Below are 72089 nucleotides of genomic sequence, written 5' to 3' on the forward strand. Positions count from 1 at the left end.
TGGACCACTGAGCAACAGTCCAGTGCTCCTTCTCTGTAGCTGTGCATGGTGGCTCTGGATGTTTCTACTCCAGACTCAGTCCACTGCTTCCGTAGGTCCCCCAAGGTCTGGAATCGGTCCTTCTCCACAATCTTCCTCAGGGTCCGGTCACCTCTTCTCGTTGTGCAGCGTTTTTTGCCACACTTTTTCCTTCCCACAGACTTCCCACTGAGGTGCTTTGATACAGCACTCTGGGAACAGCCTATTAGTTCAGAAATTTCTTTCTGTGTCTTACCCTCTCACTTGAGGGTGTCAATGATGGCCTTCTGGACAGCAGTCAGGTCGGCAGTCTTACCCATGATTGCAGTTTTGAGTAATGAACCAGGCTGGGAGTTTTTAAAAGCCTCAGGAATCTTTCTTCAGGTGTTTAGAGTTAATTAGTTGATTCAGATGATTAGGTTAAGAGCTCGTTTAGAGAACCTTTTCATGATATGCTAATTTTCTGAGATAGGAATTTTGGGTTTCATGAGCTGAATGCCAAAATCATCAGTATTAAAAAATGAAATATTTCAGTTGGTGTGCAATGAATCTCAAATATATGAAAGTTTAATTTTTATCATTACATTATGGAAAATAATGAACTTTTATCACAATATGCACATTTTTTGAGAAGGACCTGTACTTTGGCAGGGGGTCAAAATTGGGCACAACACCGGATTAAGACCAAATTGGACCTGATGCTGCAGCACAAAAGTGCCTATTTTATATATATATATATATTAGCAACAGGTTTGGTGGTAAGACCTGCTGGGCCTGATGCTCCTCTGCCAAGTTACTGGCTGCAGGGTCATCAGCTGGGAGCCACCCTTCACCGCTGTTTCACCCCTTTAGTCCCAGAACATCTCAGGGTGGTGGGACATCTCGGTAATTTCTGGGGAGTTAGTTTTGGCTCCTAAACACCTTTGAGTTTCTATTGGTCTGTGGCAGTTTTGCAATCAGTTTTTTTTGGTTGTTTCTCATTCAACGAAGGTCAGGCAAGAGAGTACAATATCTCCGGCTAGTCACTAGCAACATGAATACACTTGAGTGTCAAATAATGGAGTTGGCACAGATATATCCACACCTGTTAGATCGCTCGTGGAGAGACTGTAAAGATTCAGAGAAAGCATTAATTCCTAGAAAGAAATAGCCATGAAGCAAGTACCAAATACAGGTTTCAAATAAATGTTACACCATACTGCTGCTGCTGTTCTTTCAATAAGTGAATTTAAAGGGTATACAATAAATGAAATGTCACTCAGCCATTTCTATCTTTTTGCCCCCAAACGAAGAACGAAAAACGAACTTCATTTGAAGTATACCGGGGCTTTGACTCGGAAGGCTCTGATGCCTACCGGCTGCCATCATCCTTGCTCTTTTGTTGTATTCTGCCAGCTTCTGTAGCATGTGATCATGACTCTACCTGTAGTGACCCTGAGCCAAATCAATTTTACACCCACACAAAATATGCTGGAGGGTTCCCTGAGCTCTACTACACAAGCTGCAGATTTCTTCAGCCTCAATCCACCATACCAGGTCAACTGTGTTGGGAAGCATGTCATAAGTTGATTTAATAATGAAGCTTAACCTGGCTTGGGGATATCTTATAGGTGAGTGATATGACGATTTATCGGGATGATAAAGGGCACTACAATCTGCTCACTAGTTACAGTTCTGGGGCCTCATTTAGAATCGTTGCATACGCACAAAACCTGCCCTGAAAGAGGTAGATGCCACTTTCTACGTGTGGCAGTATGTGTAAAAGGAAATACAACTATATAGGGAACTAGCCTGATTAACCAACTACGCCATCCTGGGGGCCAATTACCGGGGATTGCCCTTCACAGAAAATACTCCAGGCTCACAGGTTTGTAAAGGCAGAGTCATATAACAGTGAAGGTGTCGATTTTAACCATTATATATAAAAAAAAAAAAAAAAAACTTGAGACCTTTTAAAAGTGTGTTAACGCAGTTCTGATGGTAAAGGCAACATGCAACAGGCCAAAACCACGGTCCAGCAGATCCAGCAGGTGGTAGATGCTATGGATGTAAACAAAATAAGCAGACACATTGTAATGACATACAAGCTGAAACTATTTTATGGCGTGGGGCTGGCGGTCCAATCCAGCAGTAGAATCGTAGGCTACAATCTCCAGTCTCCTATAATTCACAGAAACAAGATAGTAATTGCAGTAACCAAGATCTGATGACATCTAGAAACAGAGGAAGTAAAACAGTGCAGCCAGCAAGACAGGCATTCAGACAGAGGTTTAGACGAGACACAAAGCCCACTTTAACGCAACTTGCATGTTGGCCCACACCGGTAATGTGACTCACATGGCACAGAAACGGTTACATTGTTAAACGCATTCACATGTAAACAGTTGATGGCATCCTGCAAAGCTCCTCAGTCCACCCTTTAAAAAAAAAAAAAAAAAACATGAAACATTTTATGATAAAGCAACAAACGGACAATGATGTTGGGTGCTTGAGCACCTGCCCCTTTGCCCTTTGGTTCCCAAAGTGCCCTTTTGTCAAAGCAAAATTTCCTCTAATTTTTTTTTTTTTTTTTTTGTCATAACATTTCCTTTTGTGAATGCCTGTTCATGCCCAATCTAAATATTAGTAAAATTTTGAATAATAATTCAGCCGTCAATAAGATGACCAACATGATGACCTTTGACCTGACGACGACGACCTTCTTATCCGACCGGGACGATTCGTCACGCCGCACGTGCATTTTTTAATTGTCAGAGGATATTTTCATTACCGCGGCAGCTGGTAAGTGGTGTTTCATTCTCAGCGAAGTGATTTTGATATGTATTTACTTATTATTATTTTACAAGAACGACGTGATGTGAGAACATGCAGATATGTTGTTTTTATATATATATATATATATATATATATATATATATATATATATATATATATATTTTTTTTTTTTAATGCTTTATTAATTCGATGCCACAAGAACATGAGGTATTACATATTCACATAATCAAATTAACATTAGCTGCCAGAGAAAAGAGAGTGAGAGAGAAAAAGAGAGAGAGAAAAAAAGTTACATACATTTCAATGATTTCAGAGCATTACATGTTTTCAGTGCTTTTTTGTTTTCTGTTTGTTCCAAGAGATTTATATATAATTTGAAGTCATTTATAAAATGTACAAAATTTGGTTTACATTGAGCCCATTTTTTCTTATGTATATGGATTTTCCTAACAAAATAAACAATTGTATAATATATTGTTCTTTACTATTCAAGTTTTCGTTTTCTGTATAAAAAATTACATCAAATAGTTCGAATATAGATTTAACATTCTTTTTTTTTACATTTTCCACAATTTTTTTTAATGTTCCTGGTTAAGAAGAGTCTGGTGGCTTGTTTTCATCAAACTTGTTCATTTCATCAGCTTGTTTCACAGGCTGTGGCTTGTTTTCATTGCAAGAGATTGGGTTATTCATTTGCTATCAGCCAGCTTCAACTATGGATAGTGTTTGTACATTGATGTACTACAGACCTTCACCCACATCAACTTTCACATGATAAAATCCTACAATCTTACCTTGCTTTGTAAATTTTTTGTACTTTTGTGTATTTACATTTTTATCTATATTTTTCTGTATTAACCTGAATTGCATGTTTTCTATTTTGTATTTAATAAATCCATTGATTTGAAATCCCTTTGACTACTTTACATTTTTTATATTTATAGACATTAGTTAAGTGGTGACTGCATTCATTTCAGATACAAAAGAACAGATTTTCCCAAAGACTTCACCTGAACACAAGAGCAAACCAAGGAACACGGAGACCAGGAGGGAGGTGGACCGGCGGAGGACCAGGGGGAGGGACAGAGGGCCAGGTAATAGAGGGAAACAGAGACAGAAGGTGAAAAAACAAAACAACAACCACAAGGAGACCAGGAGGGAGGATAAGGTGGAGGGACGGAGTGCCAGGTCCATAGAGGGAAACAGAGACAGGAAGTGCAAAAAACAAAACAACAACAACAACGAGACCAGGAGGGAGGTGGACCGGTGGAGGACCAGGGGGAGGGACAGAGGGCCAGGTCCATAGAGGGAAACAGAGAGAAAACAAAAAAAACAAGAAACAAAACACAAGACCAGGAGGGAACAGAAAGTTCAGGGACCCAGGGCCGAGCCGACAGGGCAAGTATCCAGGGTGGATCAGGTGGAACTGGAGCCATGCGGTCGAGCCCGAAGCCCACCAGGGTGGCGCAGAAAACCACCACATCCATGCGGTCGAGACAGAAGCCCACCAGGGCAGCGCAGAAGATCAACACAGCCACGAGTGCTCAGGGAGTTCGGCTGAGACATGGAGAGGCTCTGGTAGTTCAGCAGAGACGTGGAGAGGCTCTGGTAGATCCGTGGTGTTTTGACTGGATTCAGGAAGATCAACAGTGACTTGCCTTTGCTCATGAAGATCATTGGTGACTTGACTTTGCTCGTGAAGATTATTGGTGACGACTTTGCTCCTGAAGATCGTTGGTGACTTGACTTTGCTCATGAAGATCATTGGTGACTTGCCTTTGCTCATGAATATCAATGATGACTTGCCTTTGCTCATGAAGATCAACGGTGACTTGCCCTTGCTCATGAAGATAGTCGGTGACTTGCCCTTGCTCATGAAGATAGTCGGTGACTTGACTTTGCCCATGAAGAACACTTGTGACTTGACTTTGCCCATGAAGAACACTGGAGACTTGACTTTGTCCATGAAGAACAACAGTGACTTGACTTGACTCCTGAGGTCTTAACTGTGGTAGTGCTTAACTCATGAGGGTTAATGGTGACTTGACCTGACTCTGGAGTGTTAATGGTGACTTGACCTGGCTCTGGAGTGTAAATGGTGACCTGACCCGACTCTGGAGGGTCAACGGGAACCTGACTCGACTCTGGATGGTCAACGGGAACCTGACTCAACTCTGGAGGGTCTTGTGCAGAGGCGCTGGACCGGCGGCCACCTTGCGCTGTGGTGCTGGGCTGGCGGCCATCTTGCGGAGTTGAAAATAAGCACTCCGTGACACAGACAGAGTGCAATAACAGGTGTACAATTAACTGTGATAAAGGGACAAAGCTATGTGGGAAAGTAGTGCCTGCGGTGAAGTGCCTATGGGGAAGTGAGAACACTAGTGGACACCCGGGGAAACACAGACCAGACACCGTGACATAGTGTGGGCTAAGTGAGGGATACCTGTGCAGGGCCAGCGCTAAGGGGCCCTTAGGCTATCTGTAAGTGGGCCCTGTAAAGAACAAAGAAAAAGAAGAAGCAACACCGGCGGCCCACGTCGCTAGCAGAGGCAGTCTCTGAAGCCGGTATCGAGGCTTGTATCGCTTTAGAGCAGTGATGTCATTGATGACATCGAAGCCTCGCTTGGCCCGACTGGTTCAGGAAGCGGTACAAATCTTGAAAATTCATGGTCCTCTGCCTTGTTAAACACAGCCACTTTACAGTTTTAGACTAGTATTATTGCCCCTCCTGCCCATTATGAGCAAAGACTTGATTTACACACATTTTCAATTCCATAAGTTTATTACACAGTTATGTTATATTATCTCTATTATATACCACTAGAAAATACACATTATATTCATAAAAATAGATGTGGAAACAGTTTTATTTTTCACCATTATTTCTAAGCCTTAACTGGCGCAAAATACAATTTATCACAGATCACATTGGGTCATCTGTAATGTATCTGCTTGTTTTACACTCTTTGGCCACCGGGTGTTAGTGTGAGCAAATGAAGCCTCAAGGAAATGAACCCTTTTGTGAACCACTTGGCTGAAAAGTTTCAATGCTTCATGTGGCTTCATCTCACCATCACTAGTCTCCGGTGTAGGCGAGGGTAGGCCTCTGTGTCGTTGAAAACGTGTGGCTGGTCGAGCAGAGCGGCGTCCACGATCATGCTGTAAAACTGTTGTGGGAGAGAGGTAAATTGGCTGTATATCAGGGTCATAACTTTCTCAAACCATTAGGAGTATTTTAGGGAAATAGATTGGTGTAAACTGGTTACATCAGTGTCCAAATGACTAACATGATCAGCTCGGCCAATGTGCAAACTAATCTGTCTCCAACTTCACTGCCGTGCCATATGTTTTTGATTTGAATACGTAAACAGAATTTGATTGAATTTCAGGCTGGACACACTGGTAGAGTTTTGTTGGATTGACTATGATTTTAGTACTTCAGGACTAAAATGTAATTATACAAAGTATCCACAGTTATTTTAATCTGTAATAATATTTCATAATATTGCTGTTTTCACTTTTTTTCACTCTCACCACATAGCCTTGGTGAGCATGAAAAAAAAACCTTGTGCTTTTGAAATGCTTTTTTGTATATTAAAATACATACCAACATCCACCCATGTAAGGCAGGAAAATGTTTTACTGTCTCAGACTAAGACTAAGATAAACATTTAAAAAGTGTTCTTTTAAGTTAAAAAATTAAAGCTGCAATAATTCTATTTGTATACAGAAACATTAGTAAAAGAGACCTGTTTAAAGGGGGGGGGTGAAATGCTCGTTTTCACTCAGTATCCTGTTAATCTTGAGTACCTATAGAGTAGTACTGCATCCTTCATAACTCCAAAAAGTATTTAGTTTTATTATATTCATAAGAGAAAGATAGTCTGTACCGATTTCCCCGGAAAAACACGACCGACTGGAGGCGTGACGTGTGGGCGGAGCTAAAGAATCACGAGCGCCAGTAGGCTTTTGCCTTGAGAGCGTTTGGAAGCTGTGACTTTACCTTGAGGAAAAAACCATCATCCAAAACAAACCATGGCTAATAGTCAGATTCAGCCGTTTATTTATGATACAGAATCAGATCCCGAGGCTGAAACTGAACGAGAGCAGCAGCAGAAACGACTCGCTCTGAGCGGGGCTCGAACACCGGGTCTCTGGCATGGGAGGAGACGCACTAACAAGAAGGCAGAGATATTTTAAGCAGTTTTACTCACCGCCTGCGGTTCCAACACACGATCGTGACCCTTTTTCCTTGGGATTGCATCATCCTAAAGAAATAAACGATACGCAAATCCATCGTCAAACTGGGCCTTGTTTATAAAACAAGCATCTTCGAAATGCAGGGAACAAACAAAAACACTTGCACAACTCTGTTGATGCTCTGTAAAATAAACTCCATCCACTGGTCCCTTAATGCTGTTTTTTCTTTGGCAATCTGTGCAGGGTTGTCTTGCCCTGGCAATCAAAAACACACTCCTTTTGTGACATTTCACGACGCTCTCACTTTGATCAGTGATTGTCTGTGCTCAGCCTCTCAGTGCTCTGCTATACGGGAGCGCGTGCTCTTCCGGCAGACGCGCCCTCAGGACCCATATAAGGAAATTCCTCTCCATCTAACGTCACACAGAGCCATACTCGAAAAAAACTTTCCGAAACTTGTGACAAACTGGAACAGAAATACTCCTTCAAACGTACAACTTAATTTTTGAAACTTTGTCCATGTTTAGCATGGGAATCCAACTCTTTAACAGTGTAAAAAAACTCAGTATGCATGAAATAGCATTTCACCCCCCCCCCCCCCCCCCCCCTTTAATGTTATCAACCTTAACATATGTATTCAGTATGTACATAAGATTTCTATACAGTTTAGGCAAAGTACAAAATCAGACCAAGAATCTAAGCTCTCTGATTATCACAAAGAGAATTAACTTGATGTTCCCAGGCTGGGTAAACTGCGTTTTATCCAGTAAGAAATGTTTAAACTCTTTGCAAAAACTGGGTTATTATACAGGTAATTCATATAGGGTGAAATCATAGACACAATGGGACACTTTTAGTAGTCTCATTCTCACTGTCCTGTAATGGCCCAATTGACCTAGGTTCATCCTATCTATGGCCTCTCTCATTTACTAAAATGGGCAGCGAGGTCCCAAAGATGTAATCCCAGTGTCTGAAGTAAGGGGCGAAGTTCCCTTTAAAGTGCTGATGATGGGCCAGGTGGTGCGGCGCCCCGCCAAAGCACGGCAACAGCCGATGCATTGACCAAGGAAAGTCATATCCACAGTGATCCTCCACAGCCATCCAGGTGTTAACCAGATGGAAAAGGATTTCGCTAAAAGGGTGGCAGCCCACAAGCATGGCACTTATAAATGCAAGGGTTTGTAGAGAAAGCAGTTCAGAAATACTGGAGTCTTGAGCTGCCAGAGCAAAAGTATCCCTGTGCTGATGGTGAATGTTGTGGACGTTGTGATATAGCCAGGGAATTCTGGAAAAAATACAGACATGTGATGTAGTTATATATAATAATATGATATAAATATGAATTAAAATATTTAATACAAACAGAACACATGAGATTACTAATTTGTTTCATAGCAATTTCATAGCATTTGTTTGTCATTTTTTCCTTTTCATCTGGTGTTAAAGGTTTCGTTTTTGAGTTATTTTCCACCATAACTATTTTTTCTAAAATCTAATGAATGGATTATTATTATTTTTTTTTTAGATTGTATAAAAGCAATTTTATTATATTGAAATAATAAATAAAATTTAAATTTGGCTATTACATCTATTAAATTATAATACAATTTTGAATTAGTAAATTATATAATTATAATCTAAAAACACCCATAAGTATCTTTTTGTTTTAAAAAAAAGGGCCATAGGGCTTTTAAGGATGTGCTAATAATGACTCGTTAATCTTAATAAGCCCACTCTAAGAACTTATTAAAACAATATGAAATGCATTAACTGTGCTCGAAACCCATCCCTTTTCTCATAAACGTTACCCACTTCCTGTGTGTCTTCAGACGAAGACTATTTTTCACAAAATGTGAAACGTCAAATTTGATTCATAGCTTATACAATACAAAAAACATGTAGCTATCTTTCAAAGCTGTATAGCATAAAGACACAACTAAAAGGCTGTAACTGATCAAATATGTCCTATATGAGGACAGATAAGCGTTTAATTTAATAAAACTGTTTTAAAATTTTAAATTATGTCATTCAAAGTTTCATGCAATGTTTTATGTGCAATGTTGGAAGCTGCACTTTCCGAGATGCGAGATGTGTGATGCTTACTTGTGAATGGTGTAATGACAAAAGAAGAAGAGCGTATCGAATATGAGCATGCACGAGACACATTCCCTGAAGGCATGGAAACAAGAAGGTGCTTTCTCCGGTAAGTGCGTGCGTCGTACCGACAGAAACAGTGCGGTCAACGGTAAAACGCCAACAATGTATTTCCTTAAAATTAGAGTAGCACATCGAAACCACTGACGCAAACCAACGACTTCACGGCATATCCTGTACTTATGGAGCCATCCCACGTATGGACTGAACACGTCGAGAAGCATGAAGGGAGCAGAGAAGATGAGGTGAGTTATAAAAGCTGCGCACACGCTAACGTGGGGAGACAGGAGCACATGACGTTCCGCATATATGAAGTCCCAAATCCACTGAAGAAGTGCATCGCCTCCGATAATCAGTGAGAAGAGAACAATCATCCTTGTGGAATGTTGTTTCTACATAACCGCGAATGAAGCTGCAGCAGCGACTATATCCTCCAAAAGTTTGGTCTTTTAGAGCAAACGGTGTGAAGATCACTTTCATTCTGACATGACACGGGAATTTGAACGGGAGCCACACAGCAGTGAAAATTGATGCTCTCCTCCCACAAGCACAACTTTACCAACTTAAAAGACAAAGTCACTCGATCTGTTAACCGCATATTAACATGAGCAGCATTGAATCGTGATCAAATGATGTGCTTAATAATATTATGTAAAGTAACAAGGTGTGTCTAAAATGTAAATTAGCCTATCGATTATTAAAGGGGCCATATTATGCTTTTTTTTAAAGATAGCCTAATTATTTTGTTTATTTGGTGTAACAGAATATTTTGACATGCTTTAATGTAAAATATATATATATAAATATACAGAAATGTCATAAATTGTCATAACAGCTCTCTGATAAAACTACTTGGAGGGGGGCGATATTAACAAAATCTTTACCACAATATGAGACATTTTTAACCACAGTAAGGACAAGCATTCAATTTAGTAATTAAGTCTGACATTACTCATTGAACTTAAAGCCATAACCTGTATCTCAACATCTTTGTTTAAATAACTGCTAATTAAATGTGGAAATGTTAAAACCCACATCAGACTATATTTGACAGCCGGTTATTTTACGAGTTGTATTTTCATTAATATTTTTGAGAATTATTCACCCAATAATGAAAAATCTCTGATCATTAACTCCCGCTCAAGTTGTTCCAAACCTGTATGAATTTCTTTGTTCAGCTGAACACAAAGGAAGATATATTTGGAAGAATTTCAGTAACCAAACAAAACTTGCCCCCCATTGACCACCAAAGGCAGTTCAAGTTGTTTAGAAAGACCTTTTGCATATACTCTGTAACTTTTAAAATAGTTTACATGCACAAACAGCTTACTACCTAAAGGAAAAGTAAAATCCAAAAAAGTATATATAGGCCCATTAAATTACACTGATCTGTACATAAACTCTTTCCTTCAGTGATTCTGTTTGTTATCCACAGGTGTCATCATGACTAATGGTCATTCATTACTTTTAGAATAACCTACTTTAATTCACTACAACATTGCTTCAGTTTTACTTTCACTGCTGTTTTTTTTCTGCGATTCATTTGTAACCATATATTGAATCCTTGGAATGTTTGTCATATATGCCAACTTCAACTTGTCATATATTATTTATTCTTTCAAGGTTGATACTAATATGGTGCACTAGCTTAACAATGAGACATGCAAGGATCCACATGTCTTGGTACTTGGAGACAAAGAAAATTCCTCCCAAGTTTTCAATGGAGAGGCAGTTGAAAAGGAGACCATAGCTTCTTCAATAAACAAGCTACAGGTAGTCCAAAATGCAGCAGCTAGAGTCCTTACGAGGTCAAGAAAATATCATATTACCCCAATTTTACAGTCTCTGCACTGGCTACCTATTAAGTTCCGTATCAGTTACAAATTATCATTACTTACCTATAAGGCCCTAAATGGTTTAGCTCCTGCGTACCCAAGTAGCTCATACCACGTCACAATCCATCACGCTCCCTAAGGTCACAAAACGCTGGACTTTTGGTAGTTCCTAGGATAGCAAAGTCCACTAAAGGAGGTAGAGCTTTCTCACATTCGGCTCCCAAACTCTGGAATAGCCTTCCTGATAATGTTCGGAGTTCAAACACACTCTCTCTGTTTAAATCTAGATTAAAAACGCATCTCTTTCGCCAAGCATACGAATAATGTATCTTTTAAATTGTGAGTGTAGTTGCATCTGATCAAATGTGCATTCTTATTTATTAGCTTGGGTTAAACTAATTTTACTTTGTTGGATCAGCAGCTACGCTAAAGATGTCTCTATTTTGTTTCTATGTTTTGCCACGGGATGTAACTAGGATTTACACAAGCTCCAGTCTGGATCCAGAACACCTGAGAAGAGATGATGCGGACCCTCAGATGATGCTTACCCGGAATCAACAAACAGAACTAACAAATTGTCATGTGGAGGGTAGGGATGAACTCAAACGCAGACAGAATACACTACACACAGGGTTATTTATTGACAAAAAGGGGAAAACAAAACCGACGAGGGGGAAAACAACGACTAAATAACTTAACAAGACTGGGTTGACACGATAAACAAAGACTCTTGACACAGGAACTCTTACTAAAGACAAACACTCACGGGTAATTCAATGACTTCTTCGAGGGGTAACCATGATACTATATCTCACAAAGAAACATATAGAAACAATGAACCTCACAGGACAGTGAACACAAGGGGATATAAATAGGAAGACTAATGAAGACACAACAGGTTGCACAGGTAAGGCAATCACGACAAAACTAGGATAACAAGGGGGCGGAAGAAAATCTAGAAGACTAGAAGAAAATCAAGGACATGAGGGCAGAATCATGACACAAATATTGCTACAAGTGTGACTGCATCAGATAATAATTATTAATTAATAATATTAATAATGTTCATCGTCTGGCTGACTATGTCTTGTATTAATTTTTCAAAAAATCCTGTCATATGCACACAAACTGACAGTCACCACTTATAAGCTACTACTTAATATAGTAGAAACATAATTTTCTGTAAAGTTGCTTTGTAATGATTCGTATGGTAAAAAGCGCTATACAAATAAACTTGAATTGAATTGAATTGAACCATACTTCAAGCAGTGGATGTATGGACTGCACGATCAATCGAATGCGATTGTCATGCTCATTTTATTAGTAAATCCGGTTCTGTAATCAGCAGTAAATCATCATCACCTGCTTTCAAATGGAGCAGCATTTACTACAAAGAGCCGTAGTTCACTGACAAGTTACGCAAAAAAAAAAAAAATATATATATATAATAAAATGCACGGTTATGAAATCGAAGAAATTGTTCACAATAATGACAGCTGTTTGCATACTGTAGCTTCTCGGTGAACTATGGCTGTGTAGTAAATGTTGTTCCATCTGAAAGCATGTGAAAATACCACATTTAATAACATGTTTTACTCCAAATTTACTTCATAACGTCAGTCGAGTGTTTAAAATAAATCCTTCTGTGAGATTATGTGACTTCTAACAATAAGGCACGTGTTCATTAGTCACGATGAATCAATGAAAGCAGTTAAATCTTCTGTTTATTCAGCTGCAGCAAGCCTTTGGATGGAGATTTACTTCTGATCACAGAACCATGCTTCTCTGAAAGATACGCACGAAAATCGCAGCTTCTGTCGAATCATGATTTCAATTCCATTTCAATTAATCGCGCAGTCCTAATGTATGCAGTCTATAATAATACTGGAGGAGTTCCTTCTACACAATGGTGCCTCCTAAAAAACTTTGTATTCAGTGTTACTGATCATCAGTAAATCCAGTAGCCAAAACAGGGTTGGTTCACCAAAAAATGAAAATTCTGCCATTAATTACTCATCCTCATGTTGTTTCAAACGCGTTAAGTCCTTTGTTTATCTTCAGAAAAAAATTAAGATAATTTTGATGGAATCTGACAGCTTTCTGACCCTCTCATAGACAGCAAGGGTTCTACCACAATCAACATCCAGAAAAGTAACAAGGAGATTGGTAAAATAAACCGTGTGACATCAGGGGTTCAACCATAATATTACGAAGCTACGAGAATACATTTTGTGTGCAAAAGAAAAAAATAACAATAACAATTTGTCTCCTCTGCATCACCCTATAGCGCTATTTTGGAGAGTATCCACTGAACACAAACAGCATATGTCGTTCTGTGTCAGCCGCACCAAAAGGATATGTTGTTTTCGTTCAAATCAAAGCACAAACTATGTAGAAAATGTATCCGCGTGGCGTAGCTGACACATAACATCATACGCTATTTGCGTTTAGTGGATACTCTCCAAAATCACACTAGGGTGACATGGAGGAGAATAATTGTTGAATAAAGTCGTTATTTAAAAAAAAAAAAAGATAATAGATAATAGCTGCGGTCCACATCGGCCCGGATATCACTCGCCGATGCCGTCTGAGCCGGAGGCACCATGGGGCATGTATTCAGAAGCATCAGATTGTCGTAGCAAAGTCAGAATTACCTCCTCTCCTAGGTTCATGAAACGGTCGTCCATAAAATACATTGCTGTTTTGTTGTAACTTGTAAGTAATCTTAAAGTGTCCTAAATGCATCTAAATTTGGAAGGCCAAATACAGTGCTTTTGCTTTCAACTAAATACACAAAGCATCTCCCTGACATGGTTGCTTCATCACTAAATGTGGTTACTGAAACCACACCTTCTTTCTTTGCTTGAACATTTGGGCAGCATTACGCAATTATTTTCACATAGTGACGAAGACATGTGGGTTTGAATGAGCCATTTCAATGGGGCATAGCAGAGTCCTAACTTTGATAAAGACAATCTCTTTGGTTTTGAGACTTTAGTCTTTGCAACTTCAGGGATCTTATCCTTATCTATGAACAATCAGTAATTGCAGCAATTGTAACACTGTGAAGAGAAATGAAAATTTGAAATCAGATCATACAGTTTGATCCCTTTAAGTAAATAATGAACTATAAAACACTATCACTGTGGGAAAACCATTTAAAGTCACACTCTCTGCTTTTAATTAAATGAAAGTCGAGTATGAAGTCACCAAATCTTAAAGGGATAAAGCTGTAAAGCCCAAAATGAAAATATTATCTTCTCATGTCATGCCAAAACTGTATAACTTAGAACTTTATATACTTTTTATACCTTATAACTTTATTTCATTTGGACATTCTCCTGCTGAGAAATAGCTCATAAAATGTAACAAAAAAAAAAAAAAAAATGTGAGCGTTCAAGAGAAATGTTTCATATCTGTCTTATGTGACATTCAATATCTCAGGACAGAAATAAGGTAGAAGGAAAATTCTGATACCACAAAGCATAATTTTTTGGTGATGTTCCCCAACATATGTGCTGTAAGTGAATTAAAGTTTGTGATGATATCATGAAATAATCAAAAGTGACAGCATTCAGAACCAAGGTAGCCTTTCTCTTAGCCCTTTACATTTTTAAAATAGTTATTTTTTTGTTGTTGTTGTTGAAACAATGACTCACTCAAGTTTAGTCAAAGCCCCAAACAAATATACTTGTTTTATACTCGATGAGAATTTTCAAATGACACATGACTATCTGAGCTGTATGATGTTTCTGACATATAGAGTACATGGCACAAAAAAAAAAAAATTTTCATAAATTATGATTTTTTTTCTTCTATTTATGAGCAAATAACTCGGCACTTAATCAAAGTGGCTAGATGCATTGTAAAGTTCAGATTCAAAGTGTTCAAATTATATTATTTTTTGTTGATCAAGGCAGTGGTTCGAAAAATATTTTTAGTAATTTTTTGCGGAGTGGGGGGGGGGGGGGGTTAATTTGATTATGATTTTTTTTTTTGTACAGACACTTCGGGTTTAAAGGGTTTTGAGAAATGCCTAGGTGTTTTGTTCATACAACGGAAGTCAGTGCTAAAACTGTTCAGAATAACTTTTTTTTTGTGTTCCACAAAAGAATGAAATTAGAGGTTTCATACAGACGGAGTGAGGGTAGGTAAATGATGACCAAACTTGTAATTTTTGGATAAACAGCCCTGTTTTTGGTCTAAGAGAATAGACTATGTAGAATATGCAGCGCTTAAAGAATTTTTCATTATTGTATTTATTTATTTACTTACTATTACTATTATCTGTCTTTATTTATACTGTATCCGTTATACTTGTAAATAGTTTTTGAGATGGAGATCATAAAATGTATTTGAAACAATGTGTGTCTTTTTAAATAAATAAGTTTCACTAATCAACCAATAACCACACGACAGTTTCTTTATTAACAGCATCTGTGTATGTTTGGAGCTCATACTGTGTTGAGACCTGGTGACCATGGCAATACAATAACAATCTCTTGCTCCTTCTTTGTTAGAGATCAGATGCCAAATTGAAAAATCTTTCACATAGTCTTTATTTTTTGTAGAAGAAAAAGCTCTCACTTTAGCAGAAAAGGAGCCTAAATACCACACCGTATGAGCTTTTCATTTACAAAACAGGCTAAGCACACAGCCTAACTGTTGTTGTTGTAGTTTTCATACGGTCATGTAGTGCAGTTTAAGGCTGCTTTGGCAGTCATTCGCGTATTCTGATATGTGTGACAATAGCAGGAAGAATGTATCACTTTAATTCACATGTCCTCGGAGTTCTTCCTATTCATTACTCACCACATTCTAAAAGAGAAAAATGACTAATTTCCCCAGAACACAGTGAATTCCAATATAATTGTAATTATTTTTATTTTTTATTTTACCTATTTTACCTATTTGATTGATTTTGTAATATTCTATTCCAGGCTTAATTGGTTTTGGATTTGATGCCTCTCATTCACTATCAGGCACATTTTGATGATTGTATTATGAAGTTGGTTCTTGAACTGTTCAATATTCTTATTTTATTTTTACTCATATTTAAATACAAAACATGCTGTTTTAAAATACTGGATAGACAAATTAAAACAAAGAATCAATCTGTGATGATAAAATTCAACACCCCAGACAATAAAGCTAAAGAATAATAATGTTTTAAGAACTCATTTAAAACTAGACAAAAAACGGGGGCAGACCCAACATGAAATGAGAGACTGTTTTACAAACTTGGGGCCAAAACAACCACAGAATCTAAGCTGTCTCAATGGGGAGTAGGGGGTCAAGGCCTCAATATAACAGAATCGTGAAGTTAATATGAATATGAAACTTCACAGGCAACCAGTGATGAGAGGCAAGAACCAGAGTAACTGTTGGTCACTGTTATAAATAGTATATGTCAAATAATAGATGTCAAACAAGACTCTGAGGTCTGAACATAAGATAAGGGTGATCATAACTGAATTTGTAAAGCTGAGACAGAGACTATAGGATCAGCATTTTGGGATTGGAATCATGTAGCTGCAAAAACTTAAAATTAATGGCAAGTGGACCAAGCGATAATTTTAACCCTCTATTTTAGAAATGTACTACAAATCTTTCAAAACATTTCATGATATTTAATGTAAATGCCACAGGTCTAAAGTCACAATTTTCAATTTTTTTCTTGGGAACCGTAGTAATTACAGTTTTTTCACCCCACTGAGAAGGTTTACAATGCAAATATATAGATCTGTGAAAAATAGGATAGAATGCTGGATTAAGTTATTAGCAAGTTTTTAACAAGATGGCAGTGATTCCATCAGAACACATCGATTATTTGGTACATAAACACCTTTAAATATAGAACAAACTATCCCAAACAGCAACCAGTGTCAGCCCACATCTGGCCCGCATTGATTTCATGCAGGCCAAATGTGGGACGGATCTGGGCCAACACTATTCTGCTGTCTGCGATGTGTGTGGCAACATCTAGTGTTTGATCTGAATTGCATATAATCAGCTATTTCCTCTTATGGTGACTTAAACCTAAAACATTCAGATCATTAGCTCCTTGCTGATCATTACTAGTTATAAGCCTTTTCTGTAGGGGATTCCATATTAGTTAATACTTTCATAGTGTCCCATAATTTCCTGGAATCCCCAAAGTTAATTTTTTTTTTCCTAGCCTCCTTCAACAAAATATTTAATTTCTTTCGAACTAAAATAAAAGCTAGGTTCTTCCTATTTAAACACTCCTTAATTTCCTTTGTTATACAGTACAGACCAAAAGTTTGGACACACCTTCTCATTCAAAGAGTTTTCTTTATTTTCATGACTATGAAAATTGTAGAGTCACACTGAAGGCATCAAGGGCTATTTGACCAAGAAGGAGAGTGATGGGGTGCTGCGCCAGATGACCTGGCCTCCACAGTCACCGGACCTGAACCCAATCGAGATGGTTTAGGGGTGAGCTGGACCACAGACAGAGGGCAAAAGGGCCAACTAAGCATCTCTTGGGGAACTCCTTCAAGACTGTTGGAAGACCATTTCAGGTGACGACCTCTTGAAGCTCATCAAGAGAATGCCAAGAGTGTGCAAAGCAGTAATCAAAGCAAAAGGTGGCTACTTTGAAGAACCTACAATATGACATATTTTCAGTTGTTTCACAGTTGTTTTTTTTTGTTATGTATATAATTCCACATGTGTTAATTCATAGTTTTGATGCCTTCAGTGTGAATCTACAATTTTCATAGTCATGAAAATAAAGAAAACTCTTTGAATGAGAAGGTGTGTCCAAACTTTTGGTCTGTACTGTATAACTTTTGTTATTAGGAAAAACAGTTTGAGTTTTCTTCTCAACCACTGTTTCCACACATAAGTTGATGTAATATGTTATTGGCACTGTGGCATTCTCAGTGTCCGTTTCATGAAACAGTTCCCAGTCTGTAGAAAGCAAAGCAGCTTTTTAAAACTTCAATACTGTCATCGGACCAAACAGAAACAGTCTTTGTCCGTGCCTTTATCCATTTTTAAAAGTGTTCTTTAAGTAGGTTAAACTTATCTAAAATCTTATTTCCCTGGGGATATCACATATTATATACTGTTTATACCCTAGGAGTGACAGGTCCAGTCTGCAATGTCTAAATTCGTCAAGAATGAAGATCGGAGATTCAGGAGTAGGCTTAGTAAGCGAAGTGATCTCTTAAATTCCTCTTTGAGCAATTGATGTTATGTATTTATATGAATTGGAACTCAGTTTAATTCTGAATTGGCTTAAAATTGTTTAATTATGTAATTGGCATGATACATTTATACTAATAATAAATTGTTAGATTTGATTTATTCTGTAATTAGTAGATTAAAGTGCAGTCTAGTTTTTGAGCTAATCAGCATGCAAGATAGATCATACCGAAATACCAATGAATGGACCATGGGGGATACCAGGCTGGTAATGAACGAATAAATCAAAAGTATGGGATTTCCAGAATGATCAGACATCTAAGTTAATACATAATCAACATTTGTGATCAGTTTTAAATTAGAAATACCGCCTTTAATGATCACTTGAGTCAGATGAACACGGAGCTAGACTTCAATTGATCCTGATAAATTAAGTGAACTATGCAAAAGCACAAGTGAAAGACCTATACGCATTATTCCTTTGCTCAGTAATTGGAGTCCGACTTTTGGCCAATCTGGGTGGATCATTACATCATTATCTGTGTTCTTCAGTGGCTGATAGGACTGAATACATCATAGATGTACCCCCATCATGGGCAGCTACATAATTTGGGCATTTTAAAAAACACCTTAAGGTTTTATAGAAGTATCGGACCATCTGGTTTAGCTGTCTGAGAAACAAACAAAAAAAATATTTTGCAACCTGTAAATGTTCGTAACAATTGATCTATTACTCACAGAGAGAGATAAGGTCCACTGGTTCCCAAAGAAAACACTATTACAATCCACCCATATCAGCATACAACCACGGATCTACTGGAACTAATAATGTTTAGTTCTTGGGAATTATTTTTCCCTTCTCTAATAAACTGACCATTAACTAACAACATAGTTCAATGTAATAAAAAGTCTTAAAGTTTGGCAGATTAGATAACAGCAATTGGTCTGCATAAAAACAAAGTGAGAATGATTTTACACTGACAATTTAGCTCAAAACAGGCCAAGTTTGCATGAAAAACTGGTAAATTGAAAGCTGTCATTCTGACATGGTAGTGCACTGAGGTACTGCGAACATGTTCAGGAAGTAAAGTAACCTGCATGGATTTTAACTGATGACAACTCCATTAGTTGACGAAATTAATGAAATTATAATGTCAATTCATATTGTACAGTACATAACTTTATCTGAGGTGATTTTCACTCCTCTCCAGGGTGGCAGAAGAAATTAGTGCAGAACAAACATGAGCACTACAGTAATTACAACAAACAGGTAATAAAACTTGCACATGTGGTAGTGGTACTGTGTAACTCTTTGTTAAAATATTTGTAAATTGCCCAGCTCTGCCTGAACAAAGGCACACTTGTATAACCTCAAATACATGTACTAAGAAATCCATGGCATCTGCGGGCATCTCTGAATAATGAACAAAAGTGTCATTCACATTACAGTGACCACGACATTCCTCTCCAGACACCAACTGATGACTGTTGTTTTCATGCTGCATGACGATTTTGTTGATATAAAATAGGTGGACTTTTACAGGAAAACTAATTACGGCTTATTATTAACATCTTTTACCATACCATATAAACAATTAGCAAATCCAAATAGGTCTTATACGGGTGTTAGATCAACTTCTAGTGTGAAAATCAACAAAGATATTTGTTTCCCAGTCCCACACCTCAATTCCTTAACAAAAGAGCCATTTAGAATTCCTAAGGGGAGGACATACTTATCATAGCCTATATAAGCCAAGATATGTATAATGGAGGATCTTCTCTGATTTTTAGTACAGTGGGAAAAGCTGTTGATTGGTCAAGTTGAATGTCTCAGATTAGGTTTTTGGTCACATGGTCAAGAAAGAGGGATAAACAATGATTGTAACTGATGCTCTGCTTCTTTCTATTTTTGTATACAAAATTAAAATAGTGCATAAACTCAAATCAGTGAGGCCCACAACCAGTAAGTTCCAAAAAGAAATACAAACCCTGTGTGAATCCAATATTGGGTAATACTTTATGAGGATTTTCAGTTTCAGTTTTGTGTAAGCCAGTAATGTTTGACCGGAAACCCCACACATTTAACAAGCTGGGGGAAAAAAATTCTGACAAAGAACTAAAATTATGCATTTGGGAAGCTGTTATTCCCTGTATAAGCAAAATCAGTAGATTTCAGTGCAATATAATGACAAACAAATCCTCTCTAGGTCAGAATGACTGGAACACAACATGAGGGATCATTTAAAAAGGAGATGTTTGTCCATGAGAAATCAGAGTTTTAATTTGAAGGTGTATAAAAATGTGGTTATATTGAAATTATTCTCCAAGACCACTTTGGACTTAAACTGAGCAGCTGTTCTCGATTATGAGGCTGATGTTTATGAACACCACATCTTCTTAAACATCACTGCGAAATTACACAAGAAAGCACAGAGCACATTTATTTTCCTTTAATGCTTCTAAGTGATTTTCTACAAACTGTACTCCAGGATCTGAATAAAGAGGCAAAGTTAAGCCATACTCTTAATGGTCGTAGTGCTTCGTGGCTGCCCAAATGTAAATAAAAAAAGGGGTTTTCTAAAAGCCAACCTGTGTGTCACAAAGTAAATACAAGATTATCAGCTGCCAAGTTGTTTCTTGGCAGATTTTTCTACTGGACCTTTTTTTTTAAATCTGAATATTACTTCTAATATACGTACTTCTCCTTAAATACGTATTAACCTCGTATTTACTTTAGATATGTGACTTATTAAAACTGAACACAAAGATTTCATAAAAAAACTTTACTGTCTAAACAATTATTCACCCAAAACATAAACAATTTTAAAGGACATTAAACACAGACAGTGATTCAACACAGGTTCAGTGTTGATGCAAAACCCAGACATGAACAGTAAAGGTCTTTTGGAAGCTCTGATGAGTCTCTGAGGTTTTGAACAAAGTATTACACAATCTGCCACAATATTTTAAACTTGCCAGTTCTCAGGCCTAAACACAACTGTTTTCAAATAAAAATGGCCCTTTAAACAATCAGACTAAATTAAAGCCTGTCCAAATGTTCAAAGTCAGTAACAGTAAGGAGATCATTTCAAATACACAAATTTGAGGTATGCTGTTCATTATTAGGAACATCTATATATTTTAAGTATAGAAAAACATTTTATATCCTTCAAGTTGTGGTCTTATTCATATATGCATGAATGTAAAGTCGCATACTCTACATTCCTGGTGACAAATGAAAGTAAGCTACTGATCCAGTACAGATGTACTGATCCATACATCTGGAGGTACTAGAATGAGATGCTGTACATGATCCTAATACTATATATAAACATTTTAACATTGAGAAAAAGCCTTAGTTTGAACTTCATTTTAGGGGAAACTTAAATAATTTCCAGAAGACTTATTCCAAATACAGTGGGGAATATATTTATTTGATCCCCTGCTGATTTTCTAAGTTTGCCCATTTACAAAGAAATGAAGGGTCTGTAATTTTTCTGCAATTATTCTAATGGGCCGCTTTGTGACATCACAAAACCCGGAAAACCGCGATGTAGTCCAAACGAGCCATTTGCCGTAGTTCTTGAAAAGGGATTTTTTATTTTTTTTTCAAAATAAATATCACCCTTTGGAGTGGACTTTGAAATTTGTAACTTAGTTGATAATTTTTATGTTAAAACATAGCCTACACACTACACACTGAATAAAATTCAAATAGTGAAAAAGCATAATAGGACCCCTTTAACGGATAGAGACAGAATATCAACCCAAAAATCCATAAAAAACACATTACATAAAGGTTAGAAGTTTATTTGCATTTCAGTGAGTGAAATAAGTATTTGACCCCCTACCAACCAGCAAGAATTCTGGCTCCCACAGATTGGTTATGTGCCCATGTGGAACACCGATTGGTCCTGCCACTTTAAGAAGTTACTCCTGATGTCATCTTGTTAGGTGTATAAAGAGGGTCGCACACCGGACAAGAAGCGCAGCGCCGTGCCACACGTAGGACAACTCGAGGTATTGCACACCGGACGTGCAATTTCTATACTCAATATCGCTCAAAATCGAATCAAGTTCTGAGCAGCAAGATTAATGAGATTTAACTTAATTTTTATTATTATTATTATTTTAAATATTATTTTAATTGATAATAGCTAAGTTTTGAACGTTAATTAATGAAAAGAATGTGTGTTATAATTTAGTCTAGATTATCATTAGCATTCTAGATTGCCATTCATCAATTGTTTTGTATTATTATAAGCAATTTCAACATTTCTAACGCTGTAGCTACTAATACTGATTTGTTTGCTCAATAAAAACAAAGAAGACATTTTTTTATAGGTACGTTTATTTCTTAATGTTTCTAAGGACTGTCACTGAACATTTTACCTCAGATCAAAAAATTAGACATTCTTACCTGAAAAACTGACGACAAACACTATCTTTCTCCACGTTTATGACTTCCTTATGTTGTCTTTGAAAGAATCTATGGTTGGTTGCATATAATTCTGGGTATTTCCCTACGGCTTTGATTCGTTTTCGTCTTTTCCGGCCGCTACTCTGCTATTTAAATTACAAGATTGTACAGCAAGACCATCAGCAAGAAGTTTGGTGAGAAGGAGACAATTGTTGGTGCGAATATTCAGAAGTGTAAGAAGTACAAAACAACCATTAATCAGCCTTGGTCTGGAGCTTGCCTAATGGGGTAAGGATGATCATGAGAAAAATGTGAGAGATCAGCCTCGGACAACACGGGAGGAGCATGTAAATGATCTTAAGGCAGTTGGGACCACATTCACCAAGCAAAACATTGGTAACACATTACCAATTAAATGGACTGAAATCCTGCAGCACCCGCAAGGTCCCCATGCTCAAAAATACACATTTACAGGCCCGTTTAAAGTTTGCCAAAGAACATATAAAGATTTAGTGTTTGCTTGGGAGAAAGTGCTGGGTTCAGATGAGACTAAAATTGAGCTCTTTGGCATTAACTTGACTCGCCGTGTTCGGAGGGAGAGAAATGCTTTTGGGGTTGTTTTTCTGCTAAGGGAACAGGATGACTTCAACACATTGACTGACAAATGGATGGGGCCATTTACTGTAAAATCTTGGAAGAGAACCTCCCTCCCTCTGTCAGAACACTGAAGATGGGTCATGGATGGGTCTCCTAGCATGACAATGACCCAAAACATACCCCCAAGGCAACAAAGGAGTGGCTCAAGAAGAAACACTGGAGCTGAAACTTTGAGTTGCCAAACAACAGCCAAGAAACCTTAAGGATTTAAAGAGGATCTATAAAAGACCAAACTCTTTCCTGAGATGTGTGCAAACCTGATGACCAACTTCAAAAAAAACATCTTACCTCTGTGCTTGCCAACAAGGGTTTCTGCACCAAGTACTAATGTTTTGCTTGGCAAACAAATACTTATTTCTAACATTTATATAATATGTTTTTTTTCTGGATTTTTTTGGTTGGTATTCTGTCTCTATACCTTAAAATAAACTTACCGTAATAATTACAGACCCTTAATTTCTTTGTAAGTGGGCAAACTTACAAAACCAGTGGTGGATTACTAAATATTTTCCCCATTGTATGACTAACAACATCGAGCATAATCAAACACTTCCATGAGTCAGAAACAGCCCACAGACATGCTTCATGCTTCAAGTTCAGTGGTGAGATAGCAACAAAGATTTTTTAATATAGTCTCCCAAATCCACAGAAACGTGGAAATGGCTGGAGAGTATATTCGATTACACTCCTCTGGGAAAAAAACTGCACACAACTGATAAAAGTGACAAATGATGCTGAACTTTATATTTAACAATAAAAGCAATGCTACACCATTTTTTAGATGACCTTACGATTTTGTAGGTTCATACAACCATTTCCTCACTATAAATTGTTAACTCTTGAACTCTTGATAGTGTTCTTGGATGGTGTTCTAAATGTTTTTGCCAAATTATTTTAATTTTTACTGACTCAATGGAAAAAAGGACAGTCGGCCGAGTCAGTAAAAATTCAAATGGCAATACAATTAAGAACACTATTTTAATCCAGTCCATATTCTGTTTTTAATTCTTTAAATCCCTGAGGTATAAAAGCCTCCAAGACACTAAGATGTCTTGAAAGAACATCAAAAAATTTCCTCAGTGTGAAAAAATTAATGCGTCTTTAGTTTTACAAACCTGATGTATATTAAAACATTTAAATCATGCACAAATGTCTACATGAGTTCTAATCTCACATTCAAATTCACATTCCCACACACTGTTCTACTTAAAAGGTTTATACTCTAGTTAACCACCACTGGCTTGTGATCCACTCACCAGGGTATAGTTGCAGGTATAGTGTTTCGGTCCCACTGATACAGCACCGCGTTTCTTTACTGAAGTGGTTTCAGCTGCACTGACTGTACCAATGCAGTCTAATGACTTGCCATTCGTCTCTTTTATTACCTGTTCATTTATCCTCAGTGCTACAACACAACTTCTCTCATCATTCCAGGTCCAGTATGCCCTCTGAGAGGGCGTCTATAGCTTTGGAGGTAGCTGAGGAGGAGCTTCCCAGTCCCACGTCCATGAACATATGGGGGATCTCACTTCCAAAGTACATCTTACTATTAGCTGCTATTGCCTTAAATTTCATCAGCTGGAGATATTCAGGGGTCAGCTTCAGCTGCGAGGAGAGGAGAGGAGATTCACTTAACAATGAGCACAGTATTGATGGGGTGCAGATGTAGAAGCTTACCTTGTTGGCCTCTGCTGCTCTCTGTGCGGTGTAAAACTCTGCATCTGCTTTTGCTTTCTGCCTAGCAAGGAAAGCGCTGTCTATAACATCAGAGACACAAATGGGAAAGCAAAATGAACATAACAGGAAATTGGAAACATTTCATATTGTCAATGTTGAAAATGGTTGTGCTGTTTGCTAATTTGGTGGAAACTGTGATGCATTGTTTTTCTGAAATATTTTATTAAAAAAGTAAAAAATATAATAATAATAATAATAATAATACAGCATTTATTTCCACAGAATCTTTTTGTAACTTTATAAATGTCTTTACTGTCACTTTTTAATCAGTTTAATTGCTGAATATCAGTAGAGGTCATTTGATGCGATTTCATATTTGCCTCTCTCTTTGAAGTGTTAAAAACTCTTGGTGAATAAAAAAAGATCTGTGAAGTTGCAAAGACTAAAGTCTCAAATCCAAAGAAATATTCTTTTTTTTATAAAACTCAACACTCGTTTACACCCCTCTAAAACGGCTCGTTCTTAAACGTCCCCACATTCGGTCAATCACAGCGTGCTGGATAGCTGGCCAATCCCAGCACACCTCACTTTTCAGAGAGATGAGCCTTGTGAACACGACATTTCAGAAGGCGGGGAGAAACAATAATGTATGTATGTGGAAAATAATGTGTTTATTTATTTATTTTTACCTTACTGCATGAACACATTTCATTACACCAAATACAAAAAATAATGTTCTTTTTAGAAGCATCGTATGACCCCTATAAAAAAATCTACTTTTTCTAAGCTAAGCTTTTGAATATGGCTTTTGTATGAGATTATAATTTATTTATGAACCAGGTACTGAATATAATACTATGAGGTAATTTCTTCCAAAAGTTTACTGTTAATTTTGACAATAATTTTATATTTTGATAAGTTCAGTGCCCAAATACTGCTGTCTAGGATTTCATAGGGCACATAAAAACACATTCACCTACCTTCAATTTCTGAGATCTTTTTCTCTGTTTCTTTTTCCATAACTTTCTGTCCAAATTTTATTTCAGCTACCTGAGCCACCTTCTCTGCCTCTGCACACATAAAAAAAAACCACATAGCTTTACTTTTATATAAACTGCAACTTCATAAAAATCCGACCCACAAGACCAGACCAGCTCCTCAGTCTGAATACTAAGAAGCTTTGTTCACCAATAACAGCCTTTTTCCTCTCGGTCTCTGCTTCTTTCTCTACAACCTTCTGAGTCTGAGCTGCAATCAGTAACTTCGTTCTCTCACTCTCCCTAAGAGAAAGAAAGACACACACACACACACACACACACACATAGACACAAACAGTAGGGACATGTTCTCTCTCAATTAAGTATAAGGATTGACAATTTTCTCACATAACACAAAAATACAGTTGTACAGAAATAGAATGACAAGTATGTAAGCTCTAACCAGGGTCCAAAATTAAAACTCACCATGAACCATATGTAAATAAAATGCCATTTGCCAGTTGGCTGGTATCTTTATTAGGAACTACAACATACATTTAGTTGAAAAGTGGCAAGTGATTCAAACACACAAAAATACACAAACGCAGAAAATACAAACTTCTATTTTCTATTATATCTTTAACCACATTTAACCACGTTGTTAACTATTGTTATCCAATTATTTGGACATATATGTATAATATTCCTCAAAGTTAATTACCAAAGCAAACATGGGGGGGGGGGGGGGTGAATCACATTTGACAGGGACTGGCTCATTTTTGTAGTACACTAATGTGCAAGATTATGCAAGACAATAATTATTTGTAATAGAGAAAAAATATGAAAACCATGGCCAATAAGAAACATTTATTACCCAGTCCACTGATTGCTTGGAGTTGTTACGTTAATTTTGGACCCTTGTAGCAAAATCATATCATAAACATCTTTTACACACAACATGCAAGATGTTCTCATAAACCCACATTAGTTCATAGTTCCTGCGAATGCTTTCTGGAATGTTTGGCTTGGTGACACGGACCGCCTGCTTAGGAGGGAGACGAACAGAAAAAAGATAATGGGAAGAGAAAAGAGTTAAAGACAGACAGACAGACACAAACATTGCTTGTGCTAGTAAACAAAAATCTAATTAGATCTTTGACTTTAACTCTTTCACCACCATTGACGAGTTATCTCGTCATTTAGAAGACAACGCTACCCCCCGCTTTGACAAGTTTTTACGGCTTTTCGTGTTTTCACTCTAATACACTCAGGGGCGCTATTACACATCTTCTAAACGAGGACTGAACCTCACAATTCCCGAACAAAACACATGTGAACAGGACATAGAAATGAGAAATCTCTTATCTAAACAGATCATCAGCATATACATGAAAATGTTGATCCAGGAAGTGGTATATGTCTGTACAAGCTTTGGAGGTACTGATGGAAGCGATTTACTGGATTTATGCTTTGATAATCGTACTGAATATTTCCCAGGTGTAGTTTTTGACAAAAACTTAAGCTGATTCACTGATTTTCTCAGCAGTTTGCTCAAAATTCTGCATTTTTATCAGAGATGGGCGATATATCGCATGCAATTGTAATGCGCATTTCGTCAGTAAAGCCAGTTCCCTGATTAGCGCTAAATCGCCATCGCCTGCTTTCAAATGGAGCGCCATTTAATAGACAGAACCATAGAGCACTGAGAAGCTACGCAATATCACGTTCATTATTGCACATGAATTGCCTTCTGGAGTATTACTTCTTGAGTATACTGGATGATACTATACTGGAGTCCATTAAATTAGAATGGAAATCATCAAAAATGCTGGTGGGGAAAGAGTTAAAAAGGCAGAGCAATCTTCTCCCAAAAAGACCTTGTTACACAACATCTTTTTTTTTTTTTTTTTTTTGCTGGAAGGGCCTTGGGAAAGAAGTTAAAACAGCGGGATGCATGAGTGCACACAAAACCAACATTAGCACTGATCTCAGTGGAAAATGAGTGAATATGGTCAAATACTCCTGATGTGAATAAGCTCAATGTCCATAACGTGAATGACACATTAGGCACAAAAGCTTACATAATCCAGTCCACCAGGAAACGTGAATCAGTTCACTGATGATCTGAGTGTCATCTCAATGAGCTGACGGCTTGCATATTTTTAGTGCTTCCAGAACAATGGAAATGTACTGTCTGGACAGCTAATTATGGGGAAGGCTGTCTTAAGAGTCTTCACTTGATATGTGAACTCTGTCCAGCACCAAAGGGATTTGGTTGAAGGAAACCTGCCAAACCGAAGCTAAATAAAGAAAGACAAACACATGCATGCACTTATACACAAAGAGCTTAAATGCCACATCATATCTTCGGTCTAATGGTTTCCTGAATTTGAAAGAGTTGTTAACATATAAACCGTGCAGAAAGCAGAATGCTGACAAGAATGTAACTCACTGGAATGGAACAGAGAATAGAATGAATGAATAGAATGGAAATCTAAGTTGAGTCCCACCTGAATGATGAGTCCGGGGGCCATGCTGGTGAGATCCTTCTGCAGCGTGAGCTTAAGATTCTCGTCTATTTGATCTAATAAACAACAGGCCACTTAAAGAACGACAGGTGTACAAAGAAACGACACACCTAACTTTTTGCTTTCTCCTCGCACAACATCAACTGCATATAAAAAGCACTTGAGAAGCTTATGCCACTTACAACATGTCAAGCATCTTCACATTACCACTAGAGGGCTTTGACTACACTCACAACACTGTGAAGCACATTCATGGACCAAATCTAATGCTATTATCATCTCACTCTGAAATGTATTTCTACAAATTCAAATTAATTACTAAAAGAAGTTATTTGAAGGAGTTCTTTTCTGATTCCTAAACTTTTCTTGTTAAGTCAGTGTCTTTACATTTTAGCAGGGACAGATCTGCATAAAATGATTCAAATATTGAGGCACATCACTTACCAAATAGACCTATGTAGACCTCCTGAAGTGTGTGCACACTACAGAACTGATTCAGCTCATGGTGTACCTTGTTGAAAATCAGAGCCTTGTCGTAGTCGGCAGTGAAGTTTCTGACAATGCCATAAACTGCAGCAGAGTAGACAATGACGTTAAGATAGAGATGAACAGGGCACATAAAATAAATGGCAGTCGTAGTCTGGGTCGTAGCTAAAAATCATGGGGGCCCTCGCACATTACAGGGCCCAGGGAAATGTTCATCCCTAACAGCCTTTTTAGTGGTTCTACAGTACATTATAAATGACAAAATAGTATTATTACCTGCTGAGGGAACAAGATAGTTTACCACCTCAATGCAATCAAAGTAGATCATCACACCTCCACTGCAAAGCAAAAAAACATGTTGATATATGAATGAGTGTAAAAATCTACTCCAGAAAGCAAAAACCATAAAGGGAATCCACACAGGATCTCTTCTAAAAAAAAACATGAGTCTGAAATGATCTTTAATACAAGACTGACAATCTGTTTCACTGAACGTATCGTAGTTTGCACTCAACTCTATAGTAGACGAACTGTAGATCAAACTCTCAAGTGTCTGCTCATAAAGTATGTTCTAACAGTTGCAAACTTCAGTCTAGGATTCCCCTGATCTGCTGTGTGTGCAGTCTTTAAACTTTTGCAAAATACATACTCTATATGATGTTGGCTAAACAGAAATGCAGGTAAGAGTTCAAAACTGAATGGTTATGCTAATGTAGCTCTCACCATAATTTTGCATGCTTCTGAATGGAACACAAAGTCTATTGTGACTGCACTTTATAGAAGATATCATATATGAACAATTTACCTTACCTTGTGCCGCATGGAACATTCTTTACTTCATCTGTTTGTAGGGTTGTCTTTACAAAACGAGAAAGGATGCAATAAGAAACAGAAAACCATGAAGTTTAATTATACATATAAAGTCAGGCATTTACCTGTACGGACTTGAATGAAGTAATGAACGGCAGCATCAGATGAAAGCCAGGACCACTGGTGATGGTCAGCAGAGCTCCACCTCTGAGAGAAGACAAGCACACCTACAGTATATAGTACAAAGTAGCACGCACTGCAGCATCTACTTGGTTCTGGAAGCAGGTTATTGGAAAACGTTAAGGAACTGACCTGTAGTAAACACCCACATGTCCTTCTTCAATCTTATGAAGAGCAGAAAACACCGCGGCTCCTCCTATGGCGAGGATCACAGAGGCAACAGCTCCCAATGTCATTCTGAACAAGAAAGAAATGTGTTAACCAAAATATGTTAACCTATTAACCCCACCCTCAGGCCATACAAGATGTAGGTCAGATGAGTTTGTTTCTTCATCTGAACAGATTTGGAGAAATTAAGCATGACGTTACCTACTCAACACTGGATCCTCCTCTGCAGTGAATGGGTGCCGTCAGTAAGAGTCTAAACAGCAACTAAGAAAAAACCTACAATAATCCACAAGTAATCCAAACAACTCTAGTCCATCAATTAACATCTCTTGAAGAAGAAAGTTGCATGTTTGTAATAGATAATTCACCCTTAAGACATTTTAACCTCAAACCATTGCTTTCAGCTAAATATACGAGTTCTCACTCCGTAATATTACTTTCTCCAGTTAAAAAGTTGTCTTGAAAGTAAAACGCCTTATCTGATTTGATATGATTGATTTCTTACAATCACACAGCTTTTGACTTCAGAAGATGTTAAATAATTTAGTGTACTGGAGTCCTGTAGATAACTTGTGGATTATTGTGATGTTTTTTATCAGCTGGTTGAAACTCTCATTCTTGCGGCACCCATTCACTGAAAAGGATCCATTGGTGAGAAAGTGATGTAATGCTAAATTTCTCCGAATTTGTTGTGATGAAGAAAGGCCTAAGGGCATGTCATTTTTCAGCAAATTTTCATTTTTGGTTGAACTTATCCTCAACCTCCATACATTCAAATGTAAATATTTTAACATGTAATGTAATGTGTCAGATTTATTGTTCACTTATTTATCCCAAAACAACTTAATAATAGTTATTAACCATTCTTAATACATGTCATGTTTTACTGTAGTCTGCCGAACTATTCAAAACAACCTGAAGTGGTTGCTGGTCCTTGCCAATTTTCCAGCCTGGTCAATATCTGTTGATGATTAGAACAATTATTTATTTGTGTGCGTGTGTGTGTGTTAGTGTGCTTGTTTTATGGTTAACAGCTAAACAACATTATTAGTTTGAAACCCAGGGAAAAGGACAGTCGTTAGAGCTCATGACAGATTGAGAGAGCATGTGAAACACTGACATTGATGTGACTTTGCTGCTAAGAGGATTGAGAAATCCAAGCACAAAGACCGGCATGCAACTGTCCATTTCATTGACCGTGTATTACTGAAAAATATCACAAACGAAAACCTCAGTTTTGTGAACCAGCACTACAGGGTGCATTCCAGGGTTTTAGAGACTGAATAACCAACAGTAACTTTGACACTATTTTTCGTTAAATGCATGACTTGAGTGACCAGAAGTTGCCGCTGAATGACGGTTTTATTTTCGCTTCACACAAACTAATCGATACAGTTCTGTAAATTAGTTACTGTTATGTCAAAAATAACATAATAACACAATAACATTCTCCTGGCTAAAAGATGCAATCTTACCCATAGAAAACATGACATGCTAGCTTAAAGATGTTTATACAGACAAAATACATTAGACAGTCTGTGAACGCCACATCACAACACGGAAAAAAAAAATACTTTGAGGATGAATACGAACAAACGGAGATGTTACCTAAGTACGTACTGTAACTCCTTCCAGATGGCCGGTAGAGACACCTGCGATCGATGACGAAAATACAGCGACGCTCTTCTGCGTCTGACGTCACTACATTTTAACCCAATTTTCCGCTGTTGTTACAGCATCACACCGTTAGATGGCGACAAATACCTTTTTATAAAAACAGGATCGGCGCTGACCCTGATTCGTTTGCCTTGGTCTTATTTGAATGGTAATTATAAACTGTTGTAGCATTTATTACAGCTATTTAAAATTTTTATTACAGCTATTTTAATTTTTATTTATAGTTCTGTTCTTCAGCGTTTTACTATTTACATTTTACGTTCATTGTTTCCTATATTTACATTTTATTTCAGCTTTTTTCGGTTATCTGAAATTATATTTAGAAATTTGAGTTTTATTTACAAAAAAATAACAACACTGTTTTGCCTGTAAACGTAATCACAGTAGGAAATTACAGTAATACAAAGCCATGAAGGAGGGCTACAGCAGGCCTTTGGCAACAACATTTTTTTTTTTTTTTTTCTGCAGTCATTAGTTTCCTTTTAAGTTCTGCTGATCTAAGAAACATCTTGTTGGGAAGCAGAACTACATCTGTAGTTGGTCACCATGCATTCCAAAGATTTATGTTCATCAAATAATTCTATATATGGACACAACCAAACAATACTGATTTTATTTTCAGTGTGAACAGAAGTGTTTATGAGGCTTAATATCAGACACTGTAAAATGTATAACATTTGGATTATAATTTCTTTATATTATGAATTACATAACTAGGATGCAAAAGAGAATAGGCCTACAAACGTTTACAAGAGAACAAACATTTGTGAAAATGAAACGTAAAATAGAAACTTCTTGTATCCTCTAACGGATGCTTCATGCCATGTCCTTAAGTTTAACTTATTGTTCTTTGTGGTTCAGTGGGATGGCAGTGGTTGTTGTAGATGACCATAGATGCTCATCTGGTTGCATCTCATTTCGAGTGTTTCTTAAAGATGGAGATATACTCCTGTACATCATCAGGGGAGCCCAGCACTACAGGAACCCTCTGGTGGATTGAGTCAGGTTTGATGTCTAGAACATTCATGGCTCCTGTTGTTGCCATACCGCCGGCTTGCTCCATGATGAAGGCCATGGGGTTGCACTCATACAACAGCCTCAGCTGGAGCCCAGAAAGAAACATGAAACCAGTGAGATTGTTGCCATAAATACACCACGTTCAACTTTAAACTCTGTTTCTCCTCACCTTGCCCTTGGGGCTCTTGATATTAGCAGGATACAGGAAAATCCCACCATAGACCAGAGTCCTGTGCACATCAGCTACCATTGAACCCACATAACGTCCTCCATAGGGCGAACTGCCATCCTGCAGGTCAGAGTGGGAATGTTATATTTACTGTCAGTGGAAAAGGCTAATTATAATAGAAAAAAAACTATTTACTGAGCTGAATTTTACAGATTTGATCTATAATGTTCTACTGCACATTTAAAAGAGAAAAAAAGTTACTTAACTCAAAATTTGACTTAATTCAAAATATGTAACCATACTTGAGTGAAAGTAAAAAATAAATAATAATAATAAAAAAAAAAACATTACATTTTGAGTACTTTTCACCCTTGAGAAATAATGTTACAAAAATTTGATTTCAGTTTTGCTATCACAGGAATAATTTAAAATTTAAAATATATTAAAAAAGAACCAGCATTTTTACATTGTAATAATTTTTACTATTTTTTAATTGTAATAACATTTAACAATATTATATATATACTCTATTTTTTCGCCAAATAAAGCCTTGGTGAGTATGAGAGACTTCTTTCAAAAACAATTTTTTATTTATTTTAAAATTACCCCAAACTTTTGAACAACAGAGTATTTTAAGTCTTAGAGTTAAAATCTGACACTACTATGATAGTAACCATAATTGTTATTAAACAGATAGTAGGATCGATGTTTCTCTAGCTCAGACCCTTAAGTGACATATTCTCAAAATCTGGAGCCTCTTACTTCTGGGAATTTCTTCTTTTTCAGATATTCTGTCACATCTGGGTAAAAATGTGCTGCGTAGCCTTCATTCAGACTGTAGATCTTTCCCTTCTTCTTAATCTTCACATCCCGGTCTACAAGTATAAACTCACCAATGGCCTAATAATGGCAGAGGAAAGAATGCACACAGATGAAGATGCAATTCATCTATTTAAAGTTAAATAGGATATAAAGTATGTAACATAGTTCTGACTTACAGGATCAAGCATGAAGCAGTTGACACCCTGTCCCGTGGAAAGAACCAGCATGGTAGCACTGCCATAAAGAGCGTACCCTGCTGCCACAATCTCTCTGCCACTCCGCAAGGCATCCTTCTCTGAGGGTTCATCGTCAGTTTCCTGGAGATCATGTGCACAAACAAGCAAAAGCATTTCATTAGTCTTTAGATGACTGTAAAGAGATTTGTTTGTATTGCAAATGATATGAAAGCCTTTACTGTACCTTTCTGTAGACTGCAAAAATGGTTCCAATAGAAGCTAAGCAGTCAATGTTTGAAGAGCCATCCAGAGGGTCAAAGCAAACCACGTATTTTCCCTGGGCAAAAAAAAGTCAGGTAGTTTATTATTGGCCTGTACAGAAATACATCATTACATCTTTACAACATCATTTACTTTTACTTTAATTAATTATTGGTTAAAACAACAACAAACCCAGTGATGCACACACTTACCCTCTTCTCTGGTTCTATAATGATGGCGTGATCATTTTCTTCAGACACCAAAACACAGGATGTGAAGGAAGATTTAATCATGTTTATAACAAGGTCATTAGACAGGACATCCAACTTTTTCACCTGGTCACCTGTAACATTTGTGCTCCCGGCAATTCCATAGCTGAGAAAAAGAAAAAGATAGAACTCGAAACATATTCATGGAGAATTATCTGGTCTATAATATGCTTTCTTCACACAGTACTGATAACTTAGGAAAGTTGCGACCTTTGCCTCGTATTTCATCAAGAGACAAGGTCTAATCATTGCCTCTGTCCGCAGTGTTTGTTTGCAAAGTAGCTGAAATGAGTAGACGTTACAATAATACACTGGTATTTAGTCAATATATATGTTTAAATGTGCAAAAATTATGCATCAGAAAAAGTTTTTTGCACAGATGGAAATGAAAGTTTAAACTATTGAAAAGTTCTAATCAACAGGACACTAAAACACATTGTATAGTGTGGGAAGTGATTGTGTTGGCTGCATATTCAATACCAATAAATAGAGAAAAGTTTCCTCACTTTTTAAAATGGTGGTAAAGATGCATTAGCAGATACTCACAGATTGGCAATGCCAGCTTTTCTGACTGCAGTGGAAATGGCTTTGATGGCCGTGCACATGGAGTTGAGAAGGGTTGTAAGCTCGCCCGTTCCTTTGGCTTTTCTGCCCTCTTCTAAGACAAACCTGGTGAGGGTCACCACATTAGTATCGAATGCGCCTCTGTCTGACATGATGACTGACTGCTAAAGTGTGAGTTCCTGTTGATTCCTGTCGGAAAGGATTTATTAGAATTAAGTGTTGATATATGACTGGGTTTAAAGGGGGAGTGATGGTAGTTCAGCCAATTGCAGATAGAGTTAGAAGAGAGGAGTGGTTTTTTGCAGATGTTAGTGAATGCAGGTGAGGGCCTGGCCAAAGTCCATAGAGTTTATCAGAGATATCACCCTGAGTGCAGTCTCTTCAAAACAATGAAGTGAAGATGATTGTATTAGATTAGCTTATTTGATCTGTAATTGATTGATTAACATTTTGCAATGTAAATCTACTTTATGCAACAAATTGCATCTAGGTCTCCATTATAAGATATATGCTTACAAAAAAAGGAATAAAATGAATCACTAACTATAGCTATTCTACGGAGAATTTAGCAACATTCATTCATCTGTTTACCTAAAGACCCATTTATGACATAGTTGTAGTGACTAATCATTGATCGGTAATGCAGAACCGTCAGCAGAAACAGTTCATGTGCACGGGGTGTCCGTGATCAACGTGCAGTTCAAAGGTAAGTGTGCTTGATTCGGTTCTGAAGGTTAATTGGCCACAAAAGAGTGGGGCAGTGAGATTCTTACGCAAGATTTTACAAGCATGCAATAAATAGCTATTCATGATCCTTAATGGTTCATATCTGATCTTTTTAGGTTTTCAGGGCTAAAATGATGGTAGTCTATAATATAGTACAATAATAAACTTATGATAATGATTAAGATGAAGATGATAATTCAAAATGATTAAAATAATATTTTACTATAAATAATCAAAAGCAGGAGAAAGAAGACAAAGAGTTATCACAGCTATTGATTAATAGTTGAATTTATGTTCTGCTTCAAAAAAAGATAATTTACAAGCTATTTCTCTTGTTTTATCTACAAAATAAATATCCCCCCTTTTTTTTACTAAATATAGTAAAAAAAAAAAGAAAAAAAAAAAAGAAACAACTACAACAAAAACAGGATTCAGATCCATCCAGTCTCCGTTGTCGTAATGTTTAATAATGTCTCTTAAAACCGCCCCTGTACCTTTAAGAGAGTTTTACAGTACTTCCGGGTTAGAGAGCTGAGGGTGGACAAATCCAAAACATTTGTGAGTAACGCATAGATGAAAACGCAACGTGCCATTGGTGCTGGGGTATTTTGATTTCTAATTATTAAGTAGATTTGGCTTTTTTAAACCATTCATTTTAATTTAACGTTAGCATACGTGTTCAGCCGTACGAGCAAACGTAAAGATTCTTTAAAAAAATAACAGCTCAGAAAGTGCTTTATTGACCGCCGCCTTCAGTTTATGTTATCTCACACAATTATGTAGCCTGTGCAGTAAAGGACACTGGACCGTTAAATAGCCATGTGTTATTTCAGAGCTTCACCAGCTTACACCTGTAATTAAGTGCACTTGACCTTCTTGCAGTTACAGTTCAGAGATGACTGAACCTAGAAATTTACAATTGAACTAAGTCATTATAAATGCAAAAACAGTAATGCGTTTGTTTCAGTACAGACAACAACCTAAATGTGTTAAAATATTTGTTTATTTATTAATATATTATTTTATATATCTTCTTTGATTTCCAATGAAAAATATAGTGATACAGTATAGTTATGCTCTTTTTTTTTTTAATCAAATATTAATTATTTTGTAAGTGCTTTTGCATGAAAAAAAAACAGTTTAGTATTAAATTAATATAAAACAGTGTTTAAAATGAGATCATGTAATAGTCTAACAAACAAATAGATCTAAAACGTTTATAATACATTGTATACAATACATGCATTGTAGAAAATACCAATACCGTCAGAGTTTGTCCTCAGAATAGTTTTTTTAATGTCCTCCTCGTGAATTTTTTATTATTTTTTCCCCCCCAGAATGGCCTCCTTTGGTTGGAAACGTAAGGTGGGGGAAAAAGTTTCCAAGACGACAGTGCAGCAGTTTGAGAAGGACTCGGAGCAGGCGGATGATGAGGATGTGGAGAAGGAGGGAGTTGATTGGCTGCATGTCATCAAACGGCGGCGTGAGGTGCTGCTGGAGGATTGTGCTGCTAAGAGCAAGAGGCTAAAGGATGAAGGGATGCTGCTCGCTGAGCAGGGCAGGTAGACTTCTGTTTGAGTGCTTGTTAAATCCAAATGTCTATATCCAGCAGTCTTAACAGAGGGCTAAATATTACAAGTTTGGATGAGCTATTAACCAGCCTATGCTGGGGAATAGCAAGAAGATTGTACAGAAAGAACCAGGTGTCAAACAACATTGCTTCTAGTACTGTTTTTATTTCTTAGTTACAGTCTGAAGCATTATATGTGGTGTGAGTCAGAAAGTGAGTCAGTGAGTTGAGATTATGTAAAGATGTTAAATGTTTCCACAGTTTTTGTGGGTGCTCCGTTGTAATCTACTCTGTGTTCTGGACAAAAATTCCCTTGCATATGTACACGACTGTTTGAAAGTAAGATGTCAGAAAGATGTTTCGAATGAAATTAAAACTTTCATTCAACAATGACACATTAAATTAATCAAAAGTGACAGTAAAGAGATATATAATGTTACTAAACATTTCTATTTCAAATTAATGCTGTTTTTACGTTCTATTCATCAAAGAATCCTGAAAAAAAAAAAAACTATTACAGTTTCTTCAAAATAATATGCGGGGCAATGGTTTTCAACAGTAAAGTTGTGAGTAAAGTAAAGTTTCAGCACCAACTCAACTTATATGATTTCTGAAGGATCATGTGACACTGAAGACTGAAAATTCAGCTTTGCCATTACAGGAATAAATTACATTTTAAAATGTATTAAATTAGAATGCAGTTAATTTAATCTAAGGGGGTCACATGATGTTGCTAAAAAGAACATTATGTTGTGTATTTGGTGTACCATGTTTTTATGCGGTTTAAGGTTAAAAAAAACATATTATTGTACACATAATGTACATTATTGTTGCTCCTCTATGCACCGCCTTTCTGAAATGCATTGATTTTTACAAAGCTCATCGTTCTGAAAAGTGTGGTATATGCTGATTGGCCAGCTATCCGGTGTGTTGTGATTGACTGATTTCCTCAAGTACGTAATGGAAATGTTTCACCCCTCAACATACTGTGATCTCCCAGCATGACCAGACAAAATTATGGGTGCATGATAAATATATTGACCGATAATTAATGCGCATCTCGGCAGTAAAGCCGGTTTTCTAATCAGCTGTCAATTCCATCAGGTGCGTGATTTCGTGGAAGTCGTGGCCTAATGGTTAGAGGGTTGGACTCCCAATCGAAGGGTTGTGGGTTCTAGTCTCAGGCCGGACGGAATTGTGGGTGGGGGTAGTGCATGTACAGTTCTCTCTCCACCTTCAATACCATGTCTTAGGTGCCCTTGAGCAAGGCATCGAACCCCCAACTGCTCCCCGGGCGCCGCAGCATAAATGGCTGCCCACTGCTCCGGGTGTGTGCTCACAGTTCACTGCTCTGTGTGTGTGCATTTCAGATGGGTTAAATGCAGAGCACAAATTCTGAGTATGGATGACATTCTGAATGTCACTTCACTTCACTTCACTTTCATTTCACATAAAGCAGTATGCATCTGTGTAGTAACAGCTGCTCTATGTGAAATCATGCACCTGATGGAATTATTTCAAAAACTTAAAAAAAATTGAACCAATAATAGCATATACACACAAAAAAAACTGCTATGACATTGATATCCTGGTTTTGACAGGGAGCTTGATTCGAAAAGACAAGTAACATAATAAGATACTTGTTGGCCCATGGAAAACCTCTCTCATTTTACCTGATTTTCAGTAAGTCTCTCTGCGTGTGCCAGCCAAATTCTTTCCAGGAAAAACCGACAGCTGTTTTGCCTTTACGGTTATTCATCTAGTTGTTATTTAAGCAGGTCAATGCATTGGCCAGAAATATGACAAAGCAGTTATTGTCAATGATAGAAACCGAGTTCTTAGAGTCAGCAACAAAGAAGATAAGTGTTGGGTCTTATGGTGTCAATTATAAAAGTGCCACATTCATCCAGCAGATGGGACTGTGGTTTCGCTATGGACTCGCTGCATGTGGATGTCACTTGTTTAACCTGTTTACCCAAACTATGCAGGCGCATACACACTATTACATGGCTTCAGAAGACTCAAAATTTAGTGCAGAAGTTGTATGGCATGTGATACTTTTTATGATGCCCTTTTTGTAATTTTGGAACTTGACAGTAAAGACCCCCATGCAAATTAATAATATATAGATTTCTGGGTTTGCTATGCTTTTAAAAACATTGATTTACAACCAACTATTTACATTATTCATCCTGGATGAAAAATATGAACGGAGCACATTTTAGCAAGGATAAAGCTGTTTATTATATCACTTTTCAAAACAAATCTTGTGTTTATTTTCAGTTTTTTATTCATCTGTCTACTTCTTTTGGAATTTATTCTTGTAATGACGTTCATGAAGTAAGCCCGACACCGGCCGGAGAGGCCTAGACAAGGACTTCAGTACAGTAAGAAGAAGCTGAAAATTTTAGCACTCAAATGGGACTTTTGATTTTAGCATATCCGTGAAAAGCTCAACCAACGGTCATGAAGAGCAGCCAACCTGAAAGGTGATACACTCCAATTTGCTCTTTTTGCTTTTATTATTTATTATTTATTTTCAAAGATAATAAGTAATTATGTCATTGTTTAATATACACCCTCTTCTCATGGAGGCAGCATTTCTTATATGAATTAATGTAGCAGGTGTGTCCGTATAAACCTCGGGATGAGCAGTCCATCTCTTTAAGCTGAGTGGGTGTTAGGAAATATGAGATGGAGAGGTAAAAGGGCTTCTTCTCAAGTTTTCTCATCCTTTAACCGCTTAACCGGAACAATAAGTCAAATTAGGCCACTTGTTTTTTTCAGTGTCCAAAGAAAGGCAATAAAACGTCATAGCCAGCAAGCATTTGAAGAGGATAAAAGAATAGCTTGAACTTACTGGAAGATGGTTTAGAGGCGTGTATTAAACTCAAGCCGTTGTTATTGCAGCCTTACTCTGCAAAGCCTTAACAAGACCAAGAGAGGTCAGGGTGAAGTGTCACTCTTCATTTTTACAACCTTTTATCTCCTTCTTTTCTTCTCCACTCTCTTTGTCTCCGTCCTTGTTTGGATTCCTTTAAGAGCTAGTTTGAAATGTTTTTAATGGCATGATTAAGTAGCACTTTGGCTCGAACTGTGTAATAATGTGCCATTGCTCATGATGTGATTACCGTAGCTGTATGCCAATATTTTTTGCACCTGCTTTTTCAGAGAAATTAAAGGATGGCCTCGTAGTGTTTGCTAGAAAATGTGATGATGTCTCCAAAGCGTTTGTAGCAGCTGGTCTTTGGTGGGTGGTTTAATCTATTTATTGCCAGACCAAGTAAGGTAAATGACAGGGCCACAGGTTTTAGTGTTTATGTATAATTACCTCTTTGGCTCTGTCTTGCTAAAGGACCGGTTGTCCTTGTAGTGTTCTTTGGCTGCAGATTTGGTGATTTGCATTTGGTGTAAACAGTGTTGGAGTTGGGCTCATAAAATTGACTGAAAACAGCAGTTAACCGTATAATTTGTAAATAACCAAATAATTTGGAACAATGCACTTATTGTGTTACATTACATTATTAGGGGTGCACCGATCAAGAGCGGACGATCATCAATGCGCGTCTCGTCAGTAAAGCCGGTTCTCTAATCAGTGGTAATCTCCATCAGGTGCGTGATTTCCCATAAAGCAGCTGTTACTACACAGAGCCGTTGTTAACCGACTAGCTGCGCAAGTAAATGCTGATAATGAATGTGGATTTGCGCTGCTAGTCAGTTAACAACGGCTCTGTGTAGTAACCCTAACATTTATAATTACACTGTTGACCCATCCCTTACATCTTAACTTACCCTTAACTACCCATACCACCAAACCTGTCCCTAACCTTAATCATATCCCACCTCAATTAGACCAGAAGTGCAACACTTTATTTTAAGATGTCCTTGTTTCACATTACATGTATTCCTATTATAATAATAAATAATTATTACATAATAACATTGCAAGTAACCTTAAGTCGAACCCTAATCCTAAAATAGTATTACATTGCAAGTAACCTTAAGCCGAACCCTAATCCTAATATAGTAAATACATGTAGATAATTAATATTATTCAGTACTACACTGTAACAAGGACACATTAAAATATGCTTTCCAACGGTAGTGCCATGCTTAGAAGATGCATTATATTTATTTCTAACCCAATATAACAAGTTAGATCTTGTGCAGCATGGGAGTTTTGAAAGCTGGATTTTCTCAGCAGTTTGCTTACTTTGCCATTTAACCCTGAGACCAATTAGTTATCCCAGTATTAACATGAGTTTCACTTTGTTTCTTTTACTTTTTGGTGGGGCTTTTCTTTCTTATAAATTTCCACTCAGATCAAGGATTACAGCCATTGTTACTGATTATAAACTGCTGATAATGCAACACTTTAACAATTTTAACATGTGAAAATAATGTGCGTATGTGTTTGACTTTTTTGCCATGTGACTTAAGTGGAAAATTTAGATTTTTATCTCAATCGAGTCAAAACTCATCTTATTTAACTATTTGATTTTTCTCTTGTTGTATATCATAAAATTGTAATTTATGATTCACACAAGATGAAGTATTACACAGGCACCATATCTATCTATCTATCTATCTATCTATCTATCTATCTATCTATCTATCTATATATATATATATATATATATATATATGCATGCAGACAGGTTGTTAACGTATCTGATGATATTCAGAGAGCTAAACGACTTGGAAGAAGCTGATTGGTCCAATGAGCTTACTACCCTTCATTTATATGGCTGACTAGCATTCACTTGAGATTCTTGCACCACGCTTTCTCAGTTTCTCTAAAATTCTCCACCTTCCCCAGCTCCACCTGTGTAGATCTGCTACTGGTTCTTTTATATGCTATTTGTGCAGCAGCAGTATGTCTTAAATACTCATGGATATCAAATACCACTGTAACAGCTGCAGAAATTTACTTAGTTCAGAGATATGTGTATATATATACAGCCATTACAATGAAACAAAATATTATATATATTTGCCTTTTTTATTTTCATTTTAATATATAGATAAATTGAATACAAACCAAAGACAACCTGGTAGATTTACCCAAAACGAATGTTATTTTATGTTTAACCACTAAAGAGACATCAGAGCCAGCGGCACATATCAGAAGGTCTAGCCGAGGAGAGGCTGCTCACGGTGGATACAAGAGGACTGAGCTCTGATCGAGTGGAGCTCACCGTCTCCGAGATCGGCGAAACACATTTTTAAATAGGCGCTGTCTTTTTAAATAAACCATAGATTTGAGTTTTAAACAACTACATTCTCACCTGAAATACTTTTAAAATTACATTTCATGACACAATAACAGTAATATTTTGAAAATGATCTGAATAAATGGTGGTTGAACTCAACCAATGCTGCGTAAACTCAAACAATCAGGATGTTTAGCACCCAAGTCTCGCCCTCGAAAGGTCCGGAACTTTGAAAAAGTACTACCTCGCCAGCAGGGACTTTCTGAGGGGTATTTTTTTTACCACGGAACTTTATTTAGTTCCTGGTTCCTGCGGTGGAAACACACCGAGTACAAGGCCAAAGTCCCTAGTTCCTGGGTAAAGTTCCTGCGGTGGAAACAGGGCAATTGAAATATATTTGAAGTGGATCTAAACCTTTCATCAAAGTTAACCTAAAACCTGTGTGTGTGTGTGTGTGTGTGTGTGTGTGTGTGTGTGTGTGTGTGTGTGTATGTATATATATATATATATATATATATATATATATAGTGAAAAGGTGTGAAACTTGCTTTTTAACCGTGTGCTTTCATTATACTTTAAACAAAACATTGGTAAAATTTTACAATAAGGTTCCTTATTAGGTTAAGGTTAATGTATTAGTTAACATGAACAAACAATAAACAATACATTTATTACAGTATTAATTAATCTTTGTTAATGTTAGTTAATGAAAATACAGTCTTCATTGTTAGTTCATTTTAATTCACAGTGCATAACGTTAACAAGCACAAATTTTGATTTTAATAATGCATTAGTAAATGCTGAAATTAACATTAGCTAAGATTAATAAATGCTGTAGAAGTATTGTTAAAGCATTGTTCATGTAAACTAAAGTAGTTGACTAATATTAACTAATGAAACTTATTAGTGTTATTAGTAGTGTTACCATATGCAGTTCAGTCTAGGAGAGATTCCTGTTTTGACCATGATTTGAAATCAGCCAAATTTCATTATGTGAAATTAACACCCTATAAACCTTATCTCATTGATGTTCTCATGAAAAAGTGACAGGACAGATGGCTTGTATCTCCTGTCAGTAATGTTGACACATGTCAGGGCTTTTCCACTATTAGTGGGACTGTTTCCTGGGTGACATTCATTTAGAGTTAAATTTTCCCGCCAGACTTTATCAAGTGGGATGAAATGAGACCATTTGAAAGTTTCCATTGCAGATCTTATTTTACAGATGCTAATAGTTAAAAAGTGACAGATTTTGCTACCAAACAACAGAAATACTAGGTGTCTTTTATTATTATTACCTAGCGTATTCCTAATGCTGGACTCAAAATCTGCTCTTTGTTTTTGATAAGCATATTCTGTGATATTAAGACTGAATGTTTATGCTTAAGAGAGAAGCGATAAGATGAACACGCTTGACTCTGTGCTTTCTCCATGTCATTTGTCACACAAAACGTTTGTGGTTTCACAAAACCACACCCAAGCATGCTTTTACACTAACACATGCAGCACATGGCTTGCAATTCGGAAAAGAAAAATGACAGGATGTTTTGTTTTGCAAACACTTACTTACTGTTGTACTACACTGTACTACTAATCATTTACAGTAAGATTGTGACAGAGCATATATGTAATTGCAAATTTATTACATAGCCGGCTGACCTTTGTTCCCATAACATTACCTGAGGTGTTCCAACATATTATATTATGCTGTTGAACTTGATGTTAAATAGTGTACATTCCATGTATAGTATCAGTAAAACGTTTTGTGCAGGCAGCTAATTTTATGTTACTCTAGTGTGAGGTACTTTTGAAAATATGAACAAGAGTACACCTTTCAACATACCTACGCTACGCCCACTTTTGCAGGTACAGTAACACTATGTACTCTTTCCCTTTCCATAGCTTCTGACGTGTTTCACAATCATCTACTTGGAAAACATCTCATAAACCGACTTTGAGGCCTTTTTTTCTCTCCCCCTGTGGGCGCATTTCTGAATTCCTTCGTAGGAAGCCCTTATCTCACCAATTACCACAGGTCTCTGAAAAGTATCTCATGCTTCCGTTTAATCACTGTATATTATTTGCATGATAAACACAGACATAGCACAGCTTAACGAATCTAAACCATTTTTATGGACTCTTAGAAAACTGGCATGTTGTATTTCTCCAGCTGATGTTTAACACTAGTTTATTTTTTACTAGCTTGCATTGTGTAAATACAGGAGCTGCTTCTGTGAAGAGGAGGTGACTGCTTGGTCTGGAGTATTACAGGAATTTATAAGGGCTTCAAATTCAAAGGCTTCAATTTAATGCGGTGATGAGGTCTGACCCTCATTGCCTGCATTTCTAACAAGTGATATGTTTTGAAATTTGAACTTATCATTTCAGACTTTGTGACGTAGGTACAGTAATTACTTTGGTTTTCTTAGAAGGCTGCAAGTTCTGGCATAAAGCATTCCTGCACACAATGTACCTCTACGTCTGTTTTCAAAACAGCTGATCAATTAACCAGCAAACAGTTCTCAATTAACAAGCCTTTTGGTTTCTTTCACAGTGAAAAAAAATGGCCTGATCATTTACTGTCAAATTGTCTACGCAAGATCAGTAGCATGCCAAGAATCTGAACACAGCCTAGTGTCAAATAACATTCAGTCTGACTCCTTATTTTGGGAAATCTGACTCCTTTTTCCCCAAAAACATTCCTTTGCACCCTAAAACGTTTAAACGTATGATGCAAGTATCTGAAATATTCAAATAGCTCTTAATTGCTCTATAGTTATAGGCTGTAGACAGTTTTCTTTTGTGTAATGGAAAAGAAAGTGACTTTTTTAAAACCCCATTTTCTGATAAGCTATCAAAACACTTATTTAAACTCTTTCGTCAGTTAGCTTTTTCTGGAGGGAAGGAAAACATGAGAAGACTTGCAGTTGCATGTGTTAAACCTGTCATCAAATATCCTGTTTTACCCCATACATACCTTACGTTGCTCACTCTGCCTGAATTTTGGTGGGGGTCTGTGTGTGCATACATCAGTATTCTATAGTATATTATATATATTTTGCAAACCAGAAAGCTCTCTGTTTATGCTTAGAAATATGTGTCTTGCCTTGATGATTAGCCACTCAAAATGCATGCTTTCTTTAGTCATCGCAATTGCCTTTCTGTTTACTAAAATTGACTCTAATTGCTAAAATTGGCTTTTTTTCTGATGCTTACCAGTTAACAGACTTGCTAGAGATGTGTTTGAATCATCCATTGTATGAGTGTGAATTAGATTTTCATTCAGCCCAACAAATATTTGTTGTGCTCTTGGTACGAATAAGACCATTCGCTGACAGTTAGTTTAGCTTTTTCGTTGACTGTAGGTGCTAATATTTAAAATTCCTTTTGTCATATAAATCCACCTTGCTAAACAGATTTTGCATGCTAGACATTTGGCCTTTGATAACAGCGGTATTATAATGAAGTGATTTAATAAATATGTGCAGCAGTGTTTGGGTTCTTGTACATTGCATTGATGTGTGTTTAAATATACTGTAGTTTTTATGCGTGTGTGATATTTTAAATGATCATTTACAGGAGTATTTTCTGTATATGTTTTTGCTGTAGGAACTGGGAGGCATTGAAGAGGTGGGATGAGGCGATTCAGCTCACACCAGACGATCCTGTGCTGTATGAGATGAAGTCACAGGTATGAAATAAAATTTCATTCACACTATACAGTTTGTTTGGATGTAAATGCAAGTCTGCAATAGTGGAATTTACCGCAGATCTAGAGACGCACAGCTGTTTTGCTGACACACTATTTTCCTCTCTTCTCTCTTTCTCTCTGGCTGTTATTTTCATTTCCTCCTCCCTAAATGTAACTGGCCAAACACACTCCCTATTTGCGGCTTTATAACAGAACGTTTTGACATCTAGGTTTTTTTTTTTTTTTTTCATATTGTACCTTCTCGTCTCTCACCGTCTTGTGCTGTTACCACACAAACTGTATCTTACATTGAGAACATAATGGACATAATGTATCTGTCCTTCACTCCGGATGGGATTATTATTCCTTGAGGACACCACTGATTTTAGATAGTGATCTGAATAGGCAAGCCACATCAACATAAATAAACGATGGCATTTAGCAGATGCTTTCTCATGTCTTAATGTAGGGAAAGCCCCGTTGGGTTTAAGTGTCTTGCACAAGAGCGCAGTGGTGATCTGACAAAGCTGTTACACTATGTCATTTACTCACCAGTTCATGAGTCACATTTGCTTGGGATCAGACATGGGATCCTTCAAGTTAGTAACCTATTGTGTGGTAATCATCTGTCTACCACCTCTGTATTTGTGAGGAAAGGCATTAAACACAATGACATTATATAAACTGTGTTTAAGGAGTGCTAATGTCCTAACCCTCCCTGACTAGTAAAAAATAACTAAAATTATATATAATTTTATTTTTGTTGTTCACTGAATGTTTGTTAAAATAATGTCATGAACAGGATCATGGAGTTTGCTTCAGCTGATGGTGGGCTGTTTATAGAAAAAATATGTTTACAGATCACATTAATATGTTAACAGCTTGTAATGAATAGTAAACCTGTTTTATGAATGATGAATGACGGCGTTAAGACCATAAAAGAAAGGAAAGCACTTTGACGACCCTGCAGGCGGGCTGCTCGCTCATCCTTTAACAAGCCAGAGCAACGTCTTCATCCGGTGTACACATGGGAGAATGTTTGTAAGCTCCTGCTTTTATACAAATCAGATGGTGACAGAAACATTTGCATAATGCTCACAGAAAACCATTGATTAAAATCACGGATTAGATCATATTATTGTTAAGATGGCAGAGCTGGTAGAGCAGATGGTGGTTTCAGGTTATGATGAGCCAAAGATGGCCATTAGTTTCAGTCAACAAATGACCTAATCAGCCTTTTTATCTGCTCCGTCATTCGTTACCTCATTCATTCATCTTACCTTTAATATCCTGTCTTTCACTCTTCCTGTCCATTATCCACTCCTAGCGTCTCATCTCAGTTTTAGCTCTGACAGTAAAGATGAGAGTCTGCTATCAGGACATTACAGAATCTTGGATCTGGCAGAGGCAGATCGACTCAAAATATCAGTTTTTCTGTCGAGCATTTTCATCTCTTTGACATATTACTTGAAAAAAAAATTGCACTATACAGAGGGTATTGATAGATTGAAATGTTATGTCATTTATTTTACTTGTTTAACAGGATCTTAGTTACTGTATGTTTTCCAATTGTAGGTATATTTTTGTATATTTGTATTTATGTTCGTTTCTTGTAGTGGGGATTTTCACTATGGGGAGTAAAGGTGTAAATTACCTAGATAACTCAGTTTGTTGGGAAGTTAAAGAAAAACTACAACTCCCACCATTGGACTACAACTCTCCTACCTGGCTTTCACAGGTGTGGTAATCACTGTTGATTGTACAGATGTGTTTGAACACAGTTATGTTGATCGCTACATTTATTGTCTGTATGCCCTGAGGATGGTCGTTTCACCGAAAGCTTGGTGATTAAATTTCCTTAAAGGATTAAAGTGTGGATTCAATTTTCAGGCATTTGAGATGACCAAATTCTGTGATTAAAAAACAAAGACCATTCTAAGCTTTAGACTTCGATGATTTCAACATATCTGCAGTCTAAGCTCGTCTCAGGAATTGTCTTGGATTGCATCATTTGGATTTCTCCTTTATTTTACTTCACTAGTCTGTGCAGAATTTGCTGAATGGCCCTAAATCTTGACATAGATGTTTGCGTACGTGCTTGTCTTACTCAATCATACTCAAACACATATGTGCTATAGAGCCTGTTCAGTGACTTAGCTGTACAGTGGCCCACTAGTGCACAATGCCACAAAATCACCACAACATAACACTTAGTGTTGTGCTGTCATTGTGTTGTTGCTTGTTTCAGTTGTGTTGCACCTTGTTTCCATTGTGTTGTGCTAATTTTGTTGTATTGCAACTTGTTTCCATTGTGTTGTGCTAATGGCTTTTGTCAGTTGTGTTGTGACTGGTTTCCTATGTGTTGTGCTAATTTCCTTGTGTTGTCTTGTTTCCATTGTGTTGCGACTTGTTTCCGTTGTGTTGTGCTAATTTCGTTTCGTTGTGTTGAGTTAATTTTGATGTTTTGTGCTAAATTCGTTGTGTTGTGTCTTGTTTCCTTCGTGTTGCGACTTGTTTCCACTGTTATGCTTATTTTGTTGTGGCTTGTTTCCATTGTGTTGTGCACTACTGAGCCACTGTATAGCTGTTTACTGAGATGAGTGCACACACACACAAACACAGTTGTTTGCTCTCTTATTTCACTAACATAGGACAGATTACATCCAGCAGCCGTCATTACATCTGGTCTTAACCCTGTTTTGTCTTTCTCATCTTTAACTGTCTTTAATCTTTTTCTCTAAATTTCCATCCTCTATTATTCTTACTTTAAAACTCCTCTTTCATCACTCTACATCTTATGTTTGGCACAAGTGTCTTGGCTTTGATGTCTGTGAACATTGCGGTTGTAGTTTTGTTTTTCATGGCAAAGACGAGTGTGAGTGAATGACAGGTTGGACTTTAAAACTCCTTTCGACTGATTGATTTCCTGATTAAATTTTCGATCAAAGCAACAACAGTCTGTTCATGTTCTCATCTAGCACTCTCATTCAGAGATCTAGCACAGACTCGGTATGTGGGTGTTAACTTCAGGAACAGGATAAAGCCTAAATCAAATAGTCTTTGCGAAACTGTGAATGTAACCGTGATAGAGCAGCTTTTATAATACAATTGGCTCTCTATTATAGGTTTTCAGAATGAATAAAGACATACGTACATGCATAGAAACATTTCTTTGCAAAACACTGCATCTGGAAAACCTATAAAGTTGTTTTTCTACATGCTATAAAGAGCAAGTCAATAGAAAATGGTATGAAATTAATTAAGGTCATTAAGTTTAATGATAAATAATATCAGTTAAAAATATATAACAAAGCATTGCATTTCTTATGGGTTATGAATGATTGGCAATCATTGCATTGAAGTGAAGCTTCATTAGAGGCTGAACATCTGTTGGTCATGTCAGAATGATCACAATTTGTTGAGCTGATTTTTTGAGTTGAGTGCACATGAACAACACCGTAAAGGAATAATTACCAGAAGAAAACTCTGCACTTTCTTTCAAATTGCTATTGATCCCAATTACAATACAATATACACAATATATATTGTATGTCATAGACAATTGTCTATTGTATATTGTATAAAATGTGCATACTGTTGTTTTTTTGTTTTTAATCTTGTTGCTTGTACTGCCATAGCACCGTGAAAGAATTTCACCATCGTTACACTATATGTGTGACAAAGAGGTTTGATTTGATACATTACCATGAGTGCTGACTTTACACTTGTAATTGTTGCAGTTGCACCTAATGTGGAGTTTTTTTTTTTCTTCCTGCCAATAATAAAACTGTCCAGGCTGTCCATTTAATAAAAAAAAAGAAATAAATACTTGAAATCACATCATATAATTATGACTTCCCAGCTCATTAGTGGGAATTTCCCAGAAGCACTTGAGTGCAGGATAGGTCAGGTATTCATTTCAACACTGGCTGTCCTTATTTACTCCTTCTTGTAGTGACCTTTTCCTGACTGATCACATGATTATATGAGGTGAGTCCTGAAAAGAGTGATGATTGAGTGTGTCTCTCATTAGTAACCTGATCACATTGAAGTGGCAGATTGGCTCTGCTCTTGCCCTGATCCATCAAGAAGCAATGTTTCACATCATGTCGAGTTTGCATAAAGTTTATTTTTAAATTGTCCTTCTCAATTTGTCCTTTCTTCTCTCTCACCGTGTCCCCTGCATCTGCTTACTACACACCTGCTTAGCAGTGGCTCTCAACCTCATGGTGAATCTAACATATTTCAGCCTCCCTGCAAAAATTCAGAGCCAAACCTGCTGGAAACTAAGATTACAGCCCAGTTTTGTCCTTTAACTGCTGTTACTCTGGCAACACCCTGCCCTGTATAAAGCTTGTATTTACTTTGATTGTTGGGCTGACCTGAATTTAAAAGCTTTAAGTAAATAAAACTCCATAATGGAAAAATCTGTGATGTAAGAACATCCCTGTGTTACCACGTAGTGGAGTGTTTGCTCACCCGTTGCCATTATATAGTCTCTCTCTTATGGCCTAAGTGGATGCTTTGTGTTGTGATAACACTTTATTGATGTTTAAAATTTTAAATTACATCAGCTTAGGAACTGTTGTAACTGAGTAAATATAAATAGAGTGGCTCATTCTTGACATTTAATTTGTAGACCAAACCTGGAGGCTAATTAACCATGTTCAGTCTGGAGAAGTTGGTTACCATTGCCAAAAGTAACAGCCAGTCTGAAGATTTTGGCCAGTTGGAGGAAACTGATTTCACAGATGGGCTCAAACTCCATTTTTATCTCTATAGTTTCAGACAGTGATCCCATTCATTTGGAGGAGTCCGTTTTAGAGCTCATAATGTTGTGTTTTGTCATGTGTCTACTAGCAATGAGGCTCGTTTTCTGTTTGACTTTGTTGTGTTGGAAACAACCGGTAGTCTGGTAGATTGTGATCATCATTCATTTGGTCAGTAAGTGTTTGATGCCTAGGGTTTTAAAGTGCTCCTAATATGCTATTTGAAAGCTTCATAATTTGGTTTTGAGAGTTTCCTACAACAGGTTTACATTCATGCAAGGTTAAAAAAAAAATTCCTATAATATGCATCTAAATGTATCTTATTTCTCAGCAACGCTCAAATGATTTATTTGAAGATTCATCTTTCCAAACCCCTCCGTTGCGTGAAGACTACTCTGATTGGTCCAATGACCCAGTCTGTTGTGCTAGGTCTGCTGCTGCATACAGTGCATGCCGGAAACGGAGTGTATTACAGACCCAAATAGCAATTATGTGAATATGTTAACTTTTGAAGTGTGAACTTACCGGAAAGGGAATTCAAATTTTAAACGACTCGATTAAGCCATTCAGAGTCAACTCCATCTTTTATGAAACAATAACTTACAATTTATGAAAGTGTATTTTTTTATTTCAATTTATTTGAATAACTAAACAATCTATGATGCACTTTCAGCTTTACTTTGCAGGCTGTTTACAATCACATACCGCTACACACTGCATGAAAGGTTATTTTCAAAAATCTATAATAGGGGATACTTTAAAATCTAGATTTCAGTTTAGATTAAAAATTAGGGTTGAGAAAATATTTCAGAATTGAGTCTGGCAACTTCTAACTTTGTGATGTGTAATCCTTAGGTGTTGATCACCCTTCAAGAAGTGTTCCTGGCTGTGCAGTCTGCAGAGATGGCCACCAGACTCCGCCCCCTCTGGTGGGAGGCGTGGCAAACTCTGGGCCGCGCCCAACTAAGCCTTGGCGAAGTAGAACTTGTAAGTAGATTTTATGTAATGAGCTGCAATTACGCCAAAAGAATAGAGTTAAATGGGCACCTTTCGGATCCTACCGTAATAAATAAATAGAACAAGCAAATAATTTTATTTGTGTGAAATGTGCATAAATGTGACATTTAGTCCAAATATATATATATATTTCTTTTTTTTATTCGACAAACAGTTTCTTTTTCTTTGATTGAAATTAGAGCATTCTTGCTTTTTTGTTTGTCTATTATTTTATTATTCTATTTTCAAATTATTATTTTTTTTCCTGTTTGTTTAGTAATGAACATCATTGAACAAATGTTCTCTTTTATTGAATCCTGTCCCACAACATCAGGGCCCTAGGCGACAACCTGTATAGCCTAAATGAATAGCCGACCTTGGGAGTCAATTTATTAGGTGTTGAGTGATGAATTTCCACACAGTTTATTCAGCCTTCTGAGGCATCGCTTCCAATTTTAAACTCCAGCATCCCTCCATGTTATGCTATCAGTGTCCTTGTCAGTCAGTATGACGTGAATATGTCAGTATGAGTCCTCTTGCCATTTATCCATCACACAAATTGAGTGTCATTGTGAAGAAATGTGTAGTTCAGTACATCCAAGCCCAGGAGCATGGAAGATTACTTGAAGAGGAACACTGCCACACCTTACATGCCCCGACCTGTGTGTGATTGTGTGCGTTAGACAGACCTGCTTAATGAAAGAAAACCTTGCAGATCCTGCAGTTCTCCAGCTAGTAACTACTTGCGTGTGTGTGTGTATAGTAATCCAAACACTCATCGCACACACTGAGTTTGACGTCTTGGCTAGAAGTTGAATAAATACTTTACTATTTTGGGCTAAGCATGCCTTGTCAAGTCATTCACCAAAGAGAAAAATAACCTGAGGATGGAGAGGGACTGAAAATGTTGAAATGTTAGGACTAATGTTTACGTTCTGTGATTTCTAATAGGGCTGTAGTCTTCTGCAGGATCATGGAACACATTTTCTTAGAACTGCTGAAATGATATTTAACTTTCTATTAAAAGGTTGTTCACAAAAAGGATAACTGTTTTCCCACCCAAAGCTTTAATTCATATCACAGGATATTTTTTTCAAGATTTATTCAAACTGTGCCAGTGTTCATTCTCAAATGAACATGTGTAACATCAATAAGAGCTCCTGCGTTTATTTTGCTCAAATGTAAATGATTAGTTTTAATACAATTTATGTCTGTTGGGTCAAAGTAGAGTTCATAGTATCAATGTTTATGCATTGTTGAAGCTTTTGGAACCCTGCTGATCATTTGTAATCGTTTTAAATGAGGCCTTATTAGCATTTTCTTGATTCTGAATCATAGTGTCCGCACGATATTGCATAATTTAACACATTCTTTAAAGAAAAACAACTCATTTTACATTGGGCAATTCATTCCAGCTCGCAAAAGATTAATATCCAATCAATTTTACCACATTTTGAGCACATTTTACTGAAAATCATGCGGTTTTCTGGAAAACTCCAGTTCATTCCAAAGGAATGTTCTATAAAGTTTGAGTAATAAATAAAGAGGCTGGAGAAGAAGGTTTAGGTTTTTTCCGTCCCCTTAATATTTTAATAAATTTTTGCAAAAAAAAAAAAAAAGCTGCTTTGTCTGGAGTTAAAAAAAATTATTATATGCAGAATTGTTCACATTAAGATCAATAAAATGCATTTATAAAATTGATAGGATGAATTACCCTTTCATGCCTACTTTTGTTGTTATAACCACATAAAAATGTCAAGTAACTTTTGCATTTGTAAAAAAAAAAAAAAAAAAAGGAAAAAAGTCATCTTACAGGACTCAGCACTTTTCGGTTTGTACGTTGGTCACTTCTAATGGACGAGGCAAGATTGAATGAGTCTATATCATGACTTCAGCACAACTGTTGAAATCATCTCTGCTAAATCGATCAGGACTCTGGAGGAGGAAAGGTCTCCCGAAGCCATCAGATAGCTTTATTCCTCATTAAAGGTTTTCTTTTTTCTTTTTTTTTCTTTTCCTTCTTGACAAGGGCTTGAGATTCTTGGTTCCTGCTCACACTGGCTCTGATATTCTTCCTCTCTCATCCTCTGATACGTGATCTAGTGTTTCTGATGAAGGAGTCGACTATTCCTTTTTAGATTGTCAAGTCAATAGGGCAATTATGAAAGTAAAATGGCTCGCTAAATCCTATTTCTGAATTCATTATTTTCCCAGGGGATGAAGAGAAAGCAAATGTGGTTCTTTCTCTCCCTTTCATCCCCTCGTCCCCTGGGTAACACGAGCAGGGTGACTGATTCACAGCAGGAACTAGGCTTAGGATCTCATACAGAATTAAATGAACATGTGTTAGATCAGTTCTCCATGGACTGAACGACCTCTTCAGCGCTCAGGCAGCTGTGATACTGTTTGCACATAAAAGCCATCTTCAGGAAATAAATATTTAGCTATCTGACGGTCATTTTAATACTTTGGATACCAAATATTGAGTGTAGAATAAATCGGACACATGTAGTTGATGTTTCATTTTTCTTTTTTTTTGTATGCAATCATGGATGATGTGATTTGTTAGGGCTTATTATAAGTCAAGCTTATTATAAATTGAGCTGAAACCACATGCGTTTCTTTTTAACTTATTTCTTAAAGTGTTTTTCTGGCTAGAAATGGGAAATGACTTTTGTGTAAATAAAGTTGTTTTAGTACATTTTCATTAGTTCCAGAAGGCTGCTGAGGTTTATTTTATTATGAGAGCTAGCAGGGAGTCATAAATGCTCATTTGGTTTGATTGAAACATCTGTTCATGTTCATTTTGGAGTGTAAGGTATGTGCTCATGCAGTCCATTCATGTTATATTTTGGGCAAAACACAGCAGAGGGCAGAACTAGCATTCAGTGTGCCAATGCTTTTGGTCATATTAAACATTTAAGTTCAGATAAAAACATGAACTAATTTAAATGAAACTGGACTTCTTGAGGTAGAAGTTAGACTTAAAGATTAACAATGTTGCGAAAGATTTATATCTCAAATAAATGCTGTCTTTTTGAACTTTCTATTCATTAATGAATGTATTATTAGGGTAGTAAACCATTTTCATGAATGATTTCTGAAGGGCCATGTGACAAGACAGCAAAGGCTGCTGAAAATTCAGCTTTGCCTCAGAGGAATAAATTACATTTTGAAATATTTCAGATTTCAAAATAATAGTGTTTACTCTATTTTTGATCAAATATCACATTTACAATAAGATTACATTTGTTAACCTTAACCTAAGAATGATAAATACTTCTAAAGCATTTATTAATTTTATGTGAATTCCCACTTGTTTCATGTTCTCTCTGTATGTTCCAGGCTGTACGGTCCTTCCAAGTGGCATTGCACATGCATCCGTCTGAGCGCCCCCTCTGGGAGGAAGACCTAGGCTGGGCCCTAAAGCTCCGGGAGCAGCAAAAATCTCTCCGTGAAAGAGAGAAACAGGAAGAGGAAGCCCGAAGGCTCCTCGTGGAAGCTCCTGAGCTGAAGAGTGATTATGATTTTGAAAGCGATGAAGTGATTGAGGCTTGCACTGCCATGGCTGAAAGACAGAAACAATATGAGGACCTAAAGAAAACAGCGCTTGTTGTGGACACACACGGGGTCACCAAAGAGGTGATTGTCGAAGATGACAGCGAACCCACTTCATCCTCTCAGAGTGTTTTAGTCAAGGCACGGGGACTCTGAATGAAACAGAGGCTAGTTTTGTGTCTCCCCATGTGTATATTGTTTAGATTATGTACGTATTGTTAAGTTTATTTGATAATCCAGGATTCTGATTGACTTCCTCATAGTGTTTAACAAAGTTACTATTCCCAGTGAATTTGTAAAGTGAGATTCAGATTCCAAGAAGAATTTGAAGAATGCTTCTGGATCATTTTCACTCAAACAAGAGCATAAATTCCTTCCTTCTACTGAAGCGTTCTGTGGTTATTTCATAGTTTTAGCACAGCTAAGCATCGCCTTTTAAGTTTCCAAAATAGCAGAGCAATCCCTTTTTAAAAGGGTCATGATCTGCCTTTTTTAATTATTTTGTACTGTTCTTTGAGGTCGCCTTATGATGTTATAAAGATTTTTACATCAAAATCATAATAGTTTAGAAGCAATTGGCTATTTTCTGTCCTGTTCATCACCCCCCGCATCAGAACGCTCTTTGCGTTTGACAGATTGTAGGCTCGGAAGTAAACACCCACTGATATGATTGGCTTACATTTCCTTCATAGATGAAAAGTGCTGTCATTTAGGTTAATAACGCATAAATAGTACATATCAAATGATCTGTAATGACAGACAAAGCAATAATTATATTTATTATAATTATATTATATTATATTATAATTGTAATTATAAAGCAAAAATTTTTACATCAAAATCATAATAGTTTAGAAGCAATTGGCTATTTTCTGTCCTGTTCATCACCCCCCGCATCAGAACGCTCTGTTTAAATAGATTTGACAGATTGTAGGCTCGGAAGTAAACACCCACTGATATGATTGGCTTACATTTCCTTCATAGATGAAAACTGCTGTCATTTAGGTTAATAACGCATAAATAGTACATATCAAATCATCTGTAATGACAGACAAAGCAATAGTGTTCACATAAAGATCAACAGTCACATTTGTGTGGTGCCACATTGCAGTACTGCTGGAACGGATCCAATATATAGCATCTCTTTTAGTTTTTGTTCCTTGTTTGTAAATCCGCGGTAAAATAATATGAGGACCAAGTTCTCACTGACGAGACATCTTTATTATTTGGTTTCTGCATTTGTCTCTTTCGTTACGTGCGCAAAACGTTGGGCGGGGCTAAACAGGATGTAGAAGCAGGCGATTATCTTTCTCTATGGAGGCGGTGTTAACCACACTATGATGTCATAAAGTGCTATATCCGTCGTTATGACAGACTGGCTCAGTTTGGACCCGAGTGCTGTTAAAACAGTGTGAATCTCTGATGGACCAGTGGGAAGAGCAAGATACACACAAACACCCACATTTGCTCCATTATCTATCTACAGAATTTTGGAGTTTTGTTAGTATTACTAAGAAATGAAGCAGGAGTAATGGAGTCATGGGTTAAACTCCAACTAAAGATCATGCAGGAGAGGAAAGAGGTCATGCAGGGAGGAATATTAACCATTGACTGCATGCTTTATTCTAGGATTATATAAGGATTTAATGTGTTCTTTGTGCAGGTAGAATAATGTTTGACAGGTTGCTACAGGTTGATTTCTTTTTTTTTTTTACTTTTACATAAGAATACCTGACATTAACATCTTCATAAAAAACATTACTCATTATCCAATATACAATATATTATATTATTGAATATAATATAATGCCTAAAACTACTCGTTCAAAATAAAATTTGCTTTACTCTGTTATTCTGTACCAAGAACCCCAGAATTTCAGGTTGATTTTGACATGACTTACATGTGTTATGTGTTTTTGGCTGTTACTGCCACTGACCCCATTATTTATAGGCATTCATACACTATCCGCACTGATACTGTCCAGCTGCCTGCGTGGGCTGCAAACTGGGCCATTTACGTCTCTAATGTTTTTTATTTGGCACCTGTGGGACTTGGCGGAAGCTTCCAGCATCCTTCTGCCTCCTGCTAATCCTTTGCTAATTGTTGCTTCATTCAAATAAATGAGGACACTAACGTCTTCGCTAATGATGTTTTAGGGAGATGCCTGAAACTGATGCACTGTGGACTGTGCTAAAGATTGCTTTTGTCAGTTCTCATTAATGTATACGTATGGAATCGGGACAGGTGGCAGTTTGTACGTCACAACAAGTGCACAAATGCATGATGCATGCTGAGAATACTTGCAGTGGAGAGTAGAACTGATTATCCTTCACGAGCTAATGAAATTATGGGATGTCTACAGTTGGTGAAGGTCTCCAGATCTGTTCCTGCACATTGGTCATCTTGTAAAGATCATATAATGAGACCCCAGTGAATCACTTTTTTTAGTTTGAACCACGAAAGCAAACCGAATATATATAGTTTATATATTTAAGGATGGTGATACAATTTGATGAATACATGAGGTCAAACATGACCTAACCTAACCAGTCATTTATTCTTCTAAAAATATAATGAGCTCTGACCTTTTGAAAAAGTAGATGTAAGGATTGCTGACACATTGGAAACATTACACTTGAAAATACATTATGGATCATCTGTCTTTTTCCTTTTACAGATGCAATCTATTCTGTGAGTAGGATGAGTGTGCACATGTCTTATGAATAATGGACTTGTTTTTCAATTATTGACTTGTCCAATCAGTAAATTGTTTATAATTTTTGAACAGATCCATTGTGTTCACTGATGTTCTCCAGACACTTTTGCATCTCTGAAGTCATATTTATTTGTGTGAATGACAAATCAATATATATATTTTATAAAAAAAAAAAGTGTCAGAAATGTAATTTAGTTAAAAATTATGGCTTTCTCAAACAATTTCTAAAATATTTTTGATTAGACGTTTGCCTTTGATTTTGATTGCAATTGGAGAATTTTATTTTGAACTTAATTCAGTTATCCCTAAAGCTAATTGACACCATCGAATTTTGTAATAATCTGATATATTAAATTGATTTGTAATGCTTGGTAGGACTGGGAACTTTTGATTCATTTAAGTGATTTCAATGATATTTGAATGATGTTATATAGCTGCTATGCTTATTTTAATATTTAAGCGTGCGACAAGAAATACCTTAAGATTTTTGTTTTCTGTTTTCTATTTGTCTTCAGTTCAAGAGTTTATTTCAGCATAAATAGCTGGCCATTGCACATTCTGGAGGGTCACATCGAGGGTAAGAGAAAGACAAGATATGAGGAAATGGTGAAAATACACACTGTGATGTTGAATCATTTATATACATGCAGCAGATGATGGTGCTAAGTAGTTTAAATCATGCCTCATGCTGTTTTGATACACATTAGAATTGTGAAATGAAACAAAAACCATATAACTGCTTCAACATTAGTAGAATCATCTCAAACTTTACCTTCTCATAGAGAAGAAATAACTAGTCAACATATTGTCTAAAAAAGACTACAATAAATTAAAGCAAGACAGCATTCACATTTTAACATCACAAGTATGTACAGATGAACTCAACAGTTCTTCCTTGTTGACCACTGACTGATAGTGACAGTTCACAAGGATTTAAAAGTGCAAAACATATAACCTTAAAAGACATTCAACATCTTAATAGCTTTTACAATTTCATCTCCTCACTATACATTCTATCATCTACACTTACTTTAAAAGAAACAAAAATGAGGAATAATGTGCTGTATATCATGTGCTCTTACACTGTATGATGAGATTTTGGGTACCGCTATATTTTGTGATGGTGTTACTCTTAGTAAACATGGATGTGAAATTGCTTGGTTAATTCACAGAATATCGTACATATTACACTTAGCTACATCTTATGTTTGAAATAGAGGACAGTTGTTTATGCAGCAATGGAAATGAAAAGTGTTTTGGTCACCTTAACATAAGGAAAAGGACATTTTAAACCACGAGTTCCAGCATGAGAAAAGCTAACAAGGCACTCTGGTTACTTGATCTTGTGACCTAGTGGAGATCTCACCAGAATGTCTGCAAAAAGGGAACTTGAAGCAGGGCAGTAGATATTTGCTCACATGGTCGTCCATCAAATCTATTAAAGATTTGCCCGGGTCAATCAAATCAGTCTGTGTTCATTTACTACGAATGCCTTTTCAGCAGAAATTCACAAGAACTTACAATAAATTAAATCTACATTTTTAGAGTTCTGTTTCACTGTTTGGAATATGCAGTCTTCTTTTGAAATGCATCATAAGTTCCTATCAGAAAATGAGGCCAGTTTGCCTCTCCACCCTCATCTGCTCTTACACTCTTTTCAGAACCCCATCATGCAATTTTTTTTCATATATAGTAACATTGTTTTTCCTACTTTAGTAAGCACTTTTTTCACTTTCTTGCTCCAAGTTTAGTCCTTTGGTTAGTCTTTCTCTTAAACTTTTTCTCTTCAGTCTCATGAGTTTTTAGGAATTCTTTCTTTCTTTCAGTTTTTGCTCTGAGAAGTTCTGATTCTATTCACAACACTCACATCAAGCTCTTGAAATGTTTTTCACCTCCCGACACATCGTTCTGCTGAACTAAGCAGGTTTTTCAGCATGCATCATATGCTTCTTTCTTGTAAGCTCAAAGTCTCATCTGTAAAGGTCACCTGCAGCAGCTGGTGCTTGGAACACTGGGATTCATTTGTGTTGGAGTGCGTGCATGAATGTGATTTCACGAAGTCCGTGCCCGTTTCCATCCTGTTTTCTCCACTGCTGAGCTCTACCTGAGAGTCCCGCAGAAGGGTTTGCTCGGTTGAAGTAGAACACGTCCTGCTCTGCACAGAGCCACCGCAGCAGCCCATTTCCTGTCCCGCCTCCATGGGATACAGGTACATCTGTGATGTGCTGATCACCTCTGGCAGCTCGGGTAACGCTAGCGACGGAAAATCACGAGACATGACCGATGAGCTGTGGACGCCGTTCCCGCAGTGGAACTCCGCAGGGCTACTCCCGTGTCTCCTCCCACCGATACGGCAGAAGAGGCACTTGATCTTTTCCAGAATCTTCTGCACGACTGTCTTTCTCAGCAGAATGTAGATCCAGGGGTCCAGAATGGGGTTAACAGAGGCAATTCGGATGGCCTGAAGGTCCGGGTTTGGCTTTTGTTCAGTCATTACTGGAGAATTATACAGCTGGTTCACAAACACCCGCACCTAAACATGAAACAAGACATTATCTGTTTACATATCTGTAGTTATCAAACATTGATTTTTGACACAAACCTATTTGATACTGCAGGTGATGATGAGCTCTACCACCAAGTTTAGAAAATCTTGACACACACACTGATATCAGATACTGGTTTTCACCTCAGTCTTTCCACTGTGAGTCAACACATAACTGTACAAATTGTAAATACAGATACAATCCCATTCAATGAACATTTTGCGTCTGAACATCTCTTATCAGTAGATAACAATCAATAGATGTCTCATGTACTAAGATTGTGACTGTGACAAAATGTTTGACCTTTTTTTTAAATCAGTTAAAAATTTTCAATCTAAGTGCTGACTGAAATTGTACAGTATGTAAAAAAAAACCTGTCCATGTTTATATATATATATATATATATATATATATGTATATATTAAAAAATATATTGTACAACTATAGCCTATTTATTGCCCAGTAAATAATACTGTAATACTTTTCACTTTAATTTACAAATTTACTGTAGATACATTTATAATGTATGGGTTTTTTTTTTTTGTATGACGCTGTTTCACATAATTTTATGATTAAAAAACACTCCTCAGTAACAAATTTATACTACGTTTAAGTGAACTCGTGGACTTTTATTAACAAACCATCTTTGCGTTTAGTTTCGTGAGTTTTCCCACATAATTTAGTGCACCTTCCTCTAAATCAAAGTATTCTGTAATTTCCCGGAGGCCACCAAATCCCACTTACCACTAAAGGAATCGAGCAGATGAGAACCACAATGGACGTGGCTATGAGAAGGATGACCATCTGGATCTCCGCGCCGGCCAGACGCGCGAAACTCCGCCTGCGCCTGATCTCCGCGACTCGCGCCTGGTCCGTCCCCAGCGAGGTCCGGCGGACGAAGCGCTTGTGCATCAAGATGAGAGCCGCGCACACCAGCACGTTACAGAGGACCGTAGCGAGGATGAGGATGGAGCTGAAGCCCGCGTACATGTAAGAGAAAGTGGCGTTTGTGCTATCGTTGCTATGCCAGTCAATGAAACACCAGGTTCCTGGATGCTGCTTCACCACGGATCCCAGTCCCATGCTCGGAAGAGCGCAGAAGAGTGCATTGGACACATAGATCACCACCAGAGCCAAGCCTGCCACCCGCTGGTCCACGTAGTGGTTGTAGAAATACGCGTGATTGATGGCGAGGTACCTCTCGACGGACATGGCACAGATAATACTGAGACCCGCCAAGGAGAAGAAGAGTAAAATGAAGCCGGAATACTGACACAGAGGTTTCCCGCCGGGCCAATCTCCCTTCACATAGGTGGCAATGGTGACTGGGCTCGCGAGGAGAGTTCCCAGGAGGTCAGTCACGGCAAGTCCACACACCAGGGTGTAAAAAGTGGTCTCTTTTTGCTCTTTTCGCGACTTTCGAAGCACTACGATAGCAATCACGTTCCCGACCACACCAAATATGAACATAATGACCGGGATGGTGGGGTCATAACCTTTGCCACGACTCGTGCTCGTTTCGTTCATCTTCACAGAGTGTTTTCTTTTTCACACGCAGGTTGATGTCCAAATCAAATCATGCGTTCAAGACGCATTGTACGAAATCCTTGACTTTCTCAATCGATGTCAAAGATCCCACGATGATACCGTCCACATTGACGTTTCACGCGCCGTTACGCGTCTCCATCATCTCCAAAGCGCGTGTCGGATTAGGATGCATTTGGACTCGCCAGAATCGGGTACTCATGTAGTCATTCACAAGTCTTAAAGTTCAGTCCTTTGTTTTTGCTCGTGAGAGGTGTGCAGTCCACGGTTGCCCTCAGTCTCACTAAAGTGACTCGCAACAAGTTTTTCCTTGAGAGCTTTCTGCCAGCTCCGCCCCTTGAATGCACTCTTGCACCATCCTGTCAATGCAAGTTGACACATACATGTCTCTGCATAAAATCATCTACGAGGATAATATTTATCTGCACAATTCGCACTCATTGCTCTTTCTTCATTTCGGCAAAATGATGCCCGAGTCATTTAAGGAAAGTATGTTTTTTGTGTCCCTTCTGAATGTTTTTTAAACGATGCATTTAGCAATTTTCTGCTTTTATGTCCTACTTTTTATAGAAGAAAATGTCAATTAAAGTTAGATTTTTATCCTCTCTTTTTTTTGGTTTGTCTGGTAAAATGGTGCCGACTTCAAGAGTACAACTTAGCATAACTTGACATTAAGGAAGTGCTGCTACCACAATACGTGTGTTGAAACACAAACACCACAAGAGCCTAAAAAAGACAAGTGTTTTGCTAAAAATTCCAGTAACAGCAATGATAATCATGCTTTATTTAAAAATATAAATGATTTTGTAACATAATCATATTTTAAGTCCTCAGCATGATTTAGTCAACTGAAAATTTCTGTCTGTTATTAACATAGTGTTGTGATGAAAGTAGCTCCAAAGCCCCAACACCTCATCTACCTCACATGACCATAATCCATTCTTTAAGAAGCAATAAAACTGCACATGGTAAGTGCACAAAACAATATGCTTCTGTTATTAAATCCTCAAGATTTACATTCTGGCTTCATACTGAGTTCTTGCCCCGGGGGGGTTAAGTATTGCTATATAATTTATGCATGACACATTCATAACATTTGGGAGCTGCAAAAAATATATAGTGCTATCCATTTTATCTGGTACTTAAATCTTTAATCATTGATGATGAGATTTACACACTTGTTCAAAAAGTTATATTAACAAATCAAGTGAGATTGAAAGGAGTTAGTAAATTATATTTGGTTCTCCTTTTCACACACTGAAAATACTTTAATGATATAGATTAAATATATTGGTCAGTTTTAGTTTCTTTAAGCACTTGCACTTTTTCACACTTCTATGACCTGGATAGTTCTGCAAGGTTTTCTGAAGACAGTGACTCACTCAGTGCACAGCCTTTGAAATGTCATTGTACTAGTTGTTTCTGGATTTGTTTTTTTTCCGTCTTGTGGTGTACCTTGTGCTTACTGACGTCTTATATCTGCTCAAGCTACGCCGTGCATGCTGCAGCTACACACAACACCAATGCATATATGAGATCTGAAAACAGTGTGGTTTTCTGTGAGGTTTATATTTCAGGAAAAATGCATTTCTGATGTTATTGCCGTATGTCACTACAAAGGAAGTGTCTGCCATTAGTACATTAGGTACACACAAAGTTCACAGAAATGTCACCTAGGAGTTAGCTTGTAGGAATGCACAGGAAATTAAGTGATTACAAAATCACAAAAAGATTAAAAATCTTTATCTAAAGAGTTAAAGAATACACATTCAGTCTGAAAATAGCGCAGAAGTTCACACTGAGTAACATGCACTGGGTAATATTCTAAGAACTGCTCTTTTCAGTTCTGATTTAAAATACGAACATATAACACTGCATTTATTTGAAGTTGCAATTACAAGAATTGCAATCATGACATAGATTTACAATTATGAGCCATAAAGTCACAACTGACATAAATTAAAATGTATGAGAAATAAATGAATGATTGCAAGAAATAGTCGTAACTGTGAGACATTTGTGGGAGATAGTCTTAATTTAAGAGAAATAAACTTGCAGTTGTCAAAAAAATTGTGAGATATAAAGATGCAATACCTAGAAATAAAGCTTTCTAGGACACATTTTTAAGATTTAAACACACAATTATAAGAAAACAGGTTGCAAGGAACCCCTTTAAAAAAAAAAAAAACAAATTCATAGGTTGAAATGGATTTCCTTAGATACCAAGGGTAAAACAGGTCAAGTGGGGATGACATCAAATGGTCCACAAGCATTACTCTTATAGAACGTCTGTGCAGGTATTGAATCGTACACTCGCAGTGCAGCAGTATTGAAAACATTGATTCTGTTTTTAATTATTGTCTGAGATGATAGATGACCCTCCATCACACGTCATGTATTTAACCTTCTTCCCACTCACTCCACTGCTCCGACTGATGTTTAATCTGCAGTTAATGAAAGATAAAACCTCCTAAGCTACAGCTTTTTTGTTGATTGAGCTGTCTGTGTTTGGAAGGGTGGTGCAGCTGACTAAGTGGCTGTATTACATTTTCAATGCTTCTGTGACCAAAGTCAATAAGCATAATTAAAAGTCATTCAGTGAAAGCAGGGTGCGTGATGGGTAAGCTCCACTTACACCATATTTTGTTACCTTCCCAGAAAATGAGCAGACATAAGTCAGTTTCTAAAATATATGAACATTATCTCCAATATGACAGCCATATTAGCAAATATCAAAGTTTTTTTTTTTTTTTTTTCAAAGACATGATGTTGTTTGTCTAAACAGTTCTTAACCAGCTATCCCATCAGCTCTCTTTGTGGTCATCTTGGCCCCCCGGTCCTCAGCTTTTGTCTCCCTTAATATTCATGTTTTTAATATTCATCATGGTTGACTTAATGACCTCATCACATTAACGGTCATTAAAGGATTTCCTTCATTTACACTCAGAATTTCAAAACATCTTCATGTAAGGGTTATAGAAGCATCATTATGGGCTTTCTCAATCCTGGTCTCAGTACATTTAGCATGTTTCATGATATTAATTAATGGTACACATAGTCGAGCTCAGTATTTATTTTTATTTTTTTTTTGGTGATATAATCCAACTTATTTTTAACGTAGGAGTAAGTCAAGGAGTGTCAAACGTAGGAGTGTCAAATTAGTCTGTTATGCCACTTGATATCATAAACTGATATTTAATATCATATAATTTTAATTCATCATTGTAATCATAAACACACCAATTTGTAGCACAAATATTACAAATCTAAATAATTAACTCTAATAATAATAAATAATTACCTGCATTTTCCCTAATGTGAATGTTTTCATGTAAAATTGCAACATACTTGTTGATTTTTGACAAAAGGGTGGGGTGTGTGAATAAATTCAGAAGAAATAAACAATTTTTTTTCAGGGAACTAAAGAGGAAGGAAGCAACTGGGGAAACGAGCAAGTGTTGATGTGTGTGTGTGTGTTGTGTGTTGTGGATCTCAGTCTGTTTGTGAATGTTGGAACGGTTTTGTTTAATGACATTTCCAAGCAATGTTTTTATGCAGCTTGCCTGGATTGTGCATGCTTACATGCATATGCTTTTGCTTTTTAGTAATTTTGGGTAAATAAAATAAATGCCAATGAAATACTGAAGAATTATAAAATGTACTGTGAATCATCCTACAGAACTATACGATGCAAGTAAAAACATAATGACCTTAGATGCAATGATAAAATATAAAAGCATTATGGGCCACATCACTGGAACAGTTTAGATCACGTCCTGTTTTGCTCTCAACTTACAGTAGGTGAGACCTGATGTGACCACTTCCTCCACAGTCTATATACTTACAGTCTACATTCATGTATTTGAAAAAGTGATCTTGGTAAACATTGCTTTAAATACACAATACAGGGAAAGATGAAATAAGGAACTGAGAAACCGTTAACTGACACACACACACACACACACACACACTCACTCATGCTCACACAAAGGACGAGCGAGAGAAAAAGAAAGAGAAAGGGTAAGAGAGTGATCTGTGTTCGATCCTTTGAAAACTAGAATGCGCATGTAGAAGAATTACACCTTTGCTCTAGTCAACTGAAGACTCTGAGGAGTGGAATTTGTTGTAAATGTGTGCAGTTCTCAGTTCATGTGTGTAAGCAAATCAAGCTTGATTGTTGTCCCTCTAGACACCACCCCCCCATAACTCTTCGGAAGAAAAACCACAGTCCGAAATCATGTGTTAACTGGAATCACCTCCTTAGAGGAGATGAGACATGTTTTCTCAAGATATGTAACAGATTACATTGAGAGAAAAATTACATCTTGAGAGAGTTCTGCTTGTTTTTATTCTATTTTAAGGGGTCACATCATAATTGCTTATCATTTTTGTAACTTACAATGATTTGGACTAGATTTTAAAAGAAAAGTAAATTGCATACTATTTATTCGGTATGGTTTCCTTTATAAAAACAAATAAATAAATAAAAGAAGTGAAGAGAACAAGGTTGTTTCTCAATTTTTGACACCAGTGAGTGTTATCACTGAAGTGATATACTTATGATGAATTACCACGTCAGCATTCACGAAAGAGTCAGACACGTTTTGAGATGAAGCCAAGTCAAATGGCTGTTCACCCTGGGGTGTGTTTCTACTAAATAACTGCTCAGATAAAACATCCGATTACTGGAATTGTTGTTCTGGTTTGGAAAGCATTGCGTTTTGCTGTCATGGGATATAGAGCCAGTGTGTTGACTTAACTGACTGTTTAAAATCCAAGTATGGAGTTTAAAAGAGAGGAAATGAACAGAGTTATGATTTGGCACTAGAGACATGACAAGAGCGAGAATACATATCTCATAAATCATCTGATGTAGTTTGCATGAGCACTGAAATTAGCTTTAGCAGAGTCACCATGTGCCATTTATTGAATTAAAAAGACATAAAATCACCAATGTTTTTTTTTTTTTTTAATCGATGTGCTCTGTAGAGTCCTCATACCTTATATACGAATGCATATTTGCACCGCATTGACCGTTCTCTGCAGATCTCACACCTCCTCGAACACCATGATTGGTCAATTATATACAATGTCTGCATGCTATTGATCAAACTACTTTTCATCATTACCTTTAGCAAGTATTTATCCCGATCAGGAAGATATGCCCAGAAAAAAAGAGGATGCACAGTATATTCAACCTATCCAATCGTCTAGTTCTATTTTCATTAGAAATGCAAATATGGCATAAATGATTATACATAACAATAATGTATATAACAATTGTGGCTTATTTGTTTCTTTCATTAAATGTGTGCTGTGGGCAGAATGTGTGCCATCATGTAGGTGCATCACATCAAGTTTGTGTTTTTAGAAAGCCTTGGTTTATTGTGACAGATTTAGTTGTGTTGTTCCCTTCGGCAGGTTGATTTTGCTCCTGTGGTAAAACCCGACAGAAGCCCTCTTTGTATTTCCTCTGTGAAACTGGGGGTAAGTGTTTACAGGGCAAGCCTCAATCTGCCCTCAGTCCTCATCGTTCCATCAACCAAAAAATCCCGACTGTCTCTGCCTGAGAAAGAGCTGAGCATAATTTGGCTTGTAGCAGAACAGAGTCAGCTAAAGTGGTTAACAGTTTATAATTAAGGACGATGAAACACTTAACTACTCAACAGTCTGCTGAAAGTATTTCAGTTGTACATCATAAACCTGGTCCAAAATTAACACATGTCAAGTGCTAAATATGAGTAAAAGTGATTTAGGTGAGTAAAGAAATGAGAGGCAATCATTGACTTCACTAAATTCTAAAGCATAATATTTCATTGTACCTTAGGGCCTATAAATACACACACGTACAAACGCACACACACACACACACACACACACACACACACACACAGATAGATAGATAGATAGATAGATAGATAGATAGATAGATAGATAGATAGATAGATAGATAGATAGATAGATAGATAGATAGATAGCAACATGTGTACATGCATTTAGTCATCTTATTTTCATAATTCACTCACCATTGTCTATTATAAATATCAAGTCAACAAATTTCACTATGCCTCTTGATTTATCTGAGCCAGCTGGAGAGAACGGTACATGAAGTCAACTGATAAAAGACAAATTGGTAGTAATTGTTTGTCTCTTACATTTAGATTAAGACACATTGTACTGGGACATTTTCTGTTGCTAATGAAAACAGTGAAGTGAATTTAGACTCACGGCCAAATTGGCCATACTGTGATCAAGACAGGTTTGAGCACAACCCACTCTCTTTGTGTTGGAGGGAGTGTTCATGCATGCACACTACACTTGTCATCTGTCCAATATTGTGGGCTGCTCAGTGCACATATGTTCAAATACTCTGTGAGTGTCTTTTCTTATCAGTGTTCCACCTCTCTTCTGGTGCAGCTTGTTTCTTCGTGCTTCCCATGCTGTTGGGAGAGGGAGGAAGTCACCAGGGAACTGTTTCAGAGTTAAACGATGCTGGGACTGTGGTATTCAGCCCACATTTAACTCTTTGACCTACATTACAGAATGTGCTCGGGTCATGCAATCCAAATCAAAGATACAAAATGACAACAAATCCTAGCGAGGGAGAACGGGAATATATGTATGTGTGTGTGTGGGCATGAGAGAGATTATTCTCACCGTTCTCAGCAGAGAATCTAGTACCTATTCAAGGAAATGCACTTTATTCTCTGAACTTCACATGCTGTTTGTAGAATGAACACCTATTGCTCACTCAGACAAGCTTTACAGAACGTCCCATAGGGATGACTTGGGATTTCAATCGTTAGTCCATGTTTCAGTAAAATGTGTTTATGATGTAGTAAAAAATGAAAGGATATTTTTCTTCCCTCTATGGCGGCTGTAATAAAGTCCAACATTACAAAGCATTTATACTGATTTTCTTGAAAGAAATGATAAAAAAAACAGTAATGTGAATAAAAACTGGACTGAGGCAAAATTAACTGTTGACTGTAAAAGACATTTTTTAAAGCTGACAACATGAAATGTGAACTCTACTATGAGCTTAATCATTAGAAATAATCAATAATTTACTTTGGAACAAATGCATGCTCTTACTGATTTTTTTTTCAAAATAATAAAAAAAAACTTTTTACAACATTTTTAGGTATAAAATTGTAGGTATAAAATTACAGTTTAATTTAGTTTTATTTATTAAGGTGGGATATCCCTCCATTCCCCCTATGCAAATCACACCCTGTATATATAAATATAAAATTATATATAAAATATATCTGTATCTAATAATATAAATATATATATATATATATATATATATATATATATATATATATATATATATATATATATATGAAGAGTTCAGATGCAAAAACCTCTAAATGCCATCTGAAATTTTCATCTAAAATTAGGATTTTTATCAAGGTCCTATGCTTAGGTTGAGTCATTTTACTTTAATTGTGATGTGCAGGTCCTTTTCCAGGCTAGTAAAGTGAAATAACTGAATATAAATATAGGAGCCTGATAAAAATCCTAATTTTAGATGAAAATTTCAGATGGCATTTAGAGGTTTTTGCATCTGAACTCTTCATATATATATACTGTATCTATATATATCTGATGGTTAGAAGGGTTCATAGGTCAACCATGAAAATCCTCTGCACATCAATATTTTGCGAGCCTTGAGCTAAAAATGAGGCAGAGAACCAATCTGCAGTCTAAGTCACTTAATGCAGTACATCGTGACAAGAATATACAGTACAAAACCACTCACTTTGGCAGCAATTGTTACAGTATGTCATAAGTATGACAGCTTTGTGGTTTATCAACAATAAACAATGACCGACGACATAATAGCTCATTCTGACAGGCTAGCAGGACACATTCATTTCAGACATCTGTAAAACAGCATATCACACAGCATCTGTGTGAGTGGCTGAAGGATAATATTCTGTAGGGAGAATTTATAGTTTGACCTCTTGAACAGGTTTCTAACACACTGTCGCACAGGGCTGTTTGGATGTGATTGGATTGCAGAACGCAGAATAAAAAGGAATTGCTGTGAAATTTCAGTTTACAAATAGACACTTTAACATGCATAAAAGGAATACTGGTTTCCAGTAATGTTCAATATATCATTTAGCAAGTTGGAGATGAAAGGAATAGTACGTAAACATGCCAAATGTAATCAGCTGGAAAAAATGATGAAGGGGAAACACCTATAAGCACTAAAATGACCAGAATATGTTCCATGATAACTTTAAAACCATAAGTGTACATTTTAACAGAAATTCATGTTCTGGATATAAAACAGGACCATATCTGATATGGTGAGACATGTAATGTATTTTTGCAATTAAATGCAATGGCCGGTGTAGTATAAATATGAAGCACGGTGTGTGCTTTTATGACACTTTACAGATAAGGAACATTATTTGAGAGTGATAACACAAAACAGATGGCACACTGAACTCCTTCATACTGTCAGTGCATCTGTGTTTGAAATGCATCTGTGTGTGAATGTTTGAAAAATTGTGTGTTGGTAGCTGTGAGATGAATCCTAATCATCTTTCAGGGGTTTCCCAGGAGTACCTCGGTCTCTGTCGTTAACTGTCCGTTCTTTGCTATTCTCTCCTTCCTTCTGGTTTGAATTAAATTGCTCATTTTCGCCTATGCATTTGTCTATTAAAACAGCCCTGTGTGATTAAATTGTGTATGTGCATATGTGTATGAGATAGAAAAACAAAGAGGGAGGGTGCAAATAGTAACAGACTGTCAATTCTTTTTTTTTTTTTATAAATGAACAAAAAAATTTTATTTTTGCTTCATGCATAATTTTAAGGACTTGGTAAGATCCCAGGCTTTCATAGTTTGTGCTTCACCGAGAGAACACTCATAAAAGAAATGATGGCTTAAATTATGCCTGTCATCTCTGACTTTCATGTGTGTTTTTAACACAAGCTTTAGTAGAACAAGTCTTGACACTTGCCAAGTATTCTCCCCTGGGCAAACCAAAAACAACAGTGATCACCAATTCAACCCCTGGAGAAAATGTGAGTGTGTGTATGTATGTGTATTCTGCTTATGATTCTTTGTATGTTTATACTGGATACTGTATGTGTGTGAGGAAAGAAGATAGCAAAGGTGGTTATCGGGGCTTTACCTGGGTCTGTAAAATACTTTCAAAGACAATACTGGATACTTAAAGGACATCAACAAAAACCAGACTGTCAAGTTGTCTGCTAAAGCTAGCTAAATTTAGCTTAAAGAGACATGAATTGAGTAACTCACTAAAGAAGCTGCTTGTCGAGATATCACGTTGATGCCTGCGGGTTTTCCAGATATACTTGGAGATTTTGTTGAGTAAAAACCGCTTGAGGACTTTGAACATCAAATACCCATAGCTTTCACAAAGATTCTGCATTTCTCGAGGAGCACATTTGCATTTATGCTGACACTATATATGCACATTTATATACATACTGTATACTAAATATTTACTCCAAAGCTAAATGGATACTTTTACTAAAACAAAGTTAAAACCAGAGTGTCATTCACATTACTGGAAACCAATATTCATTTTATGCATGTTAAAATATTTCCTTAAATTCCAGTTTATATTTCGATGGTGATATCTGGGCTGCAGAAATTTTACCCTAAGCTGTAAAATATACATTTGCATATGGCAGAGTCTTGCATTTCCACCTTTGTTTATTTCACTGGTAATTTTGGAGAGTGTGATTAGCATAGC

At 36.9% G+C, this 72089-nt stretch overlaps 5 protein-coding genes across 11 annotated transcripts; 1 reads left to right on the forward strand and 4 right to left on the reverse strand.

The window, feature by feature from the left end:
• Positions 1–7595: 7595 nt before the first annotated feature.
• LOC127957223 (cholesterol 25-hydroxylase-like protein) lies at positions 7596–10135 on the reverse strand. Its single transcript, XM_052555655.1, has 2 exons — positions 9097–10135; positions 7596–8278 (listed from the first exon to the last, which is right to left on the reverse strand). Exons 1-2 carry the CDS (start codon positions 9519–9521, stop codon positions 7900–7902), a joined length of 804 nt encoding a protein of 267 aa, XP_052411615.1. The 5' UTR covers positions 9522–10135; the 3' UTR covers positions 7596–7899.
• Positions 10136–20923: 10788 nt separating this feature from the next.
• On the reverse strand, positions 20924–32187 carry LOC127957219 (erlin-2). 4 transcript variants are annotated; one of them, XM_052555649.1, is made up of 13 exons: positions 31667–32187; positions 30974–31019; positions 30023–30127; positions 29836–29917; positions 29711–29757; positions 29177–29238; positions 28859–28984; positions 28397–28470; positions 26870–26928; positions 26098–26189; positions 25890–25979; positions 24910–24989; positions 20924–24837 (listed from the first exon to the last, which is right to left on the reverse strand). In XM_052555649.1, exons 3-13 carry the CDS (start codon positions 30124–30126, stop codon positions 24658–24660), a joined length of 996 nt encoding a protein of 331 aa, XP_052411609.1. In that variant the 5' UTR covers position 30127; positions 30974–31019; positions 31667–32187; the 3' UTR covers positions 20924–24657. The 4 variants fall into 4 exon arrangements, with proteins under 4 accessions (XP_052411609.1, XP_052411606.1, XP_052411608.1 ...); XM_052555646.1 differs by having other exon boundaries at positions 31179–32187; XM_052555648.1 differs by lacking the exon at positions 30974–31019.
• A 137-nt stretch (positions 32188–32324) lies between these two features.
• On the reverse strand, positions 32325–35219 carry LOC127957220 (fructose-1,6-bisphosphatase 1). The gene is made up of 7 exons (XM_052555650.1): positions 34996–35219; positions 34393–34555; positions 34164–34256; positions 33920–34060; positions 33684–33821; positions 32922–33041; positions 32325–32837 (listed from the first exon to the last, which is right to left on the reverse strand). The coding sequence occupies exons 1-7, from the start codon at positions 35163–35165 to the stop codon at positions 32649–32651; spliced, it is 1014 nt and encodes a 337-aa protein (XP_052411610.1). The 5' UTR covers positions 35166–35219; the 3' UTR covers positions 32325–32648.
• A 480-nt stretch (positions 35220–35699) lies between these two features.
• Positions 35700–55919, forward strand: LOC127957222 (tetratricopeptide repeat protein 33). 4 transcript variants are annotated; one of them, XM_052555654.1, is made up of 5 exons: positions 35700–35719; positions 37077–37301; positions 46132–46213; positions 51838–51969; positions 55324–55919. In XM_052555654.1, exons 2-5 carry the CDS (start codon positions 37078–37080, stop codon positions 55690–55692), a joined length of 807 nt encoding a protein of 268 aa, XP_052411614.1. In that variant the 5' UTR covers positions 35700–35719; position 37077; the 3' UTR covers positions 55693–55919. The 4 variants fall into 4 exon arrangements, with proteins under 4 accessions (XP_052411614.1, XP_052411613.1, XP_052411612.1 ...); XM_052555653.1 differs by lacking the exon at positions 35700–35719 and adding an exon at positions 36255–36297; XM_052555652.1 differs by lacking the exon at positions 35700–35719 and adding an exon at positions 36277–36342.
• A 2956-nt stretch (positions 55920–58875) lies between these two features.
• On the reverse strand, positions 58876–62742 carry LOC127957218 (prostaglandin E2 receptor EP4 subtype). The gene is made up of 2 exons (XM_052555645.1): positions 61544–62742; positions 58876–60786 (listed from the first exon to the last, which is right to left on the reverse strand). Exons 1-2 carry the CDS (start codon positions 62324–62326, stop codon positions 60193–60195), a joined length of 1377 nt encoding a protein of 458 aa, XP_052411605.1. The 5' UTR covers positions 62327–62742; the 3' UTR covers positions 58876–60192.
• Between the last annotated feature and the right edge of the window lie 9347 nt (positions 62743–72089).

This window comes from Carassius gibelio, chromosome B5 (assembly GCF_023724105.1).
Source record: "Carassius gibelio isolate Cgi1373 ecotype wild population from Czech Republic chromosome B5, carGib1.2-hapl.c, whole genome shotgun sequence".
Classification (NCBI taxonomy): domain Eukaryota; kingdom Metazoa; phylum Chordata; class Actinopteri; order Cypriniformes; family Cyprinidae; genus Carassius; species Carassius gibelio.

Excerpts from the sequence above, each read along its gene's own strand:
- LOC127957222 (XM_052555654.1), top strand. The coding sequence starts at position 37,078 with ATGGCCTCCTTTGGTTGGAAACGTAAGGTGGGGGAAAAAGTTTCCAAG. Across the intron at positions 46,214-51,837 it reads TGTATGAGATGAAGTCACAG|GTGTTGATCACCCTTCAAGA; the intron begins GTATGAAATAAA and ends TGTAATCCTTAG. Across the intron at positions 51,970-55,323 it reads GCCTTGGCGAAGTAGAACTT|GCTGTACGGTCCTTCCAAGT; the intron begins GTAAGTAGATTT and ends TGTATGTTCCAG.
- LOC127957219 (XM_052555646.1), bottom strand. The coding sequence starts at position 31,251 with ATGAAATGGACAGTTGCATGCCGGTCTTTGTGCTTGGATTTCTCAATC. Across the intron at positions 26,190-26,869 it reads CGCAGGAACTATGAACTAAT|GGAGAGTGAGAGAACGAAGT; the intron begins GTGGGTTTATGA and ends TCTTTCTCTTAG. Across the intron at positions 24,838-24,909 it reads GAGCAGCAGAGGCCAACAAG|CTGAAGCTGACCCCTGAATA; the intron begins GTAAGCTTCTAC and ends CTCTCCTCGCAG.
- LOC127957218 (XM_052555645.1), bottom strand. The coding sequence starts at position 62,326 with ATGAACGAAACGAGCACGAGTCGTGGCAAAGGTTATGACCCCACCATC. Across the intron at positions 60,787-61,543 it reads TCTGCTCGATTCCTTTAGTG|GTGCGGGTGTTTGTGAACCA; the intron begins GTAAGTGGGATT and ends TTTCATGTTTAG.
- LOC127957220 (XM_052555650.1), bottom strand. The coding sequence starts at position 35,165 with ATGTCAGACAGAGGCGCATTCGATACTAATGTGGTGACCCTCACCAGG. Across the intron at positions 33,822-33,919 it reads ACTGCTTCATGCTTGATCCT|GCCATTGGTGAGTTTATACT; the intron begins GTAAGTCAGAAC and ends TGCCATTATTAG. Across the intron at positions 33,042-33,683 it reads AAAAGAAGAAATTCCCAGAA|GATGGCAGTTCGCCCTATGG; the intron begins GTAAGAGGCTCC and ends TCTGACCTGCAG.
- LOC127957223 (XM_052555655.1), bottom strand. The coding sequence starts at position 9,521 with ATGATTGTTCTCTTCTCACTGATTATCGGAGGCGATGCACTTCTTCAG. Across the intron at positions 8,279-9,096 it reads TGTCATTACACCATTCACAA|AATTCCCTGGCTATATCACA; the intron begins GTAAGCATCACA and ends TATTTTTTCCAG.